Genomic DNA, 72,089 nt, shown 5'->3' with positions numbered 1-72,089 from the left:
CTGTAGGTGCACCATTCACCTAATGAATATGTATAGTTGTGTATTACATTACAGGAATTACTTTAGTTTAATTTTGTGCACTTGGAACTACTTGGTAGTAATGTGGTAAAAAATAAAACATTTTAAAGGCACATTTCATCATTAAGGATTCATTTATGTGTCATACTGTAAGGTAAACTACAATAAATGCAATAAAGAAGTGCTGAAATGTAATCTTGGTACAATTAAAAAAAACATACTTAACCCTCCTCTTGTCCTCGAGTCAAGGAAGGAAGGGAGGAAGAAGGAAGGAAGGGAGGGAGGAAGGAAGGATGGAAGAAAGGAAGAAGGAAGGAAAAGAGGGAGGGAGTAAGGAAGGAAGGAAGGGAGGAAGAAGGAACGAAAAGAGGGAGGAAGGATGGAAGGGAGGAAGAAAGAAAGAAAAGAGGGAGGAAGGATGGAAGGGAGGAAGAAGGAAGGAAAAGAGGGAGGAAGGAAGAAAGAAAGGAAGGGAGGAAGAAAAAAGGAAAGGAGGGATGAAGGAAGGAAAGAGGAAAGAAGGGAGGAAAGAAAGAGAAAAGGAGGGTGGGAGGGAGAAAGGAAAAGAGGAAGGGAGGAAGGAAGGAAGGAAGGAAGCTAGGGGGGAGGAAAGAAAGAGAGAAGGAGGGAGGGAGGAAAGAAGGAAGAGAGGAAGGAAAGGAAGGAAGGAAGGAAAGAAGGAAGGAAAGGAGGGAAGGAAGGAAAGGAGGGACGGAGGAAGGAAGGAAGGGAGGAAGAAGGAAGGAAACGAGGGAGGAAGGAAGGAAGGGAGGAAGAAGGAAGGAAAAGATGGAGGAAGGATGGAAGGGAGGAAGAAGGAAGGAAAAGAGGGAGGAAGGAAGAAAGAAAGGAAGGGAGGAAGAAAAAAGGAAAGGAGGGAGGAAGGAAGGAAAGAGGAAAGAAGGCAGGAAAGAAAGAGAGAAGGAGGGAGGGAGGGAGAAAGGAAAAGAGGAAGGGAGGAAGGAAGGAAGGAAGCTAGGGGGGAGGAAAGAAAGAGAGAAGGAGGGAGGAAAGAAGGAAGAGAGGAAGGAAAGGAATGAAGGAAGGAAAGAAGGAAAGAAGGAGGGAAGGAGGAAGGAAGGACAGAAGGAAGGGAGGAAAAGACGGGGTCAATTTGACCCGGGAGGACGACACGAAGGTTAAAGACAATAGTGATACATGTGCTACCCAATGTTAGTGTTTCTGGGTCATTGTGCAACAAGTAACTATAAGTGTTTTTGTTGGGAGACAAATGTTCTGGTACAAGGTTGAGCCTGAGATATAGATACAGAATTTTGGTTGCATTCGTGCATTTTGGACATGAGATTAGTTGTTGTAATTAGTTGTGCAGAGACTCAGCAGAGAGAACTGTTCGGAGAGTTTTGAAAAAGTAAACACGGAAGAGAGAGAGAAATATGTGTCAACAGCGGTGGCTCTCTGTACAGTCATCATCAGCGTGGCCTTCGTCTCACTCATCAACCCTCACTCAACAAATAGAGCCAATCCACTCAGCCTCTCTCATCCCATGGTGCACTGCAAATACAGTCGTTTTAATGAGACACTTTGAGTTCAGAGGATGAACACTCAGTCAGAAATGCAGGAGTTTTACTGCAGGTGATGGCACCTGATACTTATTTGTGGAATTGTGTTCCAAAGCGCTCTGAGCTCTGTCAGAGGTGCTGAACTGTGCAAATCATTTCCCAATTGTGAGCCTGAGGACCGCAGTTGCTAATGAGGTAGTGTTGGGTGTGTGTGTGTGTGTGTGTGTGTGTGTGTGTGTGTGTGTGTGTGTGTGTGTGTGTGTGCCTTGTTACACTGCATGCATGGAACTGTAATGCTATGTGTGTAGTGTTGCCATGTGTGTAATGTTATGTGTGTGTGTTATTGTAGATGTCCCATGGGTCCATGCGCTAGTAGAACACCTTCACCCATTTGAATATTTGAGTGAGAGGTCACCATAGATTTATATGTTCAGAAAAAGTAAAAGTAAAGAAAAAGAAGAACATTTAAGAAATAAAGAAACTTGATTTCTCCCTCTTTGCTTTTTGTTTGCCTTTTCAACAAAATGCATAAGTTTCCTATAATAACTACATATAACATCAAATAACATATTTGTCTTAATTTTTCAAAGGTGCTTTTAAATCAGCTGTTTTAAAGAGTGACAGACTACCAGGATAACCGTGTTTTACTGTCCTGTCTGCTTGAAAGTTTCTCAACTGTCCACACCTAGCATTATTAGACATCCTGACTGAAAGCGATGGGACTGTGAGGTCCAACAAACCCATTAAGAAGACAGCTACACAAACAGTGGAACGTTCAAACTTTTTTAAAGTTGAATATTTTAGGTATTAGGTTTTGAAGACAGTATGTGGCAAACATGAAGACACTTGACCTGAATCAAACACTTACATTCACAATGCAAAGGTTTCTGTTTTCAGTTATATTCACAAGAATATATCATAATCCCTGACACATGGTTTTGTTGGCCTGGATCATCATCGTGTTATCTTGTCAAGCAGGCTGATGTTATCTGCATTTATTCTAACATCAACCACTTTAGCCTTTCATTTATTTAATCATTCATTTATCTAACACAGCACAATACATAAAGCAATATTTTGCGAGCTTTTGGGATTGACCGTTGGTTGTTACTTGACAAACAACAATGCGCTAATACTACATAAAGGGCCTTCCTCAATCTGTGTTCTTGTCTGCACTCATAGATAAATATTTGTATTTGTCCTTGCAGACATTCATGGTGCACCATACGGCAATCGTCAGGTAAAATAGCAATACATCAATCAGTCATGGCTCAAGTACCGACCGATTCAAAGTTAGCATCTAGCCAAATACCTACAGTCCAAATGACCAGAAGTGATTGTGGAGAATTTCAGCCAGGCTCATAACTAATTCTACTTCCTGTGCTGTTATTGTGTCATTTAAATTATATGGAAGCGTATTGCTGCCAGATCAGTATCACATTACAACGTGATAGATTTCAAGTTAATGTCGGGTGGAGGTGGATTTACGCTTCTGTATAATATGGCTCATTTACACGAGTTGATCAAGTTCTACTTCATGCTTGAGTTGAGACATGCAAGATTCTGTTGTTATTGAACACAGTGGATGATATGGTAATAAGTATGCGTACACTAAGAAGGGTTTTAAAAGGATTGGGGCTGTACGCCATCTCAGCTGCATCCAAGCTGGGTATGTTGTGACCCAAAGTACAGTGAGGCATTTGCTAAAGTTTCTAGACCCCCGTGGTGTTGAGCAAAGACATAGACATCGACTGATGCATATACATAAACCCTGGGCCTAATTGTATGTGGCACGTTGACTCATATGACAAACTAAAACCATTTGGTGTATGTATTTGGAGCGATTGATGGCTTTTCAAGACTCATGATATGGCTTCATGCCTATTCAACAAACAGCAATCCCAAGATCATGGCTGGTTATTTCATAGCAGAGGTTGAGATGAGGATGGGACCCTGTAAAACTGCTCACTTAAAACTGTCAGTATGGGAACAGGTCCCTAAAGTCAACAATTAGTCCTACATAGTAGTAAAGTTCATGCAATATTGTGTCCAAAAACTCTGAGACTGTTACAGATCCACCTAGAAGGGATGAAACTAGGTCCATGTTGTTTGCCTCCAGTTATTTGTCTAAGAATATGTTGTCCAGGTGCTTGATGATTGCCTTTAATTTGCTATATGATGCCATTTGGGAAGACCCCTGGCCCTTAGTGTGTAATTTGAGCTATGGTGATGTCACAGTGATCATGAAGTGAGTCTGGATCAGAAATGTAATTCTTGAATGTCTAACATGTCGTAGAAATGTAATGAACCCTGAACTGAGAGGCTGATGCAAGTGAGGAGTAAGCTGCTATGATAAAAAGTTTATCTGAATCTAGCAACAGATCATTTGAATTTATCACATAATAAGTTCACTAAAGAGCGATGAATAGGATATTTAAATCAAATAAGTGGTTTGCCAAGGTATTTGAAAGTGTGCAAGTGTTGTGTTTCTGTCTCCAATGTGGACTTACAGTCCAAACTACTTACAGTCTCACAAATACTGACAGATTTTGTGAACTGCTAAAATGTAAAACAATCGAATTCATTTTTGAATTAATGAGCCATATTAAAGATAAAGTAAGTTTCATTTTCATGATTTTCATTTATAGACAACAAAACATAGAAGTCTTGATTCTTGATATGGTTTAATGCCTCGTGCCACAGCCCCTATTAATACACATGGGAGAAAACAAAATATTTGCCAGAACAAAAATGACTGAGTGAATATTCAGTTTGAAATGAGCAACTGCGCATTTATTTCCATTAAAGTGTGGTAAGGACATGTAGAACAGCCATCACACTTTCACCAAGTGATGTGAAACTCATGTCTCAACTCATATCTGTGGGAACTCAACAGGTAACAGCTTTAAAATGAACAAGCCTGTCTTGAACAAACTTGGCAGATAAAAAAAAAGATGTGTGTATTTCTACATTCAGCCCATTCAAAAACAAAACAGCCTCAAAGTTAGGCTTCTGCCTTCACATTATATTCAGCTGTGTGGTCCGTAAACTCTGTCCAGAATGCAGGATACACAACTCTTTACATACCATCTGCATTAGCTCATTTTTCATGTATGTAGTATTTCAGGCGGTGTTTGAGGAGTGCTTGGTCCTTGAATTGGTTAATCATCCCCTCCAGAAGATTGACCCTGTGAAGTTTTATGGTGGCACATACAACAGTGCTGTGTTTGTTGAGAGAAGTGTAATGGATGCGATGACCAGATCATGTTCTTCAAACTGCAAGATGGGTTGATGTATCAAAGTGTCATCCAGTTGATTAGCCATGGGTTCGAAAAACAGTTTGAGTAACTTGCTCATCTTCTTCATGTGGGTCTCTCAGTGGTACATCATTGCTTACATCTGATTTTTCCTCATCATCATCATCATCATCCTCATCTGTCATGCTCTGAGTGCACAGGTCAAATTTCAACACCCCCATTCTTAGTACCATGTACAGTTCCCCAACTGTGACATTTTCGTCACTTTTTCCCGTTTGGGAAGAAAAGTTCTTTAGCATACTGTAATATGCCATCTTTTTTTTTTACTCTTTGGGTAAATCGAGAGTCCTTGTTCCCCCTCCTCCACGTTTTCTTACTTATTTACCTTTGTGAATCCACCCCAACTCAACTTTTCTGGTCTTTTTTTCAGCCCATTTGTTGTTTTTTGTATAACTTCTGCCCATCTTTTTCTTTAGTTTTTCAAGCAGTGAATGTTTTTTCTGATTCTTTTGCAGTTGGTCCTTGATTTTCCAAACAGAAGCGTCTTGCTGTTATCCGATCTCCATATGTTGGGATGTAGCCAGCCAGAGAGATCATCATCCATGAAGTCAATGATTGTGGCATCAATCTGTCAAAACAGACTAAATTAGTACAAATCAAGGACTTGAAACACCTGTAACATCCTCCCATACACACACACACACACATACACACACACACACACACACAGAAGTTGTATCTCATGCCTTATTTGATTTGTTATACCAGTTTTAATAGTGTCATCATGAAACTTAATGAGCCTACTTATTTTGTGGGACAGAGTTTTTTTTAAAGTTTTTTTGTGGTGGTAGATAAAATGTTTATATGTAAACTGTAACTGTTGATTGTGTTGACATAAGGTAAGTATGTGTTTTAACGTATGTTAGCCATGCATAACGTTGCACCACCCTTATGACGTGAAACTTATTACGTTTTAAAAGCAGTGAGATACAAGTTTTACACACTTTACATGTTCTTCTTCCATGCGCTAGATTAGCATTCCTCTTGTACACCGCGCTTACAAACAAATGTCCACAGTGGGGTATCTGTCTTTTGGGCCATAGTGATGTCTGCCAGTTCTCAGCCAGAGCACCGCGGGGAGTCCACCTCCGCCTGAGACCAACTTATCACGTTATAACGTGAAACTTATTACATTATAACATAAAACTGATTATTTTTTTCTAGAGTGGCAGCAATATGCAAGTACGGTTGATTTATTTTTTTAAATTAAAGTTTCAAATTTTGCTTCAACGTCAGCAGCTTGCAATCTGGCTCCTGAGATGACCAGCCATATTCATCCTCTGCAGGGAGATATCCCAACAGTCTTATCTCGGCAGGCTCTTTGGTAATTTACTAGTGGCTCTGATGTTTCTGTAGTGTTTTACACACAGGTTGTAATTCCTTTTTGGAAGATAAATTTTGGTGCCAGAGCTGAAATCTGCCAAATGAGTTTGTCTGAAGTTAAATTAAGGTTCATGCTTTTATTGGACAATTGTACAACTGTGTCTGTCTCTGTGAACTTTTGGCTCTTGTATGTGCAGATCATGCCAAACTTAAATAAACATGAACAAATCTATAAAAATGAAAACAAGCAGAAGCATTGTGATGTACACTGCATTTTATTGTAAATATAACAGGTATGAAGTGTGAGGGCCCAGCTGAGTTGGTGATGTTAGTAACAATGCAGCTGCTCCAGCTGCAAATATACTGGACTGAGTACTCCTGTTGAAAATGCCTCAGGGTGCCAGATGTGCACAATATTAAAGTCTGTTAACATCAGCTTCCATCAGCTGCTGGTCATTAGGGCTGGGTATCGTTTAAAAAATGACAATACCAGTACCAATCCAAGTACCCTTAAAGTGACACTGATACCAACTGGGTACTTCATTCAATACCCATCATGTGAATAGAAGCATTACATTGTGACTTCACCACCGCAGATGGGTTGTAGCTGCTGTGGCAGTGGGCCGATCGCATAAAATCGAAGAACGCTTGCATTGATTGGCTGTGAGCAAGTCCATGCAAATAGTCATACTTTCAGCTCTGGGTGCAAAAAGGATGGATTGCAGATATTGTTTGATGGGAGATGTTTCCATACTACTTGGTAGGAGTATCAGGCATTAAACAATGCCATTCTTTCTTCGCACATGACGCGTTTCAGAGTCTGAAAATCATAAGAAATCTTTGACATTATCTCTGCTATTGTCTTCCGTCACACTCACACATACACACACACTCACACACGTTCTGTCTATGTGATTCGGCTGAGTTGAGAGCAGACATTTGCTCAGTGTGAGGGCCATCACCGTAGTATTCCTTTGTTTGCTGCACATGACACACTCCCTCTCCCACTGTGTGGTAATATGGCTATTTTCTCAGTCAATTTGCCACTCTCAGTATCCAAGCACATGCAAATATGGAAGATGATAGCGATTGGGGAACAGTGCCCGGCTGTAAAAATGTGTACCAACTGTTTAAGTCTAGGTTATTGTTGGGCAGGGGCGCTGGTAGTGTTTTGAATTCATGCCCTGCTTGGAGGGGGGGGGGGGGGAAGGAAAAGATTAATCTGAATCCATGTTCACAAAGAACAAAGGATCAAGATGACTGCTTGAATTTCAACTGTGCAAATGTTATTCTCTGCTTGTTTGAACTACAACTGTAATATGTGTTTTTAGATGCTATCTTTGTTTGTCTGTTGGAACATACAGTCATATTTTGGAAAAAATGTTCCAAGTCTCTCAGATTCCCATATATACATAGAAACAGGTTTTTCATTCAGTAGTAACCCCTGTTGTTCATAATGTAGAAACCAATTGAAAGATCCCTTCTTCATGTCCTTTTAACCCTTACATACTGTTCATATTATACACCCTTAAAGTCAATTCTGAAACTTACAGGAAACCAGTGCAGAGCAGCCAAAACTGCACTAATGTGTTCTCTCCTCTTAGTTATGGTTACTAGCCAAGCTGCAGAGTTTTGAATGAGCTTAAACATTAAAGTAAAAAATGCATTACAGTAATCGAGATAAAAGCTAAAAGTAGTTTTTTCTACATCTTTTTGATTTATGAATTGCTGCACTTTAGCTGTTTCTTAGGTGAAAAATCAATGTTTTCGTCACATTGTTAATGTGAGATTAGTCAAATTAAGGGGATATATTCAAAAGTGACTGTCTTCTTAGTACAAATGTTCCACTTTCTGTAAAATCTTTCCACTGCTGCTAAAAGTAAACACTGTCAACACTTTGACTTTGGAAGATATCCATTTGATTTGACTAAGTTTCAGGTAAACTTTTGAATACATTTTTGCAAAATCAGACCTACGCGTCAATGAAAGCACATTTAGAAGTAATCTCTTAATGGTCAGTATATGAACAGGTGGAATTATTACAGCAATCATAACTTCAGAAGTAAGCAGTAATCACATGATCTAGAGCCCTACTGCTGAATGACAGACTGATACCCTCTGATACTGCTGATACTCAAGCAAGTTTCAAATTCTATGCTGGTGTGAAATGAATGGAAACCAATGAAGGAAGCTACATGCTAAAAAAAATGTGTTCTGCAGTGGTGATCAAACAAATGACTGAAACTGCATTTTTATTGATTTAAAAAAGAAGAAGAAGAAAACCAGTATACAGTGATAAATAATACAATATAGCATCAATTAATAATTTTCACATAGTCATTGTTTGTTTGCTCATTATACGTGAAAGGACTCATCTGCATATATCTAAAATTGTACTCATTTATTTTTTGCGATCATAAACCAACAGCTGGATGAGAAGAGGTTAATCCTGTCTGGTTAATCATAACTCTGTTCTTCTACTTGTTGCAATGGGTTTTTTTAAGAAGTCTAAGTGTGACATCATTTTTTGTTTGGAGACAAAATATCAAAAGTGTCGATCAGCTGAGCATGAAAGAAGATTTAATCCTTGAAGGGTGAAAAAAAAAAAAGCTGTGGAGCACTGCTACTGCCCTCTGCCATGACTGCTGAAGCACACCACTGCAGTGTGGAAAGACTGCACTCTACACCTATATGCTCATGTATGTGAGGAGAGACAGATTTATTTTTTTAAAAATTTTTTATTAGTTTACACATATATACAAATAATGCAGATTATACACGTATGAGTAAAGTAAAATATAATGGAGAAGTGCAAAAACCCTTCAGCGGGGCTTAATCTAGGCACTCTCCAGTGGAAGGGTTACATTACACACATACATAATAATATTTACATAACACAGGTTTAAACGCACGCACACGCACACACACAGCTACTGTTACAGATTTAACGCCTCCTGTGTGTGCTGCTGACAATACAGTGAAGATACTAGACTTTGCATAAGTGCTACATATTAATACGATGCTGCTTGTGTTACAGGCCATATTACATTAGATTCTTCCTGATGCCAAAGATGTGGATGCTGAACCATTCCGCAACCGATGCACGTCTTCAGTACCGAAACATCTGAATGCGACTGGCAACCTGTTGGTCTGACAGAGCAGCTTCACTGTATGTTTTCTTAGACATCTGGCTGCTCGGCTCAATTAGTGAAAACTTGTGTTTATGGACAGGGTAAAGCCATGATGTGACATTTAAAGTGACTTCATCAGAAGGGCCTGTGGAGAATGCTCCACCCCCCCCCTCCCTCTGTGCTGACAGATCTTCAGTTGCACAACAAAAAATAATAATAATATACATAAAACCATGATGTAATAATCTGAATATTCAAGAGGAACTGTGTCGACATAATCCTGAAACATTTTGGTGTACAACACAACCACAACCAGAAACGTTGTTAAATATCAATGTTTTAAGTAAACCTAACTATGCTGTAGCTTGTAAAAGGCATCATGAAGGACTTAAGCATTTGTAAGGCGTATATAAATACTTCATACATGGTTTATAATACATTATAATCTACTTTTAAGCATTTATGTTTGTTAACCGCTACAACTCCTCCATGTGGGCACCATAAGTGCTGTATATATAGTGAAGACACAGTTGTAATGATATGAAATATGTCATCATAAAAGAATTTAGGATCGACAATGCACATTAATTAGTCACTTAAAATGTCCCCATACCTATTTACAATGTCATTATAGTGTTACAAACCATTTATGAACTGCTAACATGCTAAAAAATGGGAACTTACTGATTGTGTTTCCACATTTTTTATTGCATATTTTTTCCTAGACTCAAATAGGTTACACAATGTCACTGTGCAATGAAAACAAGGCTTCTTCAAAATTGGTCATTTTGAAAAATTTCAGGTAAATTGAAGAATTAAGTCTCCCTTTGTGAGTTGTCAAAATTGAGTTGAGAGAAAAAAACAACTAAACAAACCATTTTAAAAAAAATTGATTTCCTGGGGAAAGAAGCTGAAAACAGAACTGTTTTATAAAAGGTTTATGTTTTAAAGATACATGTTCTTTATAATACAGACACAATGCTTTAATTCATATTTTCCGAATCTTGTTATTGACACAAACAACTGAAAATCAAATTAGTAGTATCATTTGAAAACATATTTGGCATATTGAAGTTTGTTTCTTATATCAAGCAGTCACTCAAAGATGACTGTTCATACATGAGCAGTATCAGCAAACACCTCATATCTGTCCAATCCTATCACACACACACACACACACACACACACACACACACACACACACACACACACACATACGGACACACACTCCTTCCCCACACCGCCCTCTACTGCTCAGGTACACCCTCCCGACTCAGTCCCCCCCAGTTGCTAGGCAACGTGTTCCTTGTGCGGACACCCACCTGCCTTCAGGCTTCAGCGCTCTAAATTTGGTCTTAATTGCAAATTGAGTGGGAGAGCAGGCCAACGCTGGCTGAATGAGAAGCAGGCAGCCGAGGCTCCGGCTGCGGCCGCAGAGCTGACTGAGCTGCAAAGAAGTGACAGAGACAAGTCAAGAGAGACACGACAGGGCAGAGCCGAACAGGGACACGCAGGTTTAGATGTGCACAAAGGCACTCATGCACAGTGATGTCGAGGTGGAAAACACACAAAAAAAAAAAAACCCACAAACTTAAAAGAGTTCTTGAAGGAATAGAAAATGTCACAGTAAAAGTCATTGAGAGTATTATATTGATGGACTCGTCCTGCTATCAGGTTAATAGCAACAGGACGTGCTGATAATGTCCACAGTTGACTATAAATGTAACACAGCATTTCTATTACATTTATAGTCAAGAGCTCAGTCTTTATTTTAAGGCTGATCATCATCCTGTATCTGCACTTTGAGGAAATACTGTAAAAGAAATAGGTTATAAAATGTGGACTTCCAAAACAAGCATTAAAATGTGACTAAATATGCAGAAATTTCCCCTGATAGACAATTCGTAGGTCATAAACTGAACTATACTATGCAGTTACACCAGAGGACAAATGGATTCATGAGTAAAACTGTGTGTATGCACAAAGCCAGAAATACGCACACACATTTTTTTTCATCAGATTTATAAAGCTGTGCGTACAACATGGTTCTGTTTTATAAATCTCAGTCATTGAGGAACTGGGTGCACGTGCACGAGCCTCATTTCCACTCACACAATTAACCATAACTGGATGAAGATGCCATTTTCATATCAATCTGCTGCCTGCTCCTCCAGTCTGCACAACCTGTCAATGAAACTAACAGGAAAGAACTAGTCCTGTTTTACAGATTGTAAAAACCAGCAAGGTTTTCGAAAGTCCATATTATAAAGTCCATATCATTAATAACTGTTGATCATTTAACAGAAGTGCAAATACGTATCTAAATATAGAATAAAACAACATATACTGCATGAAAAAGTCAACATGTATAAAAGAGTACAAAAAACGAGACAGCATGGAACACACTCTAATATACATATGGTAATATGCTACAATCAACATGGAATTATTAAGAAAAGATAACACAAAAAAGATGCGAGGGATGAGATCAAAAACTTTCCTTTTCCTTTTTTGAAGTCTTCTCCAGCTGAAGTATTACAGAGATACATCGACAGGCCAAAAACTCTTAAGAGAGCACGTATCGAAGAAGGGCTCCGTTCGCTCAATTCAATTACCACAGCCCTATACACAATCCACAGGAGACAACGGTGCACCGGATGCTCATTTCAACTCCTCTTTCCCCAAATCCCCATAGAAATCTCCTTCGGTCGGACAATGCACTTTTTCCCATTTGAAAAAAAAGAAAGAAAATCAATATCTGGTTTCAATACATGTGGAAACCGATCGATACGAGCCCTGGCTCTCTTTTTCTCTGCCACTCTCTTTCTCCAGTTTTCCCTCCATCTCTGGCAAATGGTAAATAGAAACAATAGTGTATGGTTATTGGGAGGTCAGGGTGCAGCCGGAGGAGAGAATAAGGCTGCTGATGAGAGTGCTTGAGCTGGAATCACAGGCATCAATGGCGTTAACCTCTCTGTGGAATGGTGTGGACAAAAGAGCTGGAGGGACTCGCACATACACACATACACACACACACACACACACAGGGGAACATGTGCACAGTTAACCTGCACGGTGGAGAAAATCACATGTTTAGGCCTGTGTGATTTGGCTGTTTTGGGAGCTTGATGAAGACTCCATCAACCTGTTAGGACTGAAGAACCCCTGCCACAGAGATGAGATGGAGGTGGAGATAGTAGGATCAGACAGTATGATGGAAAATGATTGGGGAACAATTCAGGGTACAATAATGCAACATAAGATATCGTAACATTTTATATCTAACGGAAACGTTGTCAGTAGCTGGAACAAGCATCCAGCTGAGCTCAATTCAAAGACCTTGCCTCAGTAAGATATATCTGCAAGTCACCATGGTCACTTTTGATACTTTAAATCTGATATGGAGCAAGTCAAGCAAAAAAGGAATACATCTAAAATCTAAGGTGATCTAAAAACTATTTTAAAAATATTTAAATCTATCCAAAAAATAATTCTTGACTTTAGAGTACTTACTGATCCAGTATTGCAATCCTATAACTTTGTTGGGGGGATAAATTGATGCAACATAACCAGAAAACATCTTTTTTCTTCTTCTTCCCTGTTAAAATAGGGCACCTACTTTCCCCACAATGCAACGCGACAGCCAATAATTGAGTCTGATGAAGAGCTATAGAGGCCTGCAAACCTCACTACTACCTAAATCCCCCCATTTAAAGACAAATTTCAAACTTTGTCTTTTTTCTTTTTTTTTTCTTTTCTTTTCACAAAGTACTCTCCAACACCTGCAAACACACTCTTATGTGGAACATTTGTGGAATTTCCTGCTAATACAAACGTGAATATAACAAGCATTTCTACATGGAGTAGCCCACACAATAATGACTCTTTCATGAAAACACTAGAGCGTCCTCTAGCCAAAAAGCCATTTTGACATTAGCTTTTTGCTTAATATACTATAAATAAATAATTAAACCATAATTAGAATACATTTCAACAGTCCCTACAGTCACATCAGGCATGAGGTGTCAATTGGTATGTACACATTACTGAAGTGTACATATGTTATAAGCTATCACACAATATCATGTCCTATTTTACCAAAGACATGAAAATATAACATAGCAATAATGATGGAAATGTATTTTATGTAGTGTGAAAATGACAAGAACTTTATGGAACTGTGGGGTTTATTGTGTAACCATTAGAGCCATCAGTCTTGTCATGATACGGCTCAAATCTGACCCAGAACAGACTCAATGGACAAACATTTGTAGCACCTATAGAAACATTTTAAAACATTTTTGTGCATTTTAGGCCACTTTAGGAAAAGTCATCAAATTTCAGGGTAAAAGACATTTGGGCTGTTTTTACAGCTGTCAAATGTCAAAATGGGTCAAATTTAAAAAAAGCCTTTACAACTGGGTCATCACCACCTTGTTGGGAAAACTGTGTGATACAATTGAACGCTCCAGAAGGCTTGTAAGGGGCCAGGTTCCCTTTAGATCTTCTGACAACATTTTCCAGGGTGACAATTCACTGATCTGTGAAATGTGGAGGCTTCTTAATGACCCTGCTGAATTTAAAATCTTACAGTGAACGCTTGACCTTAACTGGTGACCATGACAAATACCAACAACTTTGTTTAGTGATTATTCTGCAGAAGGAAATAAAAGCTTTTTGAGTAAGTGTGTCAGTAGCACCTCAGTCTGGATGTAAAACCTGAGAGGGATGCAGTGAACACACAGACAGGCTGTTCTAAATAATCTTCTGAGAGCAGCAGGATGGGTGCCAGCCAGTCAGCCTGGGCATCATGTGCTCCCCCCCCTCTCAGTCCAACAAGGACCCCTCTTATCCTGCCTGTCGTAGCAGCAAGAGGGGCGGGTGGGGGGGGCGGGAGTGGGGGACACAGTGGGGGCCCTATGAAGATCTATGGGACCCTATGGTGCTGTTGTCTCAAGAAAAAGGAATTACAAACAAATTGCTGAGGGCCAGCACATAATTTCAGACTCGTGGCAAGTTTATGACTTGCTAATGTTCCTAATTACATGGCCGTGAAAGACTTAATTAATTGAGGGGTGCATGGAGGACGGGGTGATGGTGGGTGAGGGGGAGTTAAGAGGAAGGGTGCAGGGAAAAGAAGATACGGGAGAAGAAAAAAAAAAACTAGGTCCCAAAGTAAGAGAAAGAAAATAAGAGAGTGATGAGAAAGAAAGTGGTTGCCTGTGTTTGTTATCATGGTTCCAGTGCATTGGTTTTTACTGCCTGAGGAGAATTTAGTAGCTCTCACTATTGCCTGCAAAAGAAAATGTGAGTCTCCGGGAAACGCGACCATTACGATCAACCCCTTGCTGATACCTAATATGCCCCGCGTTCCCCCCATGACTTTGCCAAAGTGTCTGTAATCATATTATTGTAAATGTTGGCGCAGTTAATTGCATGGAGAGGAAAATGGGCCACGCTTGGTAGGTTATGGGGAATTTTTTTGAAAGTTTGTTTGCCCTCTGGAGTATTGGAGGCACTAATAATGGTGGATCGGAGGCGAGAGTGCGAGAAAGAGGAAGATGGAGAGAGAAAGGAAGCAGGAGGAGGGCAACACTTAACCGGGAATGTTTCTTCTCTCGCCGCCGAGTCTGATATGATTCCAACAAATAAAATAACAAGAACACAGCGCTGTTGATGTGGATGACTACTCTTGAGTGTTTTGAATTTGGCAGCAACTCGCGAGCACTAGATGTACAGGGATGTGCATAAAATGGACAAGTTCTATGTCAACTTAAAGAACTGCAATATTATCATAATGCATTATGGGGAGAAAGATAAGCTCTGTGAGATCAGTAAAATGAACTATATTGTAATACAGCAATTAGATATTGATTAAAAAAGTACTTAAAACTACATTGAGATGTGAATTGACTTAATATTTTTAAAACGCAATTTTTAAAAATGCGTTGGTTATTTACACATATTTAGTTGCTTATTTGTTACATGCGGGTGAGTTCCATCTGTTGATCTAAAATCAGAAGATTGCACACATTATTAACAAAGTTAATCGGTGGGTATGCTCCAGTTATCAGGGTATCACACTGCTTTGCCTCTGCTGGAAAGCTATAGCTTGGTGTTTGGAGAGGAGGATGCAGGAGAGGCAATCTGGACTGTGTTCTTTTTATGGAGCAGGAGACTTGGGGGTGTAGGCACAAATGATGAGAATGTTACCACAAGCCTCCTGAATCATGCTAGTTCCAGCTAACAGTGGAGAGAAATCTTAAGCTAATAGCCCTGTCACTGCCCGATTTGCTGTACGGACCGTCTGCACATGCTGAAAACCGCCATCTTGTATGGTAACTCCACTTGGACAAACTTCATTCCTTCTCTGCCCGATTTCCGTACGGCCCGTTTGCACGCTTTTGGACACTTCATTACATATATTAAAACCTCCATTGTAATAGCTTTGTTGTGAATCGTTTATATATATATACACAGTACCACCAATTATTAGATATTATTATTTAAAGTCCCTGCTATGCTCTAGTGCAAAGGTCCTTTTTTTCCTTTTAGGTTTTAATTGTATCGTTGTATATAGCCTACTATATGTTAAAAGTGCAGTTTAAGGTCCTTTTTTAGTTTTAATTTTTATTGTGGTACACATTTGTTTTGTTTTTTTTTCATATCACTATCTTTTTGAGCTGCTGTAGTGGTGAATTTTCCCCACTGTGGGATCAATAAAAGTTTTATCTTATCTTATCTTAATACTTTACACCACTTTAACCTATTTTCTGGTTGTATTCTAATTAAGAGACTGATATATAGTATATATATATATATATATATATATATATATATATATATATATATATATATATATATATATGTGTGTGTATAGGAATTACAACAAAGCTAGAAATCGGGCATAGACGGAATGAAGTTTGTCCAAGTGGAGTTACCATACAAGATGGCAGCTCGTTCACGCATGTGCAGACGGTCCGTACAGCATGTCGGGCAGCTCCGGAAATCGGGCAGTGACAAGCCCTTTATAATGTGTAATTTTAGGCTGTCTGAGAGGAAATTGTGAGCAAAACATGGTGAAATCAGTAGGGCCGTTTCTACTGCATGAAGTTTTGGGTAATTTTACAGGGTCGTGACTGTTGGCATTTGTCTCCATAGCAGGAACCACCCCTAAAGGACAATCTTCCGGAACTTTTACGGGGGCAAAACGAGTCTCCGCCTCGGGGTATGTACTCCGTGTGGCCCTGAAAAATTCCTGGGTGGGGCTCGAGGTTTAGATCACAGTCAAAACTGTCACACACACGATTACGCAACGATCGAAACTTGTGCAGAATGATTCGGTCACCTCCAGAGTCCGGTGGGTCTTACCAAGGTCCTACTCTGCAAGGGAGACACACCGGCTGAGAGGACCGAGTGAGAGGACGTTCCTGTAAAATTCCTGCCTCCTAAATATTACCCGGAACTTCTTTAATGAAAACGGGACTATTGGTCTTAGATTCCACTGACAGTCGATTTGGACCGAAATCAGCCTCAAGCCCTACTCAATACGTCCAGTTTGGATGGATGGATGAATGGAAGGCATTGGCAGCAACATGAAAAGTTTGTGTGACTTTGCTGTATTCAACAAACATCAGAGCTGCAGTTGGAGCTCATGAATGTAATGACTTCATTTACAATGATTGGATGACAGGTGACCGCCCTGTCAGTGAATGTAAAATGAAATACAAATCAATAAACAGGAGAGGAGAGCAGACGATCAAATTAAAAAAATGTAGAGATAAATTGTCTGAAGAGCTTTTATTGGTGAAATCTAACAGACGTATATTCCAACTGCATTTTTCCATTGTCCGAGCACTGTAGAGTTGTTCAAACCATCATATCAAGTGTTAATATGTCATTTTGTGAATTTTGTGAAATTTATATGTAGTTTATTATTAAAGTTTATACTTTGCATAGTATTTCTTCTCTAATTGACATTTTATATCAACAAAAGATGAAATGTCTAGGTATAATGTCAACATTAAAACCCACAGAAAATGATTACCTGACTCTGCAGCTCCCATCAACTTTATTGACCCTCAGCATCTTTCAGCTCATTGTTTTGGTCCTAAGGCCTTTAAATAAGGTAGCTGTGTTCAGAGAGAACGCTCTGATATACCAGCTGTACTCTACCAGCCCTGCACCAACTCTGTGTAGCATTTAGCAGCCAAAGAGTCCGATATATTTCTAAGGAGTTGGTGGAGACCAAAACTGAGATACAAGGAGAGTGAATATTGGACTTACATGACTCCACATGAATGTTGATCTGTGTCTGCTGGATGTATAAATAGTAAACTGTTTGCTAACCTGTTTGTTATATTTTGATACAGTGATGTGTCAGATATGCTTATGGCTGGATCTTCTTCCCCCAAGTGGCAAAAATAAATAAATAAATAAATAATGCAGGTTTAATAGTTCAGTTCAACTAAACATTGAAAAAGCCATTTTTCATTACCAAATAGACAAGCTCCTCAATGGTTGAGAAGTCTGTGGATTATAACTAGGGTTTTATTTCTGTTCTCTTTTTCAACTGAATTAAATTCCATTCAGAGGCAGACGGAATTTTGGCATATAAAATCCTAAACCTGTTGGCACAGCCAGGCACCACTGAGGTTTAGGAAGTACAGAAAAAGTGTTTTATTTTGGTGAACTTTTTTTTTTTATCATTTTAAGTTTTTTGTCAGTTAGTATAATTTTTCAGTTGATTCCAAAATTAAATGAATTTTCCATGATGCAGTTTGCACAGGGGGACATGTTAGCTTATTACTGTACATGTCAAACATACTGTACTTTATCTTCAGTGCAAACCATATGAGGGAGATATTGAATAGTGAATAAAGTAATAATACAGTGCACCTACATGCCCACGTACATACACACACACACACACACACACACACACACACTCCCTCTCAGTTATGAAAAAGTGGGCAGGCCAGGCAGTATTGAGGCAGGCCCGACTACTCTGGGCTCACCCAGGGAACATTAGTCATTTTCCAGCTCATTGCTGAGGCTCATTTAGCAAAGCCTCCTCCCGACCATCATCAATATCTCTCCTAAAGAGGCCTATGAGCTGGGAAGGACAAGGCTGCCCTAACCTGCTGTGGGTCACGCTTCACCATGCCAACGCTGGATAGTGCCGGGAACTAATGAGAAATGACAAGAGGGTATTCAGAGTTCCTCTCTCATTTTTTTAGAACCTGTTGCATCATTTTTCTTCACGTGTACGTATGTTGTCCTGGATGATAGAAGCAGCGGAAATTGTTTTTGGAGTAGATGCTCAAAACATGTGGGTTCATTATGAAAGTTAATCAATTGAAATGTTGAGGATACACTCTAGAGTCTATAGAGCATAACACAACCTGACCTCAAATTCTGTCTTACCCAGTTTCCCAACGTTGTTATTGGGGCCCTGTTGTAATCACTCAGTGCGTTCTAATATCATTTTTAATGCCATTATATATCTGAAGCAGGCTGTAGTAGCAGTTGAAAGGCAGAACTTGAACTCAACATAGGAGTTGAAGTAAAGTTGAAAGGCTATCAGAAATATAAGTATGTTTGTAGATTGTAATGAATGGTAAATGGGCTAACACTTTTCTAGTCTTTTTGACCACTCAAAGCGCTAATGCAATTAAAAAGATCTACTTTGTGTTGCCAGGTCATGAACAGTCTGTTTGGAGTTCTATGTATTCTAAATGTTAGTAAATATTAATAAAGGATAATTAGTTTCACAGTCCTTAAGCCATCATTGAAGATTATTTTTTTATGAATTGAAATGTCATCATTTGTAATTCATTAATGATAACACATTATAACTGTCAATTAAACCATTGTGAATGTTGATAAATTGTTAGTAATTTTTATGTTTTTTTTTTCAGAAGTTGTGTGGTCAGACAGTGTATTGGAGAGGTCTTACTGATGAAATAAGACTAAACTGTAATGCTGAAAGAAGATTAGCACCAGCCAAAGAGATGTTTCACAACCTGGCAAAATATGTTTTTATTGATGGCTTAAATATATACTTAACACGCACATTTCCAGGAGTATATTATTAGTAATATATATTTATATTCTGGTGCTCTGGAATATCTTTGCATAATTTACAGTTCAAAAAACTCCTTATTTATCTTATACTGGCCTTTTATGCAGCCCCTCTGTCTGAAACAGGCCCCCCTCCCAATGAGCCCACTTTGTTATGATCCTCAGCCGATTTACCACCAGTTTTGACAAACAGTAGTACTTTTCTTGTCCTTTACTCAAAATGGAAACTTTTCAAATACGTCTGGACATGTTTGAGCCTGAACCCAATCAGAAAAAAGAAAGTGAGAAACAGAACAACAACATACGGCTGTTTGTGGGCATGCTTGAACTATCTGATGTCATCAGTAGGAGGAAGTAGGGGTCACATTGGAAACAAAGCATTCAGAACAGGCTTATGATGATGTTTAACATAGATGCATAACACCAGACATCATAACAGTATAAAAGTAACAGAAAATCACAAAATGTCACAGCTGGCTTACAAATATGACTCAAAACAGCATTTTCAAATGATTAATATTAAGAAAGTCATTAGATACACATTCTAAATCCTTTATATATAATGGGTGGCTTAGTAGAAAATGGTGTCATTATTTCTTCAATGCTGAAAACACCTCATCCTTTCTGCATGCCATAAACCCAACCCTCCTATATACCTGTATACATGTGGTAATGTCTGCAATGTAACAGGCATTGTCAGTACATCAGTACATTGAAATCTTGGTATTGCCTGAAAGCTTTCAAAACAGTCCACGATGTGTGGTCATTTGCTTCCCCGTTATCTCAGATCCACATTAAATCTAAATGTTTGACTGTGAGGCTTTCCATACTGTATATTGTATATTCTTCTTCTACTCCACCCTGTTGTGTTACCATGTACTTAACCCTTGTGTGGTCCTCCCGGGTCAAATTGACCCCATCTGTCTTGACTGTTCCTTCTTTCCTTCCTCCCTCCTTCCTTCCTTCCTCCCTCCTTTCCTTCCTTCTGCTTCCCTTCCATCTTTCCTTCCTTCCTTCCTTCCTTCCTCCCTTCCAGCTTTCCTTCCTTCCTTCCATCCTTCTTTCCTTCCTTCCATCCTTCCATCTTTCTTTCCTTCCTTCATTCATTCCTTCTTCCTCCCTTCCATCTTTCCTTCCTTCTTCCTCCCTCCTTTCCTTCTTTCTTTCTTCCTCCCTTCCATCCTTCCTTCCTCCTTTCCTTCCTTCTTCCTCCCTTCCTTCCATCTTTCCTTCCATCCTTCCATCTTTCCTTGACTCGAGGACAACAGGAGGGTTAACACATGATAAAGTCAAGTTTACTGATAGCAAACCCGGATTAACACAGTATGGTGCCCTAGGGTGACCACTTGAAGGTGTCCCTTACCATGGGAATAAAGAGCACATATTTATATGAACCTACTGCTGAAGTACAGGCTCAACACACATGCTCCAGATAATAAGACACAACCAAAAATCCTGACACTAAAGATAGAAATTGGCCCTGCAAACGTCATACTCGCCCTTACACTGATGCTCCAATCTGAATGCAACTCACATCCCAATGTAACACGTCATGCTAAATATCATTATCTCTATCATAAATGGTCTGTATGAAGCCTACATGCAAAACTATCACAGAGTATGTCTATTTCAGTGCGTAGGCTGTTAGGAATTACGGCTGTTTTGTTGTTCTGTTGTTTTCAGAAACAGAAATTAAAGGACTGAAAACTGAACATTGATTTGCTTTTCATTTCAAAATCCACACAATTTGACTTTTTGTTTGTTTTCCTGCTCAGAAACAGCAGATACGATATTTATAAAGGACTTGCTTTTCCTTCTGTCTTTTAAAAATAAAATAGTAAACTAATGTATGAACTGTAGTAGTCAGGAATGTGAAGGTGTACTGATTCCACACAGGAGGAGGTGGATATCTTTAAAGTGTATTACTGTTACTACTGAAATAAACAGCTTCTCTTTCACTAACGAGTTTTCGTGCACGTTAAGACCCTCACAGATAATTTCCTCAGATGCATAAAAAGTTAAATGAAGTGCTTTATAAATGTTTAACCACTGTTTCTGACAACAGAAACTTCATTTTTCTCTTTTTTCCAAATTGGTGCTCCCCCCAGAACAGAAAATCGGCTGGTGCCCCTTTGTGGGCTCGTCTGATGCGATATATAAAAAGTACAGACCAGACAAATTGCGGAGAGCTTCAGACAGAGCTACCAACTGATATTAGCATACTAAACCCACCACAGACTACTTCTATTCACATTTTATTTTTTTTAAATATCAGGAAATTTTGAGGGTATTTTAAATGCTTGAATTGAGTGCACAATAATTAAAAAATATAAAAAATAATGAATGCAAAATCTAGGATAGAATCAGGTTTTTAAATGACAACGCAGTCAGCTCATTAACCCTTCGTTGTATTGTCTTTTTGCTTGTTTAAGAGACTCTCGACTCGATGCAGTACATCAGCAACTCCCTACTTTTCTCCTCCATGTTTCTCTTTTCACTGACTCACTCACTTTCTTTTCTATCTGAAGGCATGTTCTGAGCTGTCCTTGCAGCGAGAGGACATTGTTACGTGTAAACCTCAGTGAACAGAGTCCTCCGACAGCAGCGAACACAACTCATTTTGGCTGCATGGCGACAAACACGGCATGAAAATCAGTTTTGAAGCGACCTGCTACTTTGCTGAAAGAATTAAAAAAACAAGGAGCTGTATGTACCTAATGATGTACAATATATCCCATCAGCTAAATGTAAAACTAAACTTGTTGTATTATACCATAATATCTGGGCTAATCAGGACGGGCAGCCACACAAGGCTGTAGATGCTTCGCAGAGAGACTGATGCTGCTCAGGATTCAATTTTAATCCATTCTTATTTATTGAAGATATTCACTGGAGAGGGTGAGAAAAAGAGAGAGGAGAGATGGGCAGAGCAAATGAGAAGGAAATGGGAAGAAGAGTGATTAGACCGAAGCTAAAGCCCTCAAGAGGAAAACAAAGAAATGCTGGTAAAGAAAGGCCCGCTGCGAATAAAGCTTTTTAAAATGACGAGGAGTACATATGTTTGTGTCGTTCGTGTGCGATGAAGATGACCTTTCTGATATTATGTTTTACACAAATATGAGAGACACCCAAAAGTATATGGACACCCAACTCATTTATGCGGACATTCAACCAGTATCGGTAGTTAAAGTTGGACTGTCACAGAGGCTGAGGTGAAGTAAAAGACAACTAGAAGACCACAGGTGGGATGACAGGAGGGCAAAAGGCATTATCCTGCTGTGAGAAAACGCTGACTACGGTGGTGTGTGATTGGCAGCATCACCTCAGTTTGACTGCTCCTCTGAGGTGTTTTTTTTTTTTTTTTTTCCATTCGTCCTCAAACAACCTGATTCCACCATCATAGTTTTTTCACCAGCTCAGCATTTTTACAGCACTACGACTATGCTTCGAGATGGGTTTGTCAAGGTTAACAAGGGTATTGTGAGGATGATGCTGCAGATTGATGCAGATATTATGCACCGGTATTACGTGCATGTACAAATGATTTCAATTTAGTAAGTGTCTCCGGTTCTCCAGGTATGTATATTTCTGATGCAGAATATACCTGTGCACACCTTGCCCTACTTTTTGATATTAAAACTACACCAGAAAAATGTTTGCTATTGCTCATACTAGTTGTGCTTATACTTTTGCAACTTCTGTTACTTGTAATAGTATTGCTACCTCTTTCGGAAGCAGGGGTGCCACCAGGGATGACTTTAGGCCCCATGGCAATGTATCACATTGTCTCTCACCATCAGGCACAGGCCACGGCAACCATGCACAATTGCTGGAAAGCAAACCTCCAGAACTCAAGCTTAAATAACTGCAGGTTTCCATCTCTCTTGTAGTCTAATATCATACATTCATGCTACTCACTGGCAATTCACTGCTATCATGTGCAAAACCTGGTTTGGAGGCAGCACTGAACCATTTCATGTAAATAAGGGGGGTGTTTGGGAAATACAGAGGCTTTGGATGCTCATATTTTTGCCAATGGGTTAGGGTTAGGGTTAGGGTTAGGTCAAATTTGACCTATTTGACATTTGACAGCTTTAAAAACACCCCAAATGTCTTTTACTCTGAAATTTGATGAATTGTTGAACTTAAATGTTATACTTTTGTATAGGTGCTATAAATGTTTGTCCATTGAGGCTGTTCTGGGTCAAATTTGACCTGTATCTATTGACATGTGTTTTAGTGAAATGAATAGTTAATAGTTATAATAAGATAGTAGTTATGAGGATTTCTTTTTATGATGTAGCAGTGAAGACTGATGGCTCTAATGGTTATACAATAAACCCCACAGTTCATTTTACCTTTACATAAAATACATTTACATCATTATTGCTATGTTATATTTTCATGTCTTAGGTAAAATAGGACATGATATTGTGTGATAGTAGATGTTTAGTGGTGTAAAAGCTAAAAAAAATACACTCTCTCTGCTCTCTGAAACATGAATCAAGGTTTAATCACATTTATTGATCAGTCAGATTGACTATTGATACTTTCTAAACACATCAGTGGGTCAAAATGTGGTTTAGACACTTTTTATGAGGGGAAATTCAAAATTGACCTGGGACATACTGTGAGGGTGTAGAACATGAACAGTATGTAAGGGTTAATAAGTACATTGTAAGTAAAATATGATATTAATGATGAATGATGTTTACACTTAATTTTTTTTTTTTAAATGACCTAATGTTCTCATCATTTTTGGAGGGCCCCCTGTCAGTCATGGGCCTTTCGAATTGTTCTAACTTTCCCCCCTTAATGGGCCCCTGATTGGAATCATAATTTCTGCAATGAACATAATGTTGAATACCGAATCCAACTGATACCAGCTACCACATCATCAGAAATACAGGAGTTAAACATTCTTACACATTATATATATTATAATAAGTATTAATTTTGTGATATTTTTGGTTGCGTCCTTCATGATGATCACTGACTGAAAGGTAAAGGTCAGCAGTTTTTTCAACTAACATTTTAATGCTGCTTATACTTATATTAAGCACTATTAGTATCTAGTCTATAAGTTTCCCCCGATGTGAGTGGTGTGTAACAGATTTCATTCAGTGTGATTGTGTGCTGTGCAGTAACATAAATGTTCTGTGCCTCTAGCTGGAAAAAAAAAAGCATGGAAATGAAGTGGAAAATGCATATGATTACGCAAATACAATCTCCTTAGTGTGTATATGTGTATGTGTGTGCGTGTGCGTGTGTGTGTGTGTGTGTGTGTGTGTGTGTGAAAAGCAGATAGATATAGAGGGAAGAACGCACTCTAAACACATGATTACATCTGCAATTCCACATCCAACATTTGGTTTCATTAAATTGCCATTCGGGCATATTTGCGTTCACATTCCTACATTTCACAGTATTTGCATCAAATTATGTGGTAAATGATGCACAAACATTTTACTAGACTTAACTTATGATGCAGCCTGTTCACTACTTACTACTGCTTTAGGCTTTTAACATATGATCACGCTGGATTCCAGTATGTGTGAATAGGTGAATAATCTCATTTGTTCTTGAAAATATTATAACTTCATATCCAAACTTGCTTTAACAACTGATAATTACATTATGTGTATATCTATTCTCTGTTAAATGGCACTTGAAGTAACAGCGGTGTATTCCACTCTTTGTCTTTTACATACATGTAATTTCCAGCTGGCTCTCTCCGGCGGTAGCCAGCCTGTTCTAAAGCACCATTCATGTCGCTATTTGGTTGCTTTAGTGGAAAAACAAGTTAAAATCCCTGTTATTTTGATAAAAACCCCAAAGAATGTACTTGGACTCAAAAACATGATTGGACTCGGACAACGAATAAACAAAATTTTTCATCCCAAAGGCAATTTTTGCACACAGGCAATTTCCTGTGCTTGCAGGTGACCTGCACACATCTGTTTGTCTATTATGCTGGTGAATGGAGGAGGTTGGGAAGTGTGGGGGGGGTTGGCCCTGGTATTTTTTTGATCATATCAACAACAACAGGGACACGGGGCATCCATCATGACCTAACCACCTCTCCTGCCTGCATGTACTTGAACGGCCCAACAAGTGGTAGCAATTTTCCATTTTCATTTGTTGACCACTTGACCATGTGCTTTCCCTGGCTCCGGCGGATGAGCTCTCATTCATGGTCGACTTCTGGTCTGTATACAGCTGCGAGCTCTGCTCTGATGCACCAGCTGCTGACAACATAGTGCAGGCAGCATACTGCACACAGCCTCAGAAATGAACACATAATGTACTTTACCACAGAGAGGAGGATAACAAGTTTTTACTTTTGTACTTTTAAAATTGTCATTACAAAGAGAAAGAAATGTGAATCTGGCAGTGTTTCTGCTATGATAGCACCCCTCATATTAGTGTTCTCCATTAGTTTATCACAAATAACGCAGTTTGCAATATCTTAATATCACAATAATGATTCAGTCTTCAAACAGGATTGACACTACCTTAAAACTGTCACACTTGTCTATAGTATCAGGAATTTATGTATATTACAGATTTATAGAATATAGTGTTTTATGTTATTTTATTTTATTTGTATTAATTTTGGTCACTTTCACCATTACGCTGTTACTGTTGTGTCAGTTTTTTGAATTTCTCCCTAAGGTGATCAATAAAGATACCTTACCTTACCTTACACTATACCAAGGAAACTGTAAGAACTTCCTTTATAATCATCAATGCAACACTGAAACTGACATCGTATATTCTCTTGGTTGTGTATGATGTGTTAACAGATAATGAAAAGCCAAAAGTTCCCTCAAAACCTGTGATAAATGCACTAACTACCGTAGTCAGAGTTTATGTGTATTCACTGGACTTCCTGTAGTCCGCTGTACTCTTAACACTGTCTGCACTCATTACTGTGATTTTACTGTGAGAGTAGCTGTTAGTTAGCAGGTAGGCCGTTTAGTGAGGCATGTTTTCCAAATGTGAAAGGCAAGGATGTATTATATGAGCTGGATACCGGACTGAAAATGATGTCCATTTAGTCTGATAAGAAATTCTCATTCTCAAGCCCCTAGTCTTTACATTGTGATGACATCACAGGTTTTTAAATTGCTTTTCTCGACTCAAGGAACGTTTTACAAATATAAAACCTCGTACAGTGCTACTCACTCCAAACAGAGAATGGGGCGACTTGTTTAACCCTCCTGTTGTCCTCGAGTCAAGGAAGGAAGGGAGGAGGAAGGAAGGAAAGGAGGGAGGAAGGATGGAAGGATGGAAGGAAGGGAGGAAGAAGGAAGGAAGGGAAGAAGAAGGAAGGAAAGGAGGAAGGGAGGATGGAAGGAAGGGAGGAAGAAGGAAGGAAGAAGGGAGGGAGGGAGGAAGGTAGGGGGAGGAAAGAAAGAGAGAAGGATTGAGGAAGGAAAGAAAGGAGGGAGGGAGGAAGGGAGGACTGAATAGAAGGAAGGAAGGAAAGAGAGAGGAAGGAAAGAAAGAGAGAAGGAGGGAGGGAGGAAGGACATACGGAAGGAAGGAAGGAAGGAACAGTCAAAACAGACGGGGTCAATTTGACCCAGGAGGAGGACAGGAGGGTTAAACACAAATTGTGGGTTTCAAATTGGCCCTAATGCAAATTATGCATGAAGTTGCATATTTGTACATTTTTATATACAGTCCATTGGATGAACATTGCATTAAGGAGCTACAGATGACACAGCAGATGCTAAAATAATACAATCAATTAAAGTATAGTGTTGCAAGTTGAGGTTCCCAAATCTAGGACATGTTGGTGCAGTAAGAAAATAGTTTTTACTGTGGAGAAGGATCTGGATGAGAGGTTGATGGCTGGGAATGGGGATCTGGTGACAGTTGGGGTGAGTGATGGTGATGGAGGAGTGTGGCTGGTGCGAGAGGGACATTCTGTGGAGCATCATGGCATAAAGCGGTAGCTTGGAGGCTCGGAGGTTGCTGGCAGAAAAGCAGGAAGGCAAGCGATGATGCTGGAACACAGATTTGCAGGTTGGTACAAGAAACATGAAGGAACTGAGAATACTGGCCTTGAAGTGTTACTACCAATGTGTTTGAAGACAACAATCTGGCGTGGTCTGGTTGAAGAGCCGGGGCAGATGTACCGTAAGCTGATGACAGGTGTCCAGGATGAGCAGAACCAGGAGCCAGGAGAACACGGGAGGGACCCACACCCACGCCAATATACAGTAGCACTGGGAACACAGTGAAGGGGAAACATAAAGAAACACTAGAGAATCTTCTAGGGGACTTGGCCAAAGCTGTAACATTAAACGTATGCTGGGGTCCTCGAAATGCTGAATGTTGTAGAGGGACCTACAGCTTAAGTTGGTGACTATAGGCCTACATAACTAAGGCCCAGTTGTCACCTCATGTATCAGCATGCATTCTAGTCCTAATGGTAACCAATGGTTACCATTAGGACTTTAAATGAGAAGGTCATTTAAAAACCTTGAGATAGATGGTATCTGTTGGTATTTACAGAATCCTCAAAGATGAGTTTCTCACATTTCCCAAACAAACCACACACTGAATGAAAGGAAGTCATAGAAGCTCCCCTTGATGAAAAATATAAGTATAAAGCTTTTTGCAGACACATCAGTACTGATGTTTTGTTCTGCAAAAGTTTGGCTTTTATTCATACTTTTTAAATCAATACTTACATGTATTCATGCTGAAATAGCCAAAAGACAAAACAAAACAACTGTACATATCTCAAAATTAAGACTTACTATCACATACGTTTTGATCTCATAATTCATTCCATAATTTTAACATAGTCATCCAAAAGTTTAAATAAGTATTTTTGTTTTTTATCATCAATTTTTAATCTTTTTCTTCCTGGTGAGAATGGGCAAAAAAAAACAGACAACCCCAATAGAATAGTCAAAAACACAGGCAGACACACACAGAGAATAAAGGATGGCTTAAAAGCATATGATGAGACCTGGTTTTGAAGTTTTCTGTCTTGAAGCTTGTTCCAATCAAAAGCAACAGCAAATACTAGAGTGTGTTTTCTTAGTTCAGCTGTAAGAAAGCAGATATATGTTTCAGGAGTGTAAACGGTCTTTTTGGGAGTAATGAAATTGCATAAGTATGGAGGTGAGATGCCAAGAAAACCTTTGTTTTTCAGTGTGTAGTCGATGCTGGGTTCCTTGTACTGTAGGTCTTCAGAGTACCACAGCATCCTTGCTCGCTCCTCTTTCTCTACATGTTGGCCCGGCTCCCTGGAACCACTTGCTGCTTTCCCTCTCGGCCTCCTCCTCTGCTTCCTCCTCTTCTCTGTCTTCCTCTTGTTTTTCTTCCATTCATCCAGCGTTTCCCCCTCTCCAGCGGCCTAGACAATGGGACCCCGGCTGCAGCCAGCCGCGGGGCCCCCCTCAAGCCGACTGAGTCTTTTCACAACAAAGCCCAAGGGCTCCAGGGTAAATCCTACAACTTGGCATGCTAGCGTGCCAGCTAGAGGGATGCCAATGTCCGCCAGCATTGCTGCACTCTTCATTTGCAGCCTCCTCTTTTTTGTTTTACAGTGTCTGTCTCTATGACTGTATGTTTCTATCTGCCGCTTTGTCTCTCAGATTTCCTGGCTTTTCCATCTTCCCTAGTTTCTCTTTGTCTCTTTCTTGGCACCAAGTGAAGAGCTGAATGTCTCTTCTTTACCAGGTGTTGCACATTCAGTTTTAAAACGGTTTTATTCTTTCAATGTTCCAGTTGTAAGGGTTGTTTTAACACCACTACAATTTAAACTACAAGTCATCCATTAAACAGCATTAGCTATTACTAATACCACCATCTGTTGAGCTGTGTGGACCTCAGAAATACTTCCTTTTAGAAACCAACGGTTCCTTATGGTAGTGTTCTAGGTTTAAACAAAGCAAAATCAAAGTGGAAGACTGAAATCAAATGGAACTCCAGTCAGTACTTAAGTATTAATCCAGTATTTGATCATCCAGTAACTGTTAATATCTTTAAACAATTAATTGCATGGCTTTAATGTGATTTAAAAAAATAATAATACTACACATGAATATCATAATGTCACTTTAATTAATGGTTCAACATTTGGGAATATACACTTAATTGTCGTCTTTCTATGTTGTGAGATGTTCAGATGGATATCAGTGTCATTTGCGCATTAAGGCTGTAGTCAGGACATAGTCTAGCATTGCATTAAGATGTGAAGCAGGTAAAACCAGCTAACCAGGCTATGTCTGGTTCAAAAATAAAAATGCACCTATCAACTCCTCTGAAGCTCTGTGAATAACATATTGCATCCTATTTGATAAATCATTTATAACCAGAATAGGACCACAGGAATTCCATACATCCACTGCATAGACTGTATGTAGAGGTGGATGTAGCAAGGTGTGACATCACCTGTTGGTTTGCATTGGAGCCAGTTGGAAGCCCAGAATTGCAGTTCATTGTCAGCGCCATCTTTTCTGTTTTTGGTGTTGTTTTTAGCTCAGTTGTGCTAACAGGGCCGGTATTGTAGTAAAGTACCATTAAACTTGACTATAGCCTGACTCAGTGTGAATCCTGGAGTCAGGGATTTCAGGTGAGCCAACTGTCAATCATAGATGTCCATCAACGCCCGGATGGCAGACATCAAAGCTACTACAAGTCTTCAAATCTTATTAATGGAGCAATAAATTCCAAAATGATCACATGTACACTTATTAAAGGGGTCTGTATTTAAATATTGAGACCATAATGATCATTGAAAAAGTGTATTGACTTAGTATTTCTAGAGAAAAGTTGGGGCTGTTTGAATCAGGGGAGTCAGTTGGAATCAGAGATTTTTTGGAGCCAGCATCTATTGACTGTCAATGGATTTTCACTTTATGATACTTCTGCATTTGCGTCAGTCTCAAGCCTTGGTATTTGCTGCTTGCCAATTTTAAGAGACACTACAGCAAGCAGTGTGATCCAATTTGGAAAGCTAGTGTGTAAATGTGATCACATTTGGTATACAGAGAAGAACATCTGTACAGTGGAATGATACCAATACCAAGCCTGGGAATGCCAAGAAATAGTTTCAGCACATTACTCCTCCTAAAACAAAAAAAACTGTCATTTTACCTGTGTGACATACTGTAAGTGTTGCAGTTACAATGTCTTTACCACCCTGAAGAATAAACATCTTTTCCCACCAGCAGCAGATATCTGAACTGAAGATATCCTAATGTCTTTAGTTTCTATTACCTGGATGACTGCAAAGCTTCACAGACATATGAATGGCATTATATGTACTATAAGACATGCTGTATTTACTCATGCAAATTAGTTGTATATGAACATGATTATTTATCATTTTAATTATGACCATAATTAAACCACTATTACTATTTCAACCACTACTGCGGTGCTATGCTCTTTGAAAGGCCACCCAATCCTGTTCAGAGAAAAGCATATGAACACACATAGACAGTATAAGTGCAGGAACAAACACACACACACACACAGACACACACACTGCACTGCCCTTTGCCTTATCAGTGAGCCAGAGGTCCAGTGAAGGAGAGGAGGGGGCATGTGCAGGTGCTGCTGGACAGCTACATAAAAGGCCGCTGGCATGAAGAGTGATGGGCAGCGCCACTGTATCCGCTATTCGGCCTTCATTTGCTCCATCTGACCCCACCGCCCCCACCCTCACCCATCCCGCTGATTGCCCCCACCACTCCCCTTTCATTTATGCCTTTATGGAATCATTTGCATATGGCATTGGCTGTGCTGTTTTTTTGTTTTATTGAGGTCATTTTTATTGCCACCGCGTGGCAGCCGTGACAGCGATACATTCAGTTTACTCCTGGACAGGGATGACCTTTTTCTCTCTCTAATCAAGCCGTTACAGGTTGAGTCCATACTCAGAGAACAGTCTTTTTCTCTCCTGCTCACCACCTTCTGTTCATTTGTGGTTATAAGCTGAATGAATGAGCGATCACTGGGTGCGTGCACACAAGCTCTGGACCTGAGGAAGAATACCAATTTAACTGAGTTTTTTGCCCACAGTTTGAGTATCAGAAAGTCACACACACGCTTGTACACAATGTAGATATGCTGTATGTTAATGAATAGATGAATGGAAGTGAATGCCAGGAATAGAGGCACCATAGTGCCATGGAGATGTAACATTTCGGGGTTTTTGAATAGTCAAATTTATTAATAAAAAGCTCATTTTCATGGATTTTTTTTAGGAGTTTTAGTACCACAGTTGGCAGAGTTTATTGGACATTGGAAACAGCAATTTGACCCCCAAAAAATCTCTACTTAAGCAGAGAAAGGTGTGGTTGAAAGCCTTGGGAGACAAAAGAGAAAAGAAAAACAAACAAACTGTAAATTGAGTTAAAAAGTTAAAACTTGATCAAATAAAGAAGTAGTAATGTTGCCATGGAAACAGTAATAATTAAGTAAGCTCGGGGCTAAACCTGGGCCCTGTTTTAGCCTTTCTAGCCAATAGTCAGATCTTATTATATTACCACTGAAACATTAGACAATGAGTCACCCTGGGCTGCTATGGACTACTTTTCACTACATTTAAAGTCTGAATCAGTTATTGAACATGTAACTGAGTCATTGTTAGTTACTGAACGTCTTTTTTTCTCAATGCATGTTGGAAGAAACCAGGTTGGCTAGTTAACCAGGTTAATTGATTTTTCAAACATCAAGAATTCAAAAATTCTGTTATTCAAGGAGCAATTAAGTCACACTAATTCTAACATTAAGTGCATGATGTGGTTTGACTGACTTTAAGGATTTGATTACGGACTTGATTTATAACTCCAAATATCAGGCATGAGATATAAGTGTTTGTATAGTATAACCATATTAATATATAGCAGTTGTTTCTGAACTCTGAACTATATTTCCTCACTTAAACTCCATCATCATCTCAAGCAGTTTGGATATTCTGTCCCTGACTTTTTTCCACTTTGAGCACATCCATACTTTCACTGATCACTACATCTGCAGTCTGCACCTGCAGCCCTCTGTGACTCTGGACCCCCCACCACCCACCCATCCGGTCTCCCTCGCTGCGACCTGATCTGAGACAGCTGCTGCGGAGGATTAAGTCTGGTTTTTAAACAAACACAGCGCGGCGAGAGCGCGGCGGGGGCCGGGGGCAGGGGTCCAGCTCCGAGCCCGGGGAGAGCGAGCCCGTCCCCCTGGGGAGAGATAGAGAGGAGGGCCCCTGTGTAATCTGATGAGCCCCCTGAAGCTCCTCATCAGAGAGTTGTTTTCACTTCCACATCCATATGAATTCCACATACAGACGGCAGTACAGTACAGTTTATCAGGCCAGTTCCTATTGCGGAGCCGGAGCGAGGCAGTCATTTTGGATGGTAATGGCCTTTCAGCACCTGACAAGGAAAGGACTGATCACAGCTTCATTTCAGATAAAGGTGAAGTGTCTTCCTCCTCTACCTTTTGCTACCTTTAGTCATCCTCTTTCTCTCTGCGTTTGGCCCCCCGAGTCACTTCAGACAGGGGTCATCTCAGCAGATTAACTCCGAAAACCAGATCCAAACGAAACATGCCGCAGGGAACATCTATCACTCGCAGATGCAATCATGCTAAATGTGTCTGTTTGCATCCCACCTTTTTTTTCTTTTTGCTTTCCAAAAGAAGGAGGGTCGGGGGAGAAAAGAGTGGAGGGAGAAAAAGGGGGAGGAGGGGGGGAGAGTATCCATCTATCTTGTAGTTGACAGTCCCCATTAAAACGCCGGGCGTGCTGAGGACTGAGCCGGCGAGACGGCCGCAACTTGTTCCTCGCACTGTTGTGACAGCGAATGCAAATAGCCCGACTTTCCCCCCGGAGAGAGACGGAGAGTGGCAGGCGGGAAAAACGCAGAAGAAGAGGAGAGTTAAAAAAAAAGAAAAAAAGAAAAGGGGATGAGTAGAAGCAGCTACTGGCAAAGCAAAATGAAGAATAAAAAAAAAAGAAAGAAAAAAAAAAACCCACTCCTCCCTCCTTTGGAACCTTTTAATGACTTCTCCTTCCTCGGCTCTGCCATCAAAATATTATATCAATAATTGCTGGCGAAAAATTAAACAAGTAAAACAATGAGACGGCCCCGGGGGCTGCCTTCCCCCTCCAAATTAGTCTGTGCATTTTAGAAGAAGGTCACTTCCTCCTCCTCCTCCTCCTCCTCCTCCTCCCCCCTCTCTCCACTCCTTCCCTCTACCCCCTTCCTCCCCGCTTCCATCGGATCAGTGACACGTTCTCCGGCGTGATAGCGCTGACCTGAGTTTGAATTTAGAGTGTTCATTAATAGGATATTATGCCATATGCTCACTGCACTGTCTTATTGTAATGTCTGCCACTGGTTTTTAGAATTTGTAATTAGCTGCTGATATAATGAAGGCTAATGCTAACTGTGGTGCAGGAAGAGTGGAGGCTGGAGGAGTGGTCACCTGCTGCTGACCCGCTGGACTCGCATACTGGGAAAAGACCTTGCTCTAGGGCAATGTTCAACAAGCAGAGCAGAGGAGGAAATCCACCTAACTGGCCTAAAGTCTCAGAGTAACTTACATTTAGACTTAGTAGAAAAATCACTTCATCGGCTGTCTTAGTTCTTCATGGGAGTCGTCACCTTTAAGGCCTCAGCATGCTTCTAACAGCATGACTGGCAGTGGTGGTAATAAAAGTAACAATATCAAAATGAAAAAAATACTCCATTAAAAGTCAGTAAGTCATTCCTACATTTAAAATAGCACTTAAAGTCAGTGTGAAGTCAATTCATTGATTTACTTCTAAACATATTATACATGTTGGAAAAAGGCTGATAACTATGCAGTACTGAATTGTGGAGATAGAGCCTTAAACTGTTTCTCACCCTTTAATTTTTCCTGATTTTCTGAGCCTGCAAAAAAAGGGCTCCCCCGTGACATAGTGGCATACCCTTGGCCCCTCCCCTACTATATAAGACAGAGAGTCCGCTCTCCTCAGTGGTTAACCTGCCTAGTGGCGAGTTATTGTTAATAACTAACACTACTACTACTACAGTTAGCCAGTTACCTGAGCTAGCCACCGAGCTAGCGGCAGAAAGCTCTCACACGTAGCGTCCATGTTTTCTGGTAGAGGTGGTGACTTTGATTGACAGGTGACACTTGGTAGGGGGCGGGGCTTCAGCGAACTCGGCGGGCACGCCCACAGCATTTGGGAGCAGAGAAAGAGGCAGACTTTTACACAACTTTGAAACCTAATTTCATATATTTGGTGATTTTTTTAATCATGGGTGGTTAACAACACACTTTTTCTGTGGTATGTCAAACTCAAACACATATTCATTCTTACTTTACACGGACTTTAAGTAAATGTATTGACAGCAAAATGTGCTTGTGTGTCAAAAGTAAAAGTATGCTCCCATTTAAAGTGTTATGTTTGTTGGGGCTTCAACTCACTATTATTTTCATTTATTGATTCATCTCCTAATTTTGCCAATCAATGAATCATCTGGTTTATAACATATTAATAACTTGTACAACAACACTGATACATATTTGATCTATACAATATCCATCTGTAAAGTTGAAGCTATGAAATAAATGTAGTGGAGTAGAAGTGTCAAGTATGATTAAATAGAAATAATCATGTAAAGTTTTATTAATAATAGTAATAATAATAACTTCATTTATAAAGCACATTTCACACTTAAAATGCAGCTTAAAGTGCGTTACATTTGTAGCAATAAAATAAGACACAAGTACAGCAAGTTCAATTCAACAGCATAGGTTAAAAACACATTAAAACGAATAAGAAGAGATTTTAAAAAAAAGAAAAAAGAAACTAAATAAAACAAGATAAAACAAATAAGTAGTACCTAAAATGTTCTACATATGTGCAGTAATGAGTAACTATACCTAACATTCCATCAGTGGTGATAGGGCAGGTGTGAAAGGTCTCAAAACAGGCAAAAACTTTTTATCCACTATTTATCCATCATATCCAGACTACAAAATCACACAAAAGGCAGAATTCTTGCGTTGAGAAGAGAGATCAGGGAGGCGGTGGGATGCAGTCAGGAGGAAACCATGACAGCAGGCCTGTTCAGCTCTGCTGCTGGACGCCACTGTGTTGTTTGTTTGTTTATTTTATGGTTGGAGACGTCTAACATCAGCGCCACCACTGTGCCAATGCAGTTGTGTCACTGACAATAATGAGTCTGCATTTCACATGATTTCATTTCTTCACCGCTCAGTGTAAAGTTGCACAGTTTTATTGTAGAATGATGTGGTTTCATAAGCTTGACTGGGATCATTTCATGCAGTTTTCATTTGTTTCTGCTTGACTTATGTACAGGAAATACATTATATATTAAATTCCATCATCATATATATAGTTTAACTTTAAGTACAATTCCTAGGATGCATTCTGAGTCACTTCTGTGCTGTCTCACTGGTTGACTTCAGCCAGTCACACAGTCCTGCAGCAGTGTTTGTAATCCAGTGATGTCCTGGTGCACGGGGGATGCCATGCTCCTAACACTCTGCGCTGGTGTTTTTTTTCCTCGAAACGCCACCGCCACGTCCCACCGGCACTAATTTTCATTCATAATGATCTTCATGGGCGGCATTGAAGGATGAGGGTTTGAGCCGCTTTTTCCTTGGCGTTGTCCCAGCACTTTCAGCCCTGATGTGCTGTCATAATTATGCTGTCCGTGCTAAATGCCTATTGTGTAAATGTGCAGTGCAGCTGCCAACAAAAGCAGAAAATGGAGGGATTTTCCATCACCGGGCGGTAAATAATTGCATACAATGTGGGTTATGCTAAGAATCTATCCCCATAGAAGGCATAATTCTGGTCGGCAAAGTATGGAATAAGACAATGACACATGAAGTCATGTGTTGGCAGCTGCAAACACACTCACACATACACAGATTAGGAGTGTAGGGGCATTAAGGGGATTCACGAACTGCTCGGTTTAGAGGAGAAAAGCTGCTACTTCTGTTCAGGCACTCAGATTCATCATTTTTTAACTGTGTGGAATAAAGTTGTTCTGTTGCTGAACCAATGATTAAACAAACACTGGATAGTCCCATTTTCCATGTGTACTTCATGTGTCATCATGAAGTCAGCTAACAAAGAAGAAGCCCCAAATAAAGAGAAGAGCTGAATCAACCTGTAGATTGATGAAAAACATGACATACTTACTCTGTTTTTAATTCATCTGAATAAGACAATATTCCAAATTTGTAAGTCATGTAAACACCATATTCCATTTGGATATTTTGAATTAGGGCTTATTCAGAATGTACCATTTTCCAATTAACACATATGGGATATGCTGAAATGATTCAGGTTTTTTTTTTCAAGGCTGGGATAGAAATGCATGATGTGGCACACGGTTGCAAAGGCAAAATGACATATGTATGGAACAGAAAGGCAGACAGAGGAGAGGAATGAGAGGAGAGTTGAGGGCTGGAAAAACAGAGTCCAACACGGGGGATGGAAGGGATTGGTTATTATCCTGACTGACGACTCGGCGTGATGCGCCAAAAACACTCAGCAGTGTAGTAAACATCATGGGACAACTCAGGTACTGGATGTGCCTGTAACTACACATTCATAATATCTATATCACTTTTAATATCAGGCAGCAGCTCACTAATGTTCTCAACCTCACTGGTTTACTTCACTGCCTGTAGAAATATTGTGATTCCTGTTCTTTCTGGAGCAAAGGGTAAACCTGACAACCCTCATTAAGCATATCTTAGTATGAATATTGTCTTTTTAAGGGCAAAAAATGCAATATTTTGTTCATGTGAACTCAGTTATTGGTACCTGCACACCAGGTGGAAGTCATAAGGAAACCCCACAGAGACCAGAGACTGGTCAAAATGTTGAAATCAAGAAAACTAACACTCATGTACAATATATTAGACAGTCCAGCCCACTATCCAATGAATTTGATTGATATAAGACACATCTGCAAGTTACAGTTTGTTTCACAGTGCCAATGCAAAAAGCAGCGTTGGGGGGGGGGGGGGGGGGGGGGGGGGTTGAGCTGGTAAATGGGAGTTTATTCAAATTTAAAGCTGAAGATTGGAGTTTGTGTCCTTAATGTTAAACTTTACCTTAACTTAGTGTTTTAGTTGCCTAACTTTAACCAAACTTTAACCACAGTTTATTTGTCATTAAATATTTTTCCATTACTGTAACTATACAGTAAGAATTGTTAAAAATGTTAGTAGAGAGGCAGGAGAGTTGGCCAATACACACTGTATGTGTTAACCTGCTATGTTTAAATCTTTGTGAAATGGAGTGTCACTGCAACATAGTCTTATAATAAGGATCTTGTCAATTATTTCCAATTTTACAGTCTAATTTATGTTTTAAAGAAGACTACACTACTAAAGGGAATTACAAAATATAACCTTTTTGCCTAAAAAACAGTCCCATTGATATTTATTTGACTCTACAACTTTCTTTAAAATTCCAGAGTAACTTCATTTTTATATTTAATTCGAAGGCAAAAAGTTGAGAAGTACAGATTTTTAATAGACTTTAATGCTTTCTTATGATACAAAGAGCAGTTATATTAGTTCTGGTATAGATACATGAGCTCTGTTTTGTAGAATTGTATTTTTTTTTTTGTAATTGATGTAAAACTACAGTTTAACAAAGATAACACATGTGGAAAAGCGATAGAATACACAAAAAGGCAAAGGAAACAAGGTTAGAAGCAACCGTGGCAGATTCTGTGCACATCCAGGAAGGTAAAAGAAGTCTGCACACTACCAAAACTTTAACCTGCAAGAAACACATGCTGTACAACATGTAGAGAAAAAAAGAGAAATTAGGAGATCACATGATATAATAATAACAAAAATACAACTATTATCCAAAACGTCTATGTAGATAAAAAAAAAAACAATCTAACAAAAAAAACAAAAAACTTTTTTTAGTCTATATATTTCAGTAAAACAAGTTATTTAATGTAACTCAGTATACAGGTTCATTTATCTCCAGTGTTTAAAAGCATCATAAACTGTACATGAAACCAGCAGTATTTAAAAAAATAAATAAAAAATCTTAATCTAAATATAAATGTTGTGATAAATGATGAGCTATGATGAGAAATATACTTACAAAGCATTAATTACAATAAGTATGTAAATGTATTTACATTTTTAAGTAACCCTTTTAGTGTGTTGTGTTTTCAACCCTCTAGAGTTTAAACTGTAAAATATATTAAATGAAAATCTTGAATTCATTTTTATTTTTCCTTTAGTTTGCTAAATAGTCATGCAATTGAATCTAATGATTGATGAACATGTACATGAATTTTGCATTGTTTCAAAGACACTTTGCACAAACTAACATCCTTCAATTGGAAGTTCTTTTCATGTCTGCACCACATTTTAATCACTGCTGAAAAATATATTTATGATATGACTATGCTGTGGTTAACGACTGGTTAGGTTTAGTGTTAAGGAAAGATCATGGTTTAGGTTCAAATGATCACTTGAAACATTAAAGTCCACTTTTTGAAAGTTAGGATCTATCCATTCACCCTACCTGTCACCTCTATGTGGACATTTGACACTTAATATAGACGTCATCAAAACTGTGTCACTTGACTCTTTAAAAGTCGTGTCATGAAAAAAATGGCAAATTTGTGTCCATTATTTAATGCGCTGCTGTGATAGAAGCTGGATATTCAGAATGCTGCACACTTGAAAGGAACAGAAAAGACAATCCAGGGACAGATTTATGACTGCAGAGAAAGCAAACACGCAGAAGGTTTGCATACAATTACTAGTCATTGTCCAACTCGGGTCAAACCTGTTCATTTTCTAAAGTTGGACCTGACATGTGTGCATTATTCCATGTTAACAAGTAACTCTTCTCATTCCTCACATTCTCTGTAAAGGTGAGGCTTTTTCCACAAGTTCCTGGGCATAAGAGCAGAGCACGGTGGAATAAATTCTGCTGCTCTCCTGCACATGACATTGCACATAAATATTCAATAAATTAGCTGCGGCCGTTTTATAGATTGATCAGTCATCTCTGGCACACTGTGACAGGCAATGCTGGGGCTGAAATATTAATGCTGACAAATTAGGGATTTCTGAGTAAATGATGTCACATTGCAGGGCTTCACTCAAATTGACTCCCTGGCATGAGGGCACATTTGCCAGCTCGGTAATATACTCGCCCCCCCCCCCCCCCGTTTCCCCCTTCCCTTCCCTCCTCTTGTCTCTAGCCCTCCACATCTCCTCCCTCCCTCTCACTCCTGCCTCAAAATGACATTCATTATTTTATCGTTAAGCAGGATTCATTCTTTTCCTGCAGCCCAGGAACCAAGAGAAAAGAAGAGGAGGAGAAAATGAACCGCCGAAAAGGCCAAATCGCTGCTCGGCCAGGTTTTCGCTGTGGCAATTGGAGCTCTTCTCTTTGTGACCCGGGGCCTCTGTTGAAAATGGCAGTGTGTTGCACTTTGCAGGCAGGAATGTGACAGACTCTCTGGGGAAATACCGCCGCATGTATAGAGGCACAGCCTGCTAGGTCAGGATTGTCTGTCAGAGTCTCTTGGAGGATTTCGACCGGCTCCAATCACAGACGGCTGGAATCATGCTTCAGCTCTCACAGATGCGTCAGGGTGGCTCACTGCACTCGTGAATACAATTAGACACTAAATTCTTCTGGATTTAGAGATCACACTCAAAGATATGAATTAATATTTGTGCTGTGAGAATTATTTGAGATTTTTAGGATCTTAAAATTAGGACTAAAGTGTCAAAATTGAAAGTAAGAAATTGTAAGATTTTTTTTTTGAAATATTTCTGTTTCATACAAAAACAACTTTCAGTAGCATTTTTAAATTAAAATCAAATATTTATGACATACCCCACATGCATACATTCAGCTGAGCGGTTCAATGACTAATAAGATAAGAAAGGTTCAAAGATCAATTTATTTATCCATAAAATCAGAGTAATCCCACATTAAACAATCAAATATCTTTATAGAACATAAAATAAAAATTCTCATGAATTAAAAGGATAGACAACAAAGAAAATATGCTCTGCAAGCCACAACCACTGTTAAAAAAGGAGATTGTAAAGGACACAAAGATAAAAATTAAAGCGAGATATTCAAAATGATGGTTATTTTTTCTTAGTTATTTCTAATCTTCGTTATTCTTTTGTAAAATACTGGCATCACTGTTTGGTTCAACTGCTAGCAACTTATCTGCAAACTTTGATAAGTCAGAAGCTTTACAGGATCACAACCCAAACAGGTTAGAAACCACTGATCTAGACTACTTAATATTCTGTTACTGGTCTTTTTACTGTAAGCCTGATGACAGCCAATATTTTTCTTTATTGTCAACAAACCTCATATGAACTGATCCACTAACAAGTGTTGTGTGTGTCATCGAGCTCCATTATTGTCCAAAAACTATTAAAAAACAATCAATGAGCCACACTGGGTGACATGTTCCTTTATTACCATGAACACACACACACTGTAGTTTATTATAACTCAATCCCACACACACACCATCCTGTTGCCAGAGTTGGATATTAGTGAGTTTCACTTACTACTACAACGATGATAATCAGAATGATTCAAAAAAGCATCACATAGGTCACAACTGTGCTCTAAAAATGTTGTTGACTTTGGGCAAGAAGTTAAACTTTTAAATGGAAAAATGTTAGATTGTCTTGATTTATTATTACTCATGTTCTAGGATTTTAAAAAAAGGATTGTTATTGGTTTTACTTGAATATTTTATGTAGCTTATTTATTGTAATTGTATTGTAATTTTTCTCTTCTTTACCCTGTGCCTTAATATGACCATATTTACTGCAGCAGAGTAGTTAGAGCAAACTAAACCTGATCCAGCTGATTTGCTCCTGTAATGTAACAACCTACTATGAGAGAGCTCACTGTTGACATGTCAAAAACCTATCCAATACAAACTAAAGGGAACCTGATTTGAACATGAATGATTTGCTGACTTTCTATGTGGTTCTTCTCCTATCTGACTACAGTTCTGTGCTGCTGCGGCCTGTTTTGTTCATATGATCCTGACGTCTTTGATAAAACAATCTCAGATGCAATAAGAAGGAATCACTATGATGACATAATGGCCTCAATCCATCTGGTAAATAACTAAGAGGCCACAAGCAAACCTTTCCACAAAGTACGGCCCATCTTTAGTGCACTAAATAAGTTAAAATGATGCCATATCTAAAATTGTTATTGGTTGACGAAAGCTTGATATCTTGTTATGGCAGGCATGGTTGCAAGCAATTCATCAGGGGCAACCCAATGTGGTTTGGATATAAAGTGTGGAGCATTGCATCATCTATAGGGGACAATGTATCATATGGAGCTTCCCTGAAACTGGCCTAGGACAGGGCCCAAGTAGAGTCACTAGCTGGTCCAGCCCAACCTCACAGGGTTTAACTTTGTAGATGACAACCTTTTCTCCAAAGGACAAAACAAGGCTATGTGTATCTTTCCAAAAATGCCTCTGAGGTCCTCACACAGGCTACTGGTACAGTACAAATCGAGGGATAACAATGTTGTAACCATGGGAACCAATGCTGCTGAGAGCTATTCTGAGGTAAACATGTGGAACAAGAGAAAAAAAACTCCACAAAGTTCCACAGCCCATGTCTATGCTCATATAGGGGAGACTGGGGTTGGTTGTCACACAGGTAGGTTGTCACAGTGCGAATTGTGCACTGGTCATTTTGTGGAACACATACAAAACATTGAGGTGAGGAGATATTTTGTAAGCTTGTAGGTTGTTAGTCATTTAAAAATCAAACACTTGTTGAAAAGACAAAGGTAATAGCTTTGATTTGAGTTCATGTTTAGCCAGCAAGCTAAAGCCATGTGGTAGCTAGCTTAAAATGTTTGTCAAGAAGTCGGTAGGGGACGGTTGTCTCATGGGGGTTGATTGTGGCACATGTGACAGGTGGTGTTAAATAACTTCTTTTTTTTTTTACAGAAACCCCATTGATAACCATAGGGACAAGCAACCCCATACCTTGTGACAACCAACATGGTGATGGGGTTGGTGATGGGGTTGGTTGTCACAATGTCTTTGATGGTTGATTACTTCTTGTTATAATAAGTTGTAAAAGTGAAAGTGATACCCAATTCAAGACCTTAAGCTTCCATTTAATGTAGTAATGATTTTTGAAAGATTTTTTGATGATCAGCAATTCTCACCAGATTTAAAAGTGAGACAACCAACCACGGTCTCCCCTACAACCAAAACATGAGGGGATATGGATTGGTATGATCTTCAGGTGTCAACACACAGAGCTACAATAAGGTCTTTTATCCAATCACAGTGAGGTGGTGAATAAGTGGTTGTTCTTTTGAGATGTTGTTGGTAGAGAATATGTCCTCCTGGCCTTTCAGCAATCTGTTTCCCTCGGTCTCCTCCTAAAAAGATTTGGAAAGTACCTCTTACCAATGGCAGAAGATTTCAGGATTCCGCAAGAAGGAAAATCTCAGCCTCTGAACACATGGAACCATGTGAAACAGATGTGACCGATAATTAATCTACTGCCTGTACTGTATTCTCAACATTTTGTCCAAAATAATGAGAGAAGAAGGCTCGCATATCAGACTGCTTTTCAGAAGTTTCCTGCTAGAGGAAGTGACATCACTTGGTGCAGGTCACATGTGTTTTTTTAGTCTTTGCAGATTATTATGCACTTTTATGACAGCGGTAACAGAGTTGTCAAGAACATTGGGTCAGAATATTACTTTTTTACTACTGAAATTCTGTTGTGTTATACAGAAAAAAAGATATTGTTATTATTAAAAATTAGATTGTATTATTTCATGTAAATTCGAGTCAATCAGTTAATATTTTATGTATAAACTGTGCTTAAAGTATGCATCAAGCATTATTATTAATTAAAGTTTAATGTAATTAAGTTAATATGTAGAGTTAAGAAGGCAATCTGGTAACTGGAGGCACCTGGGCCCGGTGATCTGGTTTACCTGGGTGACGAGGCAGCCTTAGTTTCAGTTCTTTTGGTTTTTTCTTTTATGCACCATAGCTACAACATCCACACACACCATACTTATCATGCATGCACATCCTACACCACTGATCTTACTGACTTCCACACCTCATGTTATTGTATTTCCTAAGTTATCCTTATTATTGTGTTAAATAAATATGTTTTGTTATTCCTTTGAAACGGTGCGTCTCACTTGTTTGTCATGGCCTAGAGCCAGCTGCGACAGTATGAAAAATAATTCATTAAAGATTTTCATTTTTTTTTAAATAACAAAAGGTTTATCTGGAAGACACTTAATATACCCACAATATATGTTGCATATGTCACTGTCATTTCAAGATTTTAACTTAATATTTCTCTAACTTAATCAACATACAATCAAAAAGGGCACAAGTTTGTACAACTTGTGTGTTAGAGAGGTGTAAGGAGTGCTCATATCGCAAGGAAAGGTTTGGGATTCATTTTGTTAAACAAATATGAATTCCCACTGCGTTAAGCTCTGAATTTGAACCAACTACTATGTTTCCTGACTGGACTCAACTGGAATTTTTCTGGAATCTGAATGCAGAGAAAAAATCCTTGCAGGCAAAATACTACTCACTACATCATTATATATGATCACATAATTATTTTTGCACAAAGACTATCCCTTTACTTCACTGAAGGAATGTTGCACGTTATAACGCTGCTGAGTAAGACATACGTCCCTGCTTCACATTTACTTAGGCGTGCTTCTACAATTTACCCTTGTGGTTTTCCAGACGACAGAGAAAGACCCTACTCAGCAATAAGCCTCAGCTCATCTGCTGCTAGTCATCCTGTAATGAATGAGGCCTGTGTCTCAGATCAATACTATCTCTGAGGAATCACCAGCAGGTCGGACAGCCACAGATGAGCTGCTCACTGCTTTCTGTGTGTATGTATGTGTGTGTGGATACCGGGGTGACTCATTGATGGTGCCCCTCATGTATGTGAAGGCTGGTTTGACTACTGTGGGTTTTTATCAGCACTCCATGTAAGCTTGGATGGGATACTCTCACTTTGGGTGTTCACTAATCAGAAAAACAGACCTAAGTTTTGACTGAAAACAGTGGAAACATGATGGGTGGAGCCTGAATGCAGTATGCAGAATACACCAAGAAGGTTGGTGCTAAATCAGAGTCCTACACAGGTCTGATTTTTAAGACCCGCCCACGTCCTGCCCCGCGATGTGCAAATACCGCACCGGCTCTGCCACCCGCGCACATGGCCAATTAGTTCCACAACCCAACTCTGCCCCAATACCACATACACTATGATAACCATGTGCAGTGGAAACATCTCATAGTGATCATGTTGCAGTGGTCAACCACATGTTTGGTTCAACAAGCGTGGGATGGAATCCTTTCAGGCACTGTTTTAATTTGTTTAGGGAGGAGTACGTATAAAGTAATCAGACTGGGCTGTTCATCTGTGACATTAGAATCATGTATTATAATAAAAAAGGTACTTTGTGAAACACAATTTAAATGAATATTATTTGTGTATTCTCATTATACTGAGCAGCACATGCACACAGTTAATGTGTTAATGTGTGTTAGTAACACACCTGATTAAAGTGGATCTCATATTCCAGGTGTCAGAGGAAAGTTACTAGCTTGGCATTTAGTTTTTATGGGACCATTTTTACTGTTTTCTTAAATTTCTTTGACTTAATGATTAATGTATTTATTAATCAAGAGCAACAGGTTAACTGATAAAGAAAATAATTGTAGCTGGCCTAAAATAAAGCCTCAAGTAGGCTATATAATCTTATTTATATAAGTGGTGGCCTCATTTAGCATTAAGCTTTCAATGATAGCTATACTGACTGATCACTAGAGTATAACCACCGAGCCAGCATGTCCATGTGGGCCACACATGAGTTAAATGTGGGCTACATGGGTACTGAGTGGGCATGGGCTTGAACAGGACAAATTTTGCAGGTCCCAAATGTGACTGTATGAGCCCCATAAGGGATGTAAGTGGGCTATGCGGGCATGGGCATAAACAAGGCAAATTGTATGTGCCCCATATTGTTTCAGAAACATGGGCCCCACATGTGTAACTCAACATGGACCCAGTTAGAACCCACTTGAAGCCCATATGGGCAAACACAGGTGGGGCCACCATGGAAATTGCAGACAAACCCACACGGGACCCATATTACATCCCACATTTAACCCATATGTGCCCCACGTGGACATACTGGCTGGGACAGTAGGTATTTCAGGAACTTAAGTGACCAAATTGTGCTTTGAGAGACACTATCTAAGTCTATGGCTTAAATGCACGATTCCTTCAAAGCCTCAATAATATGATATGATATTTGAATTATATTAAACTCATTTGTTGGCAGTAGTATTTTCGATGTTGGTAATGAATATGGGAGAGAAGCAGCCATGCAGAGAGGAAGTGCATCTTTGTCAGCAGTATTGCTTTGCATGTATCATCAATTAACTGTCATGTAGCAGTGTTTGAACCAACCTCAGTCATGGGTTTGTTTTTAATACAAACATTTTAATATCCCTTTAATAGAGCAAGAAATGATGTAATTCCTGGCAAATATTCATTTAATTATTTGCAAAAAAAATGCCTTTTATGAATTTGAGCCAGTCCCTCTAACATCCTATTAGAACTGAGTCATTTGTCAGAAAGGTAGATACACGGAAAATAAATCAGCAACTGTTTTGATAAATTATTTATTATCATTTTTCAAGTTGTTCTTCTTAAGTGAATATTGTATATATTGAATATAATATCTGGTTTTCTTTGTCCTGTATGAATGCAACTTGAGTTTTGGACAACGAATCAGAAAAATCGTCTAATTTAGCATTAAACCTGATAGTGCACACAACAGCAAATTGCATACATATACGTATATGTAGACATAACTAAAAATGATTGAATGAGTCTGTAAGACAGGTGCTCACAATCTTTTCTTTAAATTAAAGAGCCACATATAATTTACATAAGGTCATAGGGCCATACCAATTCCAGCGAAACAAAGGAACATAAAAAAAGTCAAAAATGTTGTCATAAAGAAAACTTTCATAGGTTCATCATCCCATAATATTAATTTCAGTACAAACATGGCCTGATTTAGTAAAGGTTTGTGTGTGTAAAAAGTGTGCAAGCTGATCTACTAACGCAGCGCACTGAGGTTTGCGTCTTTCAAATGTGCAAGATAATGCGAGCTGTCCATTTAGTACGTTTGCCATACTGAATGTAATATGGAACGTTCTTAACCCAATGTGCAAAATCCAGGGAGGAGAAAATGCAAATATGTTAATTTATCACACATATATTGTAATTTACCAAATCTGAAGGTAATTTCTGTGACGGTAACTGTGTCTATAAATAATAGGTTTGAAGGGCAGGTATTAATCTGTTGTTACTGTGGAGAGGAGGAGACGGAAGCAAAATGACAGAATATGCAGAGAACCGATATTTTACACCCGTGTTAATATTTTTGGAATGGAATATTTTTGTTTTTACTAACAGCATTGACTTTGTCACACATTTTCTCCCATATAGCGTTTTTTTTCTGGCAATATTTTTTTGCTATAACTCAATATATTAACCTCTTCCACTAGAACTTCTAATTCCATGGGATCAAATTAGAAATGGAAATTCCATTAAGACACGCAAAACCCTCATTTAAATACTGCTGTCTGCACCTGTTGTCATTTACGCAGTTATTCTTAGTAGATCACCTGAAAAACGCATGCTAACCAAATGTGCAATCTATTGCATTGCACATGCAATTAAGTACCCTTTATTTGGGATCATAGTAAATCAGGCCCACAGTCAACTAGACAGTAGCAGTTTGACTACAGTTTACCTGTAGTAACTGCTTTAAACCTGGGCACAAAAGGTGTCACTACCTGATGGGGGTACTGATGATGGTGTGTTCATAGGTCAAGCAGCTACAATATGAGCATACAGGTTAAGTGCTGGACTGCAGGAAAACAAATGGATGATTCTCTCTTTGAATTTCTGTGTTCTCCTCAATGGCTTTTCCCTTCCTTTTGTAAATGTTAAGGACATCATGTTAATGACATGACGCTTCTTAAGATGTCTGTGTTGCCTTGCAGTTTCACAGCATATCACATACTGTACACACAGCACACTGATATGTTGCCACATTCAATTGCAACTGCAATGCTTAAACATGAGAAAATGCATTATATACATGACATAATAATTGACGAATGGTCCAGTACAAACTTATATGCATAAACAGAGCAGAACATGACCAGAACTAGAGGTTGCATGTTTCAAATAATCTAAAGAAGGTACAAAGGTACAAAGGTACAAAGGTGCAAAGGTTAGGTCATTTCTACTTGGAACACCAAACCTGAATACCTCCTTACAGTACTGTAAGGGTTAGAGTAGGATAGTATGTAAAGACTTTATGTGGTATTTGTATCTGGAGTGTGTCCTCTGATCTGGTTCTGGGTTCTACAGATGACTTCTACCTCAAAAATGTCAGGGGACGGAAAGAAAAAAAAGGAAACTGTCTGTGGTCTGTCTATCAGCTGTTTTGATGAATGGAAATGGAATACCCTCCTCTCTCGCCTCGATCCCTCAGCACACACCTCTCTCGCTCTCCTCCCCGTTCTTAATGCAATCACTTGGCTATGCTGCCGTCTGTCCTTTTTTTTCTTCCGTCTTCTTCTTTTTTTGATGCCGGACCGTTTTTGTAAGCAAATTACTCCGTCAGAACCCGGCGGCGCCTGTCCATCACGCTGAAGGAGGAGGTGGAATGTCGCTCAGACAGCTGACTGACAAGCAGGCACGCACAGGGGAAAAAACAAGATGAGGTGGAGGATGGACGGAGGGAAGGATGGAGATAGAACCGAGGGAGGAGGAGGAGGAGGAGGAGAGGATAAGAAATGGAAGGACACATGATGTAGAGGGCAAGCGCAGGGGAGATAGGATACAGGTTGAAGTGAAGGGGGGATAAAGTGGGTCTCCTTGTTTTTGTGGAGTGTCCCCTGGGTGTGGCAGTATCAAGTCAATCTGGGGGGCTAATTCGTGTCAGGGTTTAAATCCTATCTCCTTGAGAGGCGAGCAGAAGGTTGATAAAAATTGAAGTGGAATTGAAGTTGGATGCACTAGAGGATAGGGGGGCACAACAATGGGGTTGGGGGGAGGGCTGGTTGAGCAGTCTGCTACCTCTGACCTTGCCCAAAGTGTCCCTGCCACTCATACTGTAACTTCCTCCCAATTCGTAAAGGAGAAATCTGGTTAACTGCAACTTGGGTCTTCATTTTGTACTTTTGCACATCACTTCTATTAGTCCTGATAACATTTTACCCACTAAGCCTAACTACAAGAAAAAAGAGTGATTAGACCAATGTTTCAGAGTCAAGAGAACTGGAGATTTCGGTACCTTTACAAGAACAGGAAGAAAACGGTGATATTGCGTCAAGTCATTAAAAACCCCAAAATGTAATACTCTAACCAACTTTATGACATTTTTGTTCTCCTGTGTGAGCACATGGATAACGCTCTTAAAATGATGGGTACCATAACATAATCAGGAGGTGTTTGGAGATAAGAAATGGGTTTTCTCATTTTGTCTGCTGTCAAAGTCAGAAACTCTTCTCAGTCGCCCAGTCAAAGACTTATTATGATTTAACACTGGACTTAGCAAGAGGTGAGAATATGAATAATGCAGTAGCACACTGTGGAGAAACAAAAGAGTTCTTGCAACCTGAATGAGGTCGAGGTACAGGCTCTGTTAATGACATCTCATTAGATGGAAGGTTTGGTGGATTCACTTTTTCTCCCCATCTACCTATTGCCATGCCAACTCAGAAAGCCATGTCACCAATGCACGTGCCAACATATAATAATAATAATAATAATAATAATGCATTGTATTTAAAGGCGCCTTTCAAAGCACTCAAGGACACCTTACAAGGCACATAAAACACGACAACAATATAAATCAGGTAACATTTAGTGCAAAGATGAAGAATCAATATGAATGTGACTATAAAGTGCATCAGTACAACAAATAAACAAGACAGAGTATGCCACTCTGAATAGGTGCGTTTTCAGGCAGGATTTAAAGGTGGAAACAGAGTCAGAAGTGCAAATGTCTGGTGGGAGAGAGTTCCAAAGGCGGGGGGGCAGATCGGCTGAAGGCTCTTGACCCCACGGTAGTTAAGTTGGCAGATGGGGCAAAGAGCTGGTTGGCAGAGGAGGATCGGAGAGTTCGGGAAGGTGTGTAGATGTGAATCAGTTCCGAGAGATATGATGATGATGGTGGGTTGTGAAGGATCTTGTAAGTGAGGAGTAGAATCTTAAAGTCAATGGAGGATTTGATAGGGAGCCAATGAAGTTGCTGCAGGGCAGGAGTGACGTATTCAATAGAGGGGGTTCTGGTTATGATACGGGCGGCTGCGTTCTGTACCAGCTGGAGTTTGTGAAGAGATTTCCGCGGAAGACCAAAGAGGAGAGAGTTACAGTAGTCCAGACGGGATGTGATCAGGGTGTTTACCAGGATAGCATGCCATGATTTAATTTCCAGTAAGAAGTCCGATAGGGCGATGGGTGGCAGAGTGGAAGAAGGCTTAGTGGATGCAAATGCATGATGCAAGTCACTGTTTTCCTACACACCGACTTACAACAGCTCCTACCTCCATTCATACCTCACCAATGGGCCATCAAGGAATTGCACAACACTCGAATTTGATCCCTTTATTCACTTTTTTGCCAGTGACCAATTGGATGACAACTGTCTGTGATGTTACTGTACTTTAAAGCATTCAGTGATAAACCAAAATGAGGAAAAAAGGTTCCACGCCCTTAGACACTTGTCGGTCACCCATGTTTTTCTCAGAAAAAAAACCCTTTTGCGTTAAACTAAAACGGATAGATCACAAACGGTCTTTGTTCTGCCTGAGGTTTCTTCCTGTTAAAAGGGAGTTTTTCCTTGCCTCCGCGCCAAGTGCTGCTCATGAGGGAATGTTGGGTCTCTTTAATTTAAATTTAAAGAGTACGGTCTAGACCTGCTCTATGTGTAAAGTGCCTTGAGATGACTTTTGTTGTGATTTGGCGCTACATAAATAAAGATTGGTTGATTGATTGATGCTCAATATTTAAAAGGAATTTTGTAAGATTTAAGGAATTTTGTAGGGCTTCATAAAAGTGCTTGACAGGAAGCTGTTAGATACCTTCCGAAACTCCCTTTCCAATTGTAGAGTCAAGGATGTGTTGTCTGTAGGATGTGTTTTATCATTCTTTACACAACTACTTATGTCACTTTCATCACTGCCTTAGTTGGAAAGAGTGCAGTATTATCCCCATTGTTCTAAATTGAGACTACTGTACAAACACAAGCAAAAGATGCTGAGTTATTTGGGAAGGCAGTAGAGTGCAGGAGGCCTTACACCCTGGGTTTGGGCTAGGGTGGACATTCAGGACAGGTTCAACCATTTTTGCCTTTACACATTGTCGCATAACACTTTGTACAACCTATGCAACGTTTTACCTCTGCGCTCAGCACCTTCCCAGCTCATACTGTTGGTAATTAGAAGAGCTTTATGGTGAACCTCCATCTGCCAACAGGGATGTGTTTCTTAAAGAAAGGCAATCATTGGATTCATTCCAGGTTTCAGTTCACAATCTTTTCCATTACTTCCCTCTCCCCTTGCGCTTCCCTCTTTTTCGTCACCCAAAACCCCCCACCCAAACTCCCTTAATACCAGATTCCGCCTCCAAATCACCAAAAAATAGCATAAAATTAAACACTTGGATTTGGAATTACACACCCATGAGGTTGGGGAGGGAAGGATAGGGCATTTTTAGGGAATGTATTCTTAGGTTTTGAAGAAAACATAACAGCCACCCGTAGCGTAGCCTGACCTGGATTTTTCAAGAAGCTTTATGCGCAACACGGTCACAGTCAAATATGTAATAACTACATTGGTCCACAGCGTAAAACACATCAGTTTAACATGAATAGCTCTAAAACTGAGACGACTGTTCTTGTGGCCTATTCTTTTCTTTAAACAAGCTATTTCAAGATGGTTTCAGCAATAAAATGCAGTTTGATGATATATCTGGTGAATATGATGGATATGATGTTTAGTTAGTCAGTTATTATGAAGCCTTTTTCAGGTTGGCTGCTATTACTGAAACCACATACTTGCATGTTGTTTGAATCATTGCCTTTGTGTTGAGTAGTTATCTGAACTTTTTAGTTATATGTGTTTTTTTCATGTTCTGTTGATTCTTTCAATAAAGAACGTAGATTTTAGAGCATTTTCAAAGTATGTTAATATAGAAATGACTCTGAGGTCAGTTGTAATTTCAGGAAGTTAGCTGTTAATCTACTGCTATTGTTAACATAATCATTTAGGAGGCAGTGATGCACATCCATGCATGATGTGGCTCAACAAACATTTTCAATCCATAACAAACAAGCTCCTTAAACACAGTTTGAAGCCTTGCATATCTCCTGCTGATACTGAACACCAACCCCAAACCACATTTCTAGAATAGTAATGGCTAAAATACCTGAAATTAACCAACATCTTCACTTTTCATCATCTAGATACAGTGTAATTATTCATTTGGCTATACTATATATTTGATATATTCAGTAGATCTATCTTTTTATGACCCTATTTAGAAGAATAAGTGCAACTGTGCCACAATGATTTGATGATATGATGAGATGTCAGGGAGAGAGATGTCGTTTTTTTTTTTTTTTTTTTTAAAAAGGGGGATGATAAACACATCATATTTTAAACATTGGTTTTGTTAAATGGGTGAAATGTCTCCAGTTGTTGATTATACTCACATGATAGCTGAGGTCTCTCTATAACAGTTGGTCCCATGTCTGAAGCCCCATTTGTTGCTGAATTATAAGCCTTCAAACATGCACCAAGGTCAAGGTTCAAAGGTCAGTAGGACCCATGTAAAGTCTTCATATTGACATGTGTTACTATCCAGGCTAAAACCTTTCCAACAATGTATTTGGTTTAGCTCTACGACAAAGTTTTAATTTGGTCATTTCATGGGCAAAAGCTGTGTTGGGGGATTCAGGGAGCAGTTTAAAGGAGCAATACAATGAAGATTTTTGTTTGTCTTTTAGTGGAAATAGTGACCAAAAACATTTAGAGATAACAAATCTAGGGTATTACTACAGGATTGGATGAAGGCCTGACCCTTACCCAAGCAGGGTTAGGGTTAATGCTGAAAATGCGAACTCATTCTCATTCATGCATAAGCTACTATTTACACAACCCTGGATATTTTTTGTATTATTATGAATCTTGGTTTGGGGATTTTATGTCAGCACAACTGCAGTGCTCATTTAAAACATGCCTGTCCATCCTTCAGTATTTAAACTGTATACTATTGACGTGAGCTGTGAATGAATATATACCAACAACATGAAAGAAACTAACATTCTACTGTCATAATGAATACATGTTCTTTTCTTAATGAGAGCTACATTTGAAATACATAACAGTGTACTTTTGGAAAAATGTGTATCCTAAAATGAATGGAATTGATCCGGTGTCAGTGGGTTTATTTCCTCAGAAAATGAAGTGCCTATAGGAAGCAGCCTAGTTTTTCATTTCTTGATGAAAAGCTTCCACTGTCTATTTTTTTTATTTTTAAGAGCACGTCATGTGAAAAACTTTTCTCAAGCTGAGCCGATACTCAACGATGATGTGAAAACACTGCAGACCACTGATTGGTCATCGGCCATTTATCTCATTCACAGGCTTTCTGTTTCAGAGAAAGCTCTCCACCTCTCTCTCTCTCTCTATCTCTCTCTCTCTCTCTCTCTCTCTCTCTCTCTCTCTCTCTCTCTCTCTCTCTCTCTCTCTCTCTCTCTCTCTCTCCCTCTCTATTTTCAATTCCATTCCATATTCTTTATGCCCGATGAACAATATTGCCAAAGCATCAATGATAATACAATTTATTAAATAAAATAAATGAATACATAAAAAGAACAAGAAAATGGCAGAACACACTAAACATGTGTTTTGTGTGAGTGTGTGTGTTTATTTATGTGTGTGTTCTCTTTCTCACGTGTGCTGCCCTGCTTGAAACACACAGCATTCACACATGAGGAAAAAACACAGACTTGTGCTGTTTTTCATTGTATTTACTGCTGCATGAGTTGGATGAGTACAAACCCACAGTGTCTGTCTCCACAGTAAATCACCTGTTGAGTCCGATCATGTGCGCCATGAAATAATCATAAAGTTATGTTTTATATCTGTTATTCTCAGGCTTTCCTTCTCAGACAAAGCTGTCCTCTGCTGTCTCTTCTCACCAGTCTGTCTCTATGTGGCTCACTCACAGAGCACAAAAGCCCTGCTGCTGCAGATTGGAGCAACTGGCTGATTATTCCAAGTTTATTAATATTGAATGTGTTGCGTGTCCAAATTGCACCAACACTGCACCGACTTTATATTCACTCTGTGTCATCTTAAGACCTTGTAGATGCGTTGCAGTGAATTTTGCTGTTTCAGGGCAAGAGGGTCGGGGGAGCGAGTGCCTGTTCATCGCTGCTTGCGGCTTTAATTATTATTATTACTAGCATTATTGTTATTATATTAATTGACAAGGCTGTTTAAAGAAAGATGATTTAATTTTCTTGGAAATAAAAAATTGAAATAAGCAACTTCACATTTTACAATCAAAGGCTATAAAACACCTTTTCTTAACAGAGATAGTGGCGTTTGGCAGTGGGCCTTCCAGTCAGCCAATCGCGAAGCTGAAAAGAACATCACCAACAGTCACATAAAATAACACAAATAACAAAACAGCTTAGATAACTACACAATATGTAATTATATGGTTTCAGCAATAGCGACATCCATAGCAACTACCATAGCAACTATAGAAAGCCTGCAAGAATATTTGTGATAACCAACAAACTAAACATGATACATTCACTACAAATAATATGAAAATAACATGCACATTTTCTTCCTAGAAATGTTATCAAAATGCATTTTAATATTGCATTTTCCACTGAGAATAAAAGGAAAGTCATTTGGTTGTACTTATTTATTACTTTTTTATTGTTATTAATTTTTGTCTTTTAATTTTCTTCTTTATTTTTTTGTACATTTTCTTTATGTTGTCATTTGTTCTGTCTTATTATCAGCTTGTCAATCAACTAATTGTAAAGCACTTTGAACTGCACTAGCCTGTATGAAAGGTGCTATATAAATAAGGTTTATTGATTGATTGATTAATTGATTGATTGATTGATTGATTAATTGATTGATTGATTGATTGATTGATTGATTGGATACAGTCAAATAGGCCGAAAAAAACAAAAAAAACATTGGCATCTCACAATTTTGGAGCTGTTATTATGAAAATAATACATGTTACACTGTGGATCAACATTTGGATGTGAGACTTCGTTAGACGCTGCAGTGTTAGTTCTGAAGGTTGGAAGGGCGCTGGCCAGACAGACCCAAATTTTGACCTTTCGCAGCTCTCTAACATGGCTCAAACTAATTAAACCCGTCTACCACTCTCATACACCCAAATAGAAACCCTCCCAGCCTCACATACACACTGTGATTAGCACTGTCTCATTCCCTGTTTTTTCCACTACACACAGAGCCACACACACCCTCTCATAGCCTGACACCAAAGCTGCACACCAATTTGGACCTGAGTGTCACTGGAATAGCATTTGTCACAATCCTTTTTTTTTTCTTTTTTTTAAATTACGTAATGCTAATACTTGTGTAGTATTATGCTATTTCCTTTTCCATTTGTTTCGGTGCAGATGGGAATGTGTGTGAAAATATCAGACAGTCTCATGTTTTTCTTATTAATAAGGGCAGATTAAGAGATTTGCCATTCGACGCTCGAGCCCACAACTGTCAAAACAGCAGGCAGGAAAAGCGAGTTCTTTTCTCCCCCTCTGGAACAGCCCCCACTAAGTATACATGAATACAGATCTGTGTGAGTGGGCATATTTATCAGAGATAAATGTGCCTTTGGGGTGTGTGTGAGTGCGAGTGCATATTTGTATGCATTTTAGAATTAAAATGGATAAGAGTCTGCGTTATTGTGCATGTTACTAATGCCGATTGATGCCTTTTTTTTCTGATTTGCCTCCAGTTTTTGTTGATATTTGGATGTTGTGATCAACATCACAGTGTAACCCAGATCTACAAGGAAATCTTTTTGAAGAATACTGATCTGGATTTTTTATTTTTGTTCGCCGGGGAGGTGGGGGGGGGGGTTTAGTGGGTATGTGCAGCTGTCAGGGCTCCGTCAATGCTAAGAAACGCTAAGAACGCTCAACCCTCCGTGACCTCTGAACTTCTCGGCGGTACAAACGCCTTCAGCTGCCAGTGTCACGGCCGAGGCTGGCAGTGCTGGCTTTGTCCCGGATGTCACCCTCTCTCCAATGCCCATGGCAACCCCAACCATCCCCCCTTCACCACCACCACCACCACCACCACCACCACCACCTCCACCACTACCCCAACAAAGCCAGACAAATGATTTCGATTTGTCCTCTGCAGTCCGGGGAAGAAGTTATCGATACAATCCGCCAAATGATGTCAAGGATTTGTCAGCAAAGCTTATGAATGACAAAAACAGCCCACCTCCTTCCAATCCCCCCACCTCCCTCTCCCCTCCCAACCTAAAAAAACACCTCGACTGCAGGCCAAGAAGATTGAAAGCCGGGACACTTTATTGATTTCTTCCCTCTGCATCCTCACCCTCACCTTCTTAAATAGAAGCTCAAGCTACAAAGGCCAGAGCAGCAGCTTTTGTGTACTAAAATGTGGCTAAAAGCTTTCTGGAAGGTTGAGGGAAGGGATTGAATTGGATATTGCATCTAATGCTGCCTCCAGCAGATGGGCTTTACAGCCAACTGAAGGGAAGAAGCAGTGTTCGGTTGGCAAGCTGGCTGGCTGCTTGTTTGACTGGCTGGCTGACACCTCTGTATCCCCTCCTTCCTTTAGCTTGGGTTGTTTGTGAAAAAGATCAGTGGGATGGTGGGTAAATAGATCAACTTTGTGCTTCTGACAAAAGAGGGTGTTGGAAGGGTAGTGGGTTGAGGTGATGCCATTGAGAAGTGGTCTGACAGAAAGGTTCAATGCCAAAGATGGTATGTCTGGCTGCGAGCGGACGTGCTAAATGAGGGCTGATGATAATCTGACTGGCAGACGGTGCAGAAATGGAGAACAAATAAGGGGAGGGGGGGGGGTGAGGCGTGGAGTGTGTGAATGCCAAAAGTGGACATGTAATGAAAGCGAGTGAAAAGGAAAGCAATCCTGTAGTGGAAAAAAAAAAAAAAACAACCTCTCCACAACACAAAGATACGCAGCATTCTGTAGAACTTAAGGCCTCAGTTTGCTTCACACAAAGTGCTTCTTGGAATGTCTACCCTGACCCCTTTTTCGATCGGGGTGTTGAGGAGGGGGTGCATTCCACAATTTTTCTAATTCACATTCCGACAAGCATTCCCACTTCGTGCAGTGACTGGGCAGGTGTGCTGAAGTGTGACAGTAGGTGAGGTTTGTAATGTTTTAGTTTTCACACAGTCGCTCCATGCCTAAAAGTGCACATTATATACTTAAAATTATTATTTTACACCTTTGTTGTGGCTCAGGAGGTACAGCGGCCGTCCACTAACCAGTGGTTCGATTCCCAGCTCCTCCAGTCCACATGTCATTGTTTCCTTGGGCAAGATACTTAACCCCAAATTGCTCCTGATAGTGTATTAATGTGTGTATAAATGGTTAGTTTCCTCCTGATAAGCTGATAAGCAGGTTGGCACCCTGTGTGGTAGCTCCTGTTATCAGTGTATGAATCTATGTGAATGGGTGAATTTGACATGTGGTGTAAAAGCACTTTGAGTGGTCTAAAAGGATTAGAAAAGTGCTGTATAAGTACAGTACATTTACCATTTATAAAGTCTCTATACAGACGGACAGGAGCCTCGCTGTTTGGTTATCTAACTGTTAAAAAGTTGCAATGTGGGTCACCTTCATAGTCAAGTGGTTAGTGCTCATGCTTTATATCCAGTCGCCCTCCGGTAAGACTGTCCAACCCATATTTTCAATGTTTCCTACACTGATGCATGCTCTTATTCCCATTTGTACAATTCAATGAGTAAAACTACAAAGATATACATACGCCACTAAGACAGTGGAATGCACAATCCGAGAAGATTAAACAAAAAAACAGTATGATTAAGAAAAAAGTTCTCAATCCTGTATCAAGAGCTACTAAAATGACATATTATCATACTGCTATTTTTACTAAGTTGCCGGAGAAAAGCTGTAAATGAAAAGAAAAGTGACAGATGTTTGTTTGGCTTTGTCAAAGTCTAAGAAAATAACCCTTATGATGTCAGGTTTATCTAAGTTTGGGCTTGGAGATAATATATGTATCACTGACAGCCTGTCACAAACTAGGATGTGTGGAGTTTCAACAGTACATTGCATTAACCAGGCGAGCAGACTCTAATAAAAAGTACCATTATGGGAAATGTAGGACTCAGTGTATTTGTAGCTTTACCCATAAGAGAGCCTGAAATTTTACCATTCTTTTAAAAAATCTTTCTCTTATGAGTCCCCAAACTGTATGGATGTGCAATATTGAATTACCCCTGTAAGTAATGAGCAATCAGCAAACTTCAACTTGATATGCCTCAGACTATATAAACAGAGACATAAATCATAACACCATGGTTGCATAAATATGTCATCACTATTGATCAACCCTCCCTAAAAAAAAAAAAAAAACCCTCAATGCGTCTTAAAAAATAAATTGTGGCCAATATCTAAAATATGTATTAAAGCATACAAGCATGCCCTCGTTCACCAGCCCCCCCCCCCCCCCCCCCCCCCACCCCCACCTGGCCTCGTCCTCTCTGCAGCACAGGAGAACACACAAGGACTCCCATCTCCTGAGGTAAGCTCTTTGGCAAACATAGTGCTGATTAAAACAAACAGGCCAGCAAGCCCCGCTGCTGGGGAGGACAGGGCAAACAGGACTGGTGCAGCAGGAGGCCCAGAGATGGCATGAACCAGACTGCAGCACAAAGGCCAGAGCAAAGACAAAGCTGTCTGTCAGGTGTGATGTTCCTGGAAAGACAAGGTGGTGAATTTTATACATACATATATACATACAATATTTATTCGTGGTGGTCATAGCATTGAATGTAAAGATATATAAACTGACATATATAAATAACAACCCTTTATTTTATTTTGGGTTGTTGTGTATATTAAAATGAACAGAAAGCATGTTTAAAAAAATACATCACAGTCATGCCTTCACAGTTTTACAGAGACGTAATCTCTGGGAAATGTAGTGCAGAACCTTCACATCATGTGTGCTTTTAAACCAAATATAGGAACAAAGTATTTGAGGGAAAAGAAAGAAAGATTTTTATCTTGTCTAATAATTTATATAAAGTATATGGAATATAAACTCCTACACTGCATTTTAAGAGTCATTCTTTTTCTTGATGTATTAACCAAAGTTAATGAATAAAATCCAGCATAACATACTTAATGTAACTTGCAAGTGTGTAATATATAAATATAGCATTTAATTCATTTGGGAAAAAATGCCTGTGAATATAATCCAGGTACTGATTGCATTTGCAAATGCAATGTAATTGGGTAAAGAATTTAGTAGTCCATAAACATGATTTATAGGAGACAGAGTTGTACAACGGTATTGCATGGTCAGCAAAAGTCAAGTGTAATGTGTTCATGTTTTAATTTCTAGGCAAACATTGAACTGAGGAACATCTGCAGATGAAGACCATGTTTTATGGTTGAATGCTATAGAAAATGTCAGTAAGAGGATGTTTATTTGGGATTCATTTGTGTGACTTGTGTAGTTGTTTGTTTCAACACAGCTTTTTATGATAAGATAAAAAGATAAATACATACAAATATGTCCAAAAAATGTACTTCACTTTTGACATTTAAGATTTTCTTTTTCATGATTAAATACAAAAATACATTATAGCCACAGCTGAGCTTGTGTAGCAGTTAGACCAATTCATGGATACGTAGTGTCTGCATAATAATACAAAAATAATAATAATTCACAATTAAATAATTTCTTATAATAACTAACTGAAAAACATTATTAATAGAGAATAGAGAAAAAATTAAAAATAAAACCTCAAAAACCTTCAGTCACAGAGAAACTGATGTGCACAGATAACTTTACATTTTAATAAAGTTAATAGAGTTGTGTCCACTGGACAGCTGTACATGTTTGCGTGCCAGAGGGATGAACCTGGTGTCCCTGGTGGGAAAAGAGGTTGAGTTCCTCACTTGATGACTGTCATTTCTCAGTGTACTCAATGGTTTTAGTGTCAGCTTAAAAGAGCCCAGAATCCTGCCAAGACTAAGTAACGGATCTTGAGGCATTTACGAAGCATGTGAAATCTTCCTCCGTGTTCTCATTCTGCCCTAATTCAATTAGGCTCTTTTCCAAACAACCTTGGGACTGCAGATTCGTTTCTCTCTCTTTTTTTTCTGTGAAGAGGAGCATCTGATGGTTGCCAGGGTGTCACGACTAAACTTTCACCTCATCCCTTCGGCCCCTCCGTATCCTCTCCGCACGCTAACACCCTGATAAGCATCAAATGCTGCAGCGGTCAGCCAGGATCCCATGACATCAGCCGTGCCAAACTGTCAACTGAGCAGCTCTGCAGTGCTCAGGAGGAAATGTTATTGGTTGTCTCTTATCCGTGGTGATGATGTCATACCGACAGCCCTCAGCACTGGCACAGGGCCATCGGGGCTACAGTGAACTTGAAGAACTACAAATACCTGTATACCCCAGTGTGAATACACTTCGAAGAAAAGCAAAGCACACCAGGGGACTAACGATTTTACACACAAAGATCAGTGTACTTGTCACCAGGTCTACTCAGCCTACAGATAACCCTGATGATGTTATCAGGGTTATCTCAGCTTGGGCCTGGAGATAACACATTTATAACAGAAAGCCTGCTTTTCTAAACTGTTGGCCTTAAATTTGAAAGATATGTTAGTCTTGGCTGTGTTTTGATCAACAATGTCATGTATAATCTTAACCTGCCAGCAGTCAATGTGTTCTCATCAGCTAATATCAACATCATATAAATGACTATAGGATGTAGGGGCACAGAATACTTTACATCCTAATGGTAGTTTATTTTTTTTATATTTTTTTATTTTGAACCTAATACTGTCAAAATGATTGCTCAACATTAATATCTGGGCAGGTTTCAAAGCTAGGAGTGTGTATAAGTGGATTTCAAAGTGTCTTGCTTTGGTTGGAAGTGACTGACTCATCTCAAAGATTTATTGTGCAGAAATCACAAGTGGAATTGTCGATTGGAAACATTTGTACTTACCAGTAAAGAGTGAAAGTTAAAGCTCATCTGAGCTCTTCCAATGTTGTTAAATATGAAATAATATTAATTGGCGAGTGGAGCTTTTTCAAACTGTAAAAGCATATAGCCAGATGTCAGTGCTGAGATGGAATACCTTTAGCAACCCAGCCAGCATGTCCATGTGGGCCCCATAAGGGTTCAATTTGGGCTGCAATATAGGTCCCATGTGGGTTTGTCCGTAGTTTCCATCGTGGCCCACCTGTGTTTGCCCGTATGGGCTTCAAGTGGGTTCTGACTGGGTTTCAGGTGGGGCCCAACTGGGTGAGTTACACATGTGGGGCCCATGTTTCTGAAACAATACGGGGCGCACACATAATTTGCCCTGTCTATGCCCATGCCTGCTTAGCCCACTTACATCCCTTATGTGGCTCAGACAGTCAGCCAATGAGGGCTTCACATTTGGGGCCCATGATACTGAAACCATGTGGGACCCACAAAATATGCTCAGTTCAAGCCCATGCCCACTCAGTCCCCACTAGCCCACATTTAACCCATGTGGGACCCACATGTACATGCTAGCTGGGAAGTGCATGATATCATTTTTAGTTGTTGTCTGGAATTTAAATTACATTAAAAATGTCATTATTTGTAATCATGCTACAAATATGTAAAAAGAGTCAGTATTTACATCATGAGGATGGAAAATGTAATCCTGCACTTTCTCTACAGAGATTTGATGAGTCTGATGTTATGGCTATTAGCCTGAAATGGTCTTTGTCAAGTCAAGGACTGTACCCTGTGTGATAGTGAGTCTCAGCAGTAATCCCCACTGGGAGTGACATCCAGAGGAATAGCTACAGAATGCTAGAAGAACCTCTGACCTTAGCTGACACCTTCCGTTGACCTTGGTTTGACTTTAGTGTGAAGTCGCCGAGCTTTCTAACAGGAGTCCGGCTCCATAACACACATTCTCTTATCCATTTCTCACTCTTTCATCTCACTCTGCTTTTCCCCATTAAATAGCCTCCCCCTTCATATTTACAGAGGCTTACAAACGGGGCCAGGGCACATGGCTGCTGCTCCTCGGATACCCAATCTGTCTGCCACTTATCTGAGGGATTACTGCGGTGAGGGCCAGCTACCGCAGATTAGAGACAAAGGCCAAATTAAAACAGGGCCTATCAACAAACACTGGGACAAGATGACAGGGGGGTGATCCAATTACACTGATAACCCACAGATCCCCCCGCGTGCTACAGGAGACACTGGAACAAACAGAGGTAAACAGATATACACTCACACACAGCGGCATACGTCGATAGAGATGCATACACATGCATGTAGACACATTGGCAAATGCCAGTCAGTTGACAAACAGAGCTTGCATTGCAATGCGGTTGTAGAAGATTACAACAGGTTTCTTGTTATCCACTGAAACGCATTATGGTCACAGTAACATAGCATCTGTGAAACATTCATAGATTCCTGAAAGGACACTTTTTGGATTTGTTAAGTTTGGGCAAAGGGGTTGAACTGAGGTAAGACAAATAACCATTAGTGGCCAACAGTGATGGGCTGAGACACCTGTCACTCAAACGAGGACTTCTCTTAAAAACACAATATATTCTTAATTAGATAATAATTCTTGAAATTGCTTCAGTCACACATTACTTAACTTCTTCGGTCCCCTTCCATTCTCTTGGTTTGCCCACACACAGTACATCACTAAACATGGGCTTATTTGGTATTTGCAAGATTCAGCATATTCTCATCTTTGCAAACAATACAGTTTTTACTTTTATTTTTTATGTATTTTGCACAAGAGCAGCCTTAATACACACTGACCAAAGTCGCAATGGCCGCTCTAAGTCTGGTCTTGCGGCGTTTCGACAGCTAAAGTTAGAAGATTACAAGTGGATAATGCTGTAATCGAAATTACTTGTTATTCTTAGCATGGAATTAGCTGCTTCAGAAAAGGTAAGGTGACTACTATCAAACTATGTTTTGCCTCTGGAGTGACCCTTCATAACACTGGTTGATTTCAGCAGACTGGCATGTTAGTATTAGTTTGAGTGTAGTCTGGTCATTTTCAGTGGCACTTTGAGCTATTAAGAGAAGTAATTTCTCATGGAAAACATTACAGTGGGAAATAATGCATCTTAAAGCACATCGAAATTGGCTATAGACTCGGACCAGGTGGAGGTTGTTCTGCAGAAAGCTTCTGACATTGTGCCATGAAGACAGAGCAGTTTTAGCATAACTTTTCACAACTACAGTTACATTTGAGTGATAAATGCAATCTAGCGTTAGACTACAATTGTCCTGACTTTAACCCTGTTGTTTTAATTGTTGCCATGATGATGAAGATGGCCTACGTTTTAGGAAGTAGTAACTTTAATCTGCACCACGTCTCTCTAACCTTAACATGTAATAACCCAAACCTAACCAGACCTTCACCACAGTTTTGTCATATCATGAAACATACTGTTCATTTTCTGAACCATCACAATATTGCTGCATAATTTTAGTCTCTATAATAAACTTCTGAACCACAAATCATTCATAAAGACGTCATCAGTCACAGATAAACATGATTCATCTTTAAGAAAGCTTTCAGAGAACAGAACTGTCAGAGTTTGTTTTTATGACAAAAACTATATGAATATATCTATATAATGGTCCAGTGTTACATAAAACAGAAGATCAAAAATATAATTATATTAAATGTGAAGAATTAACATTTTTGAATGACAATTTTTGAAATTTTGGATAAATATGGGTCAAACACGATACAAAAATGTTGTTAAAAAGTTCTTTGTACATTGTGGGTCACATTAGCGGAAGTTATCGCATTTCAGGCTAACGGAAAAAAAACTACTTTTAAAGCTCTCAGATGTAAAAACAAAAAGTTCAAATTTAACCCTGAACAGTGTGTATAGGTTAATTATTTATCAGACCTTTATTTATTTGTACTGGCCACACTACTACTTCAGCAGCCAGGAACCCCAGCTTTTATTTTAGAAGTGTATTACACTTATTACACTAATGATATGTGGGTAATAATTGATGATTACAAAAATGTCATGTTGCTTATTGAGCAGTGATTTTAACATTTACTGAACATGAAATTGACTTTTAAAGAATTTTGTCATAGCTACCAACAATTCCAACGCGCATTAAAAAAACACACTCCATAAACCTTTTATCTGTCTGCAAAAATGATTGTCTGAGGAATGTTGCTGCTTGTGATACAGCTCTCACTTTAAAACTTTCTTCTGAAAATGACCTGGACCCTTGAGTCCTGAACCACTGAAATAACATCCTCGGGAAAAACAAAAAAATTAATCAACCGGACGCATGAGTTCTGCTTTGATGGAATTCCAGCATTTAACTACACAATTTCAATATTCTAGAGGATGCACTTTGAGTCAATGGGTATGTTAACATTGACACACAAACCAGCCACATCAGGACATAGAGACAGTGTTCATGGAGGCAAAAAGACAAATGTGATGGGACGAGGGAAAAATGGCTCGTGGGCTCCTTTAAATGCGACAAGATCAGCAATGATGACGGATAGAAAGGAAACTAAAAATAGCATAAAGTCAGATAATAGATAATACAGTGTCAAATAAGCAAATGACAGTAATTTATAACAAGGAGCTTCTTAAAAATGAAATAAATTGTCTTTGCGGATTTTTTCATCACGGTGCTGTAATGACAGTGTCATATCTTTGACTCAAGCTCTAATGGAAAAGCCACAATCCAGGAACTAACTAGGAAGTGAGTGACAAGAAAGTATGAGCTCACCGTGGCCTCAACATTGCCCTCAGCACTGACAGCAGACAGCCGACAACCTCCAACTCTCCTTTCGGCCAATCGTGGGTTAGCTCATTAAAGCTGCAGCCCCATTGTGTTAATTGAAGCCACGTTAACTCCGCCGTTCCTCCCGCTCTATAAAAGCAGAAGACTCGTCACCCTCTCTGGCCGCTTCTCCCTCCAGCTACACAGGTAATTGAATTGTGGCAGGTCTCTCAGTAAGCTGGCTTGTTTTAATAACTTCACTAGATTTTGTTTAATAAGTGTGCCTTAAACGCTCTTTTCGTCAGGGCAGGGAGGATGAGGAAGGTCAAATGTGATAATAGAAATGAGGAAAAGGGCCATTTTCCTGGCCTCGCTCTAGGGAAAGATGTAATCACCGCAGCCTATCACCTTGCCTGTACAGTGTGAGGTTCAACTGTGGGCCACGGTGCCAGAGACTGTAGAGTTTAGGTAGATCAGCATTACAGTGTAAACGAAACGTAAGCTCATGTTGATTCCACAAGCTTTCCTCATCTCTGCGTCTATTATCATACCAGCTGTCACGTCTGCAGTCTGCTGGGTAGATATCCAACTTTGATGCTCTCTAAACAAGCTGCTGCAGGGGACATCCAAGAGGAAAAATCATTAAAGTTCCAATGAAACTAAATATTTGACCTTTTTGTTTAATAGTCCATATTGTAATGTATAATTCCTTAAAAGTGGTATTCTAACCATTTAGTATAGCACTTGGTTGGTTATAGAGCTCACTAGACCGATTAAACAATATATCAATATTATATTGATATAGTGATATGAGACTAGGTGTTGTCTTAGATATTGGATATTGCAACATAATTATATTGCATAAGTGTTATATCAAAACTTTCATGTGAATATTTTGTGAAAGCACCAATAGTCATTGATGCAATATTGTCAAAATATCGATATCGAGGTATTTGGTAAAAAAATGTGTGATATTTGATTCTTTCCATATCGCCCATCCTTAAGTGCACCAACTGTTCGCTGGTCTAGAAGTTAGAAGTGCTTGCATCAGGGGCCAGGGGAGGGATTATTGTGACCAACCGAAACCATTTCTCAAATATCTCACTGTGGTGGAGATTTTGATCCTGGATAAAAGTTGTAAATATGTCTCTTCATTTAGTTTTAATATTTTTTTAAAGTGACAAAGCTCATAAGATTTTTGTTGTTGTTCTTTTTTTTTCTGGAGGGGAGTGATGTGGTATATTGGTGAGGACCTATGTGACGGTTGTGGGGATTGCTTATTGTTTTTGGTGGCTTGTGGCTGCAGACAATATCAACGTATGTATTCAATTATAATTAAATGTACATTTTTACTTTATTGACTATATTATTCATGCTTGTTGGAAGTGTACTGTCTGGTTGTCTTTCTGTTGCATGAGTAGCCTCCACTTGTAAAATGAAATAAAAAAAATTGGTCACAATTTGTTTTTTTTCAAGTGAGAAAGTAATTATAAGCACAGCAGTGCTTTCAGCTAAATGCTAACGTCAACATGCTAATATGCTCATAACAACAGTGTTAACATGCTGACGTTTAGCATATATAATGTTAACCATGTTCACCATCTTAGTTTAGCACATTAGCATGCTAGCAATGGCTAATCCACACTAAATATGGAAACGTCTAATTTTGAAGTAAGTAGTCGTGAACAAAAGTCTTGCAGCTAAATTAAAAGATAACGGGTCACCTAAGTAATTACAATTCATCTAGGGATATATGGATCAGATCTAGTTGTCCAGATCGAAATCAAAAAAAGTTCAACCTCATGATGGCACTAAAAGAAAAGTCACAAATCACCAAGTGCTAATCCATTCAGTAGATGTTGAGATACTTTCACTGTAAAAGTGAAAACTTTGACTTTCTGGTGGCAGGTGGTCTTAAAATACAATCACCAAATGCACCATGATTTATCCTTTGAATGTCTGTACCAAATTTCACGGCAATCTATTTCACAAATCCTACTCATGCAAACAACGGCTACGACACCAGCATTTGTGATCACAGTAAAAAAGAAAGCAAAGTTGACTGTAAATATGAATCAGGGAACAAACAGTGGTTGTTACACAGTATCTGATTTACACAAGCATACTAAAACTGAGAATAATGACATTTTCTTTGTATTTTAGTCACTGAAACTCTTTCTGTAGTTTGCCAAAAAGCTTCCCCAGCTGTGATTGTTGTGACTGGCTCTGTGCATCCAAAAGTTCAAATGTTCAAATGTCAGACTGGGGTCAGGTCTTATCAGTCTGGGATGATGCTTTGGTTTCACTGATAGCTACGTGTGAGCTTCAGCAGCTTGGTCAGCAGTGTTACTGGAAGGCCAGCTAGGCAGCACCAATAGGTCAAAGGTCACACTGCTGAATAAACAAGAGATAAAGGAGCAAAAAAAAAGGGTGCCGTGTTTCAAGCTGGCTCTAAATTTGAGGTGTTGGGATGGAGAGATACAAATTGATAGATGGAAAATTTAAAAGCTTTTGAAAGAGAAAGTGTCATGTGCCTAGCAGAAGGGGACACATGTAGAGACTATTCAGACAGAGAGAGAGACAAACTTGCAGTGGGGGAGCCATATGTTGAAAAAGAGGGAGAGACAGGCTGTAGACAGAGATGCATAGGGAATGTAAGTAAGCTGATCAGCAGTCAGCAGGGCCATGTGGGCAACACCGACAGCAGCAGCACTGTCACACAGACGCCTATTTGCATAATATTGTGTGTTGTCAAAGGAGTGACGGCTAGTGCAGGTAGTTATCTGTAGGAGCAGGGTGTACATGTTACCCTGTGTGTGTGTATGTGTGTGTGTCTGTTCTGGCCGCCTCTTCCCGTCACCCTGCTGGACAGGTGGCATCCCCTAGCCCTGTGATTAGCGTGTCAACGTCTTAACATGTCGATGGGAGCGCCGCTGCAGGCATCTACATTCATATATAAATGTAAATTCAAACCCTCCCCCGTCCTCCCACTTTCACACACCTGCACCGCGTTGCCTCTGACAGTTCGGGATTGATTTGGCCGTTTCCCATCCGCCGAGACAGCGGCAGAACGGGCGCTGGGATCACCTCGGACAGCGCCAAACAATCACGAGACGCTTCAAATCGTCAACAGCGACGGGGGAGCCGAGGGAGGAAATGACAGTCGCAAAATGTCCCAATCAAGAAAACTTTGTATGAAAGCCATCCAGGAAACTTTTGACCCCTTATTTTTTCTTTCATATTCTAATGATGTGTCTCTGTGGATGAGTCCTCATCAGGACTCAGAGGGAAATGACAGGCCTCATCAGAATATAGGAGTGACCACCATTCCTTGATTTGGGATTGGGTTTTGGATTGTAAGGAAACTCTACATTGACCAAGCCATCACTGATTTTAATTTTCTTTATAAAGGGAGCCCAAGTTCTTGACACAGGCCTTCTGCTTTAAATTTGCATTGCCAACAGAGTGAAGTTTGCCCTTTCAAACACTTCAAATCAGCCTAAATTATCTGTCTGATATATATAAAAGTATACTTTGTTTTTTGTGTGAGTGGGGGGGGGGGGGGATTTTTCAATTGGAATGATTTAAATCAAAATGAAAAAAAGTGTGAAACATGGCTCCAGAAACTCATTACTGACATGGCCATACAGCTGCTATTTACTAAGGGAGTTCAATGCTAGCACTGCTAGCTTGTCGTTATAGCAGTGTACATCCCTTCAAGAGTAAACACCAAGAAGGCACAGCGAGATATATACAGCACTGTGAACAATGCACAAATTGACCACCCTGATAAACTCTTTATCATTGCAGGGGACTTTAATCAGTATGTGAAATTCCCAACAAGAGGTGACAACACTATAGACTTGGCTTACCCAAACATTTGCAGGTTTTACAAAGTTCCTCTCTCTCTTCATACTGGTAACTCTGATCAGTTATCATTCAGACTCATTCCATATTACACCACACTGTTAAAACGAGCAAGGCCCTATCAGAAACCCCAAAAGTGGTCTCATCACCATTACAGGACTGTCTTGATTAAACTGACTGGGACATGTTCAAGGCAGCTGCTGCTGTCAAAGTGTATGGAGGACGAAATCACAACAGTCACTCTACACCCTAACCAGAAGCCTTGGATCACAACAGATGTGCTGGCTCTACTGAAAACCCAGGACACTTCCTTTAAAGTAGGCAATGAGGCAAACCGGAGTCAATCTGTCTCAGGTAATCAGGAAAGCAACACTTCAGTGTCCAGAAAATACAACAACACGTCAGTGACACAGGCAACACCTGGAGTACTGTATATGGCAGAGCATCCTCTCAATCACTGACCACAAACAAATCCTGCAGGCCGATAACAGTGATAAGACACTCCCTGATAGACTCAATTACTTCCTCCAAGGAACCCCCCCCCAAGATTCCAGGCCTTGTTCCTACCGTCTTTCACATCTCCCTGATTCAGGCCATTGTCCCATCTGGTTTCAAGATCACCACCATCATCCCTATCCCCAGGAAACAAACCATGACATGTCTGAACAACTATAATCCAGTAGTGAGGATTTCAATCGTCATCATGTGCTTCAAGCAATTACTCTCCAGACATATCAAATCCAGCCTCTCCAGTGCATACTATCTCGTTGAGTTTGCATACCGTCCAACCGATCCATGGAGGATGCAACCTCCACCCTGCTCCACACCACACTGAACTACCTTGGCAGAAAAGACACCTTTACAAGGATGCTTTTTCTGGACTCTGTCTTCAATACCATCATCCTGCAGAAGTGATTAAAAAGCTGAACCTGCTTGGCTATTTTCTCTGATGACCCATGACTGCTGTACCAGGTTTGCCAAATGGCCAAGAAAGCACAACAGCACCTCTAATTTCCACATCAACTGAAAACAAGCAAGCCTCATAAACCTCTTACCTTATCTTATCTCCCCCACCCCATCCTTACCACCTTCTACTGATGTACTAGTGAGAGTGTGTTTACAAGCCGCATCTCGACATGGTTCAGTGTACCACACAACAATGTAAAGGTTCTTAAAAACTGCTGAGCCTATCACCAGAGGACACTTTAGGACACTTCCATTAAAGCATCTGCAGAGCTAGCAGCATTGTATTGGACAGTTCAAACTCCTCCCGCAATCTCTTCATCACCCTCTTCTCCATCAAGAGGTTCCTTAGCCTGAAAGACAGAACCTCCCGTATGAGGAACAGCTGTTTCCCACAGGCTGTGAGACTCCTCAACACCCTGCTACACCTCAGCACCTGACGGACACTTTTAGAGTGGAATGGGGTTAATGTTGTCCTGTATGACTAGCAAGCTAACTAGCTACGTCAATGATAAATGGCCTAAAAATTGTGTCAAACGTGCATGGGATCAGCCAGTTGTGAGTCAACATACAGACGTAACTCTTAAATCTATATATTATTGTTGTGAAACGTTGAGTTAATTGTAACCACTACTGCAGCTTTCGTGTCAACTGAAAATAATCTGGACGGGACCGATTGGTTATGGCAAGAATGACAATAAATTGGCAGAATAAATGAAGTCAAATCAAATGGCAATTCAGTCCAATCATCAGGCTTTTAAACAATACAGTATGAATGCCTGTATCATTTTTTTATGACAATCAATGAAACAGTTGTTGTTGAGATGTCAACCTGCTAATGGTGCTAGATTAGAATAACAGGATATATCATCTTGGGACAATCAATATTTTTACCAAATGTCATAGTAAACCATCCAATATAAGATATGATAAGATATTCCTTTATTAGTCCCACAATGGCTAAAACCAAAAACACAACCAATCCTGTTGAAAATGTACCACCTCCATTATAAAACCTATCTATGATTAAGAGGCTAAATGCGATTTATTTCACTGCTAGACGTCGCAGCTCTGGACTGCATGTAAATATTCTTCAATGATGTGTGGATCTGCTTCATTCACTAATAACCTAATTGTGAAACACCGTAAGTTTTCTGCTTTGTGGTAAACAGTACATCAACTTACATTTCACTTGTGTATTGTCAGTGATTGAATTACACTCTCTATGCAGTAGTGGACTAAGCCAGCGGAGCCCTAACTAATACTTTATCTACAGTGTTACAAAGGATTGAAGGTTGAAGCATGAATATAATCTCAAATCATGTTTATTGGTGAGCAGTATTGCACAGTCAATTCCAGAAAACAATCAAATACTACATTTTTATACATACATATATACATCACCTTTCTCTTCTTGTTGGAACCAACTAGGACAAAAAAGATCAATTGTAAATCTGTACAATCTACACTTGGCAGTTGAAATGGAAACAAAACTCAACTTGTACACAATTGATGTATTACAGTTCTGTTTTAACATCTCAAATGTGGTTCAGAAACAATGACAATAATGACACCATGTAAGGTTTATGATCAGAAGGGGACAGAGTAGCAGCATGCAAAGTGTAATTCAGTATGGTTTGTCTGCTTTTGTGGCCTGCTGTACTCAAAGCCACTGAGGAGGACAGGACAAAGAGTAGCTCCTGGTAGGGTTGGTCCGATGGACGATGCCATCGTCCATCGGCGATGGCTGTCAGGCATCGCCGATGGACACCACATCGGCGATTTGGAACAACATCACACAGAGGGCGAGTGACGTAACTCTCTACTCCAGATGTCAATACACCATTAGTTGTTAACATAGCAAAAATAAAATTCCTGAAAGCTAATAAAGCTGTATTTCGCATATAGCCCCTTTAAGTATACTGAATGTTGATACTTAAAATCTACTAAAGTCCACCTCTACCTGTCAGATCAAACCTGACAGAGGGTGTGTTTGTATGTGCATTTCACACACACAGTCAGCAGATAAAGGGCGGATCTTAGTGGAGGGAGGCTGTCAGATGGTCAGTACGGAGTGATTATGGATGACCTCATGGTGGTTGGTGGTGGGTTTGATTGTTGGGAGTTTTGGGGTGGGGGGTTGCAGTTACTCAGGGTGTTAGAGAGGTGTGAGACAGGAGATGAACCTGACTTGGCCTCTACCTCCCACCGAACTGGATTCACAAATTGCAAGCACTTACCAGGTGAACCCTCCAGCGCATCGATAAGCCCTGGGCGTATTCTGCACCTCCTGGAGATAAAAATACATTGAAAGTCGCTGTATGCTGACCTCTCGGGGTGTACATGAGTGTCTTAATGATGAGGGAAAGGGAAGTTTGACATCTGCCGCAAAAAGCCAAATGCAGTGATACAGATATATGTACAGCTAACAATTTCTACATATGAAAAAAAAGAATGACACAAAGGATTCCAGTATTTTGTTAGGCCTCTCCTAGTGGTCCTTACAGGCTAAGTTCTCCATTATCAGACCTCAATGCCAGACTTTTTGATGCAAACGCACCCAACATGATCTTCTATGATCTTAGAAGAAAGCATCTACAATGAATCTGGTCAGGGGATG

Source organism: Scomber scombrus, chromosome 5 (genome assembly GCF_963691925.1).
Source record: "Scomber scombrus chromosome 5, fScoSco1.1, whole genome shotgun sequence".
In the NCBI taxonomy this organism is placed as follows: domain Eukaryota; kingdom Metazoa; phylum Chordata; class Actinopteri; order Scombriformes; family Scombridae; genus Scomber; species Scomber scombrus.
This window is presented reverse-complemented; position numbering follows the sequence as displayed.